The sequence below is a fragment of the Triticum aestivum genome, chromosome 5B (assembly GCF_018294505.1).
Source record: "Triticum aestivum cultivar Chinese Spring chromosome 5B, IWGSC CS RefSeq v2.1, whole genome shotgun sequence".
Taxonomy (NCBI): domain Eukaryota; kingdom Viridiplantae; phylum Streptophyta; class Magnoliopsida; order Poales; family Poaceae; genus Triticum; species Triticum aestivum.
Window position 1 is genome coordinate 147,464,101 of NC_057807.1, and position 72,089 is coordinate 147,536,189.

At 46.2% G+C, this 72,089-nt stretch overlaps 3 protein-coding genes across 3 annotated transcripts; 2 read left to right on the forward strand and 1 right to left on the reverse strand.

The window, feature by feature from the left end:
• The first annotated feature begins 28,139 nt into the window (after positions 1 to 28,139).
• LOC123110876 (F-box protein At3g12350) lies at positions 28,140 to 34,283 on the forward strand. Its single transcript, XM_044531513.1, has 2 exons — positions 28,140 to 29,117; positions 33,550 to 34,283. The coding sequence occupies exons 1-2, from the start codon at positions 28,395 to 28,397 to the stop codon at positions 33,991 to 33,993; spliced, it is 1,167 nt and encodes a 388-aa protein (XP_044387448.1). The 5' UTR covers positions 28,140 to 28,394; the 3' UTR covers positions 33,994 to 34,283.
• A 2,053-nt stretch (positions 34,284 to 36,336) lies between these two features.
• Positions 36,337 to 38,220, reverse strand: LOC123110877 (LIM domain-containing protein WLIM1). The gene is made up of 5 exons (XM_044531514.1): positions 37,865 to 38,220; positions 37,653 to 37,749; positions 37,538 to 37,581; positions 37,024 to 37,107; positions 36,337 to 36,758 (listed from the first exon to the last, which is right to left on the reverse strand). The coding sequence occupies exons 1-5, from the start codon at positions 38,003 to 38,005 to the stop codon at positions 36,534 to 36,536; spliced, it is 591 nt and encodes a 196-aa protein (XP_044387449.1). The 5' UTR covers positions 38,006 to 38,220; the 3' UTR covers positions 36,337 to 36,533.
• Positions 38,221 to 46,620: 8,400 nt separating this feature from the next.
• On the forward strand, positions 46,621 to 47,559 carry LOC123115867 (uncharacterized). The gene has a single exon (XM_044536938.1). The coding sequence runs from the start codon at positions 46,812 to 46,814 to the stop codon at positions 47,466 to 47,468; it is 657 nt and encodes a 218-aa protein (XP_044392873.1). The 5' UTR covers positions 46,621 to 46,811; the 3' UTR covers positions 47,469 to 47,559.
• The last annotated feature ends 24,530 nt before the right edge of the window (positions 47,560 to 72,089 follow it).

Sequence of the window (72,089 nt, forward strand, 5' to 3'; positions counted from 1 at the left end):
CACGGCCAGAGCCTCTCCAGGAGCAGCTGGCTCGGCCTTCCGCTTCTGCTTCCGACTGGAGTTTCCTTTTTCCGATTGACTCGGCTTATACTTGCCACTCCGGAGCCTGTCCTCTTCTTCACCGTTAGCCTTGGTGGCAATCTCCATCATTCGACTCAGGGTCATATCTCCGGTTCGACCAAACTTCAGGCTCAACTCTCTGTTCTTGACACCATCCTTGAAGGCGCAGACCGCTTGATGGTCCGACACATTCTCCACGGTATGATGCAAAGTGATCCATCTCTGGATGTAATCTCTCAATGTTTCACTCGACTTTTGTACGCAAACTTGCAGCTCCGTCAATCCGGCCAGTCGCTTGCAAGTTCCCTCGGACGTCCTGACAAACACTCGGGAAAGATCTTCCCAAGTGTAAATGCTGCTAGGAGCTAACTGATTCAACCACGCCCTGGCCGAACCCTCTAGCATGAGTGGCAAATGCTTCATGGCCACCACATCATTACCGCCACCAATCTGTACCGCCACTCGGTAGTCTTCAAGCCAAGTTTCAGGCTTGGACTCTCCGGTGAACTTACTTACCCCAGTCGCCAACCTGAAGTTGGGAGGTATCACTGCGGCTCTGATGGCTCTGCTAAAGCATTCTAGACCTGAAACATGGACTCGACTCCTAGTGGGCACATCTCTGTCATGGCCACCTCTATGAGCTCTGTTTCGATCGACCAAACCTTGCACGATGATGGATCTTGCGTCAAAGCCTGGTTCTCTGGGGTCGACCGGAGCTCTCCACCCAACACTGAGCTAGCGCCTGTCATCTTGCTGCCGATGGGCGTTAGACCCACCTCTTGGGGGAGGAGTGGGCACTCGACGCCTATCATCATGATCAAATCGGTCATCATAGTGGTCCCGCCGGCCTTCACGTCCCACGTGCCTCGGAGGTGACCTTGGGCTGTGAGCCGACTGAACAGTATTCGCAGCAACGGATCGACTGTGGATCCTGTTGTGCAACTGTGACACAACTGAATTCTGATCTCCTGCTGCCTGGAGCAAATCCATGATCTGCATCAAGCCTCTTCCAGCCTCCGACTGAGAGGGCTGAATTGACTCCGCTATACGGGTTGCAGCTGCTAAATTCTGAATCGGGGTCCGATATACCTGAGTGGGTTGCGGAAAGAGCTGACGTCGGCTGGAGTCGGGTACTCGTTGCCGCGCACGCTCGTCGAGTGCTCGCTGGAGGTTCTCCAGTCGAGTGCATTCAGCCAAGTTGGCTAAACGCGCCTCTTCCAAGGCACGAGCCTCGGGAGTTTCTCCTGCGATAGGAGTATGTAGGGCATCCATGTTCCGGCGGCAAAGATCTTCTCTTTGCTGAGAAGTGAGTGGCTCGGGTTGATATTCTTCGTGAGCCTGAGCGGGGTCGCCTCCATCGTCCATCCCGTCGACGCGGGGGAAGCCGGGAGGGCTATGAGGTCCATTGACCATCAGGACCTCCGCCGCTGGATCACTACTGTCGCACTCGGATGCAGTCTCTACGGAGCCAGTCGACAGATCGAACAGGCCGTGGAGAGATTCGTCGGGCTCAATTGCCGCGACTTGGGGGTGGCTGATTGGCGAGCCACTGCGTGTCTCACCCATCGATGGAGCCTCGACCGACCGGAGCGCTTGCGCTGGCGGGAGACAGGGGGGAAGACGACACAGGAGTCGACCGGTATGGGGTCGACAGCTGCCGCAGCAGGACGCCGCGGACACACGCCCGAAAGTGCGTCGCACCGCGGACGGGGAGCGCGTCAATGTCGAGTGGTGCCTCCTGGAGCCAAGCGGAGTCGTCGGCGATGAAAGCGAGCGCACCGAGACGGATCTCGCGGCCCTCGACCAGAACTCCGCCAGAAACCATGATGAAGGCGATCGGTCAAATTGCAACTTCTCCAAAAAGTCGCTAAGACACCTGCCCCACGGTGGGCGCCAACTGTCGTGGTTCTAAGTCTGACAGTAGAATGGGGGGTAGGTATGGAGAGGCAAGATCCTAGCTACGGAGTAGTTGTATACGCAAGGGATTTATGAGTTCAGGCCCTTCTCGGAGGAAGTAACAGCACTACGTCTCGGAGCCCGGAGGCGGTCGACTAGATTATGTGTGTATGAGTTATAGGGGTGCGAACCCTTTACACTGAGGAGGGGGGTGGCTTATATAGAGTTCGCCAGACCCCTCCGGCCCTCAGTTATGCAGGGTTTAAAGTACATAAAGATGGGCATTACTGGTAACGCCTTACATAAAGTGTCATCATGACTATAAAGACTACTTAATTACAGACTGTTTGGATGCAGAGTGGCTCTTGATCTCCTGGTGGTCGAGTGAGTCTTCATAGTCGAGTGTCTTCGAGTCCGTCGAGTGGAATCCCTGTTGGTCGACTGGAAGGTAGCTTCTTCTGAAGATGTCCTTGGGGAGGGTACTTTGGACAGGCCCGTGACCCTACCCTAGGTACATGACTTCATCACCGGCCTCCTAGGGCACGCACCAAGCGGGGATTCCTACTCCTACTAGGAGTAGGTTTCCCCCCTTTCCTAGTCCAACTAGGAGGGGAAAGGAAGGGAAGAGGGAGAGAAGGAAAGGCCCTCCAAACCCTACCCCAATTCGGATTGGGCCTAGGAGGGCGCGCACCACACCTGGCCTCCTCCTTCTCTCTTCCACTATGGCCCATCAAGGCCCATTAACTCCCTGGGGGGTTCCGGTAACCCCCCGGTACTCCGGAAAATGCCCGAACCTATCCAAAACCTTTCTGGTGTCCAAACATAACCTTCCAATATATCAATCTTCATGTATCGACCATTTTGAGACTCCTCATCATGTCCGTGATCTCATCCGGGACTCTGAACTACCTTCGGTACATCAAAACACATAAACTCATAATACCGATCGTCATCGAACGTTAAACGTGCGGACCCTACGGGTTCGAGAAATATGTAGACATGACCGAGACTCATCTCCGGTCAATAACCAATAGCGGAACCTGGATGCTCATATTGGTTCCTACATATTCTACGAAGATCTTTATCGGTCAAACCGCATAACAACATACGTTGTTCCCTTTGTCATCGGTATGTTAGTTGCCCGAGATTCGATGGCCGGTATCATCATACCTAGTTCAATCTCGTTACCGGTAAGTCTCTTTGCTCGTTCCGTCATGCATCATCCCGCAACTAACTCATTAGTCACATTGCTTGCAAGGCTTATAGTGATGTGCATTACCGAGAGGGCCCAGAGATACCTCTCCGACAATCGGAGTGACAAATCCTAATCTTGATCTATGCCAACTCAACAAACATCATCGGAGACACCTGTAGAGCATCTTTATAATCACCTAGATACGTTGTGACGTTTGATAGCACACTAAGTGTTCCTCCGGTATTCGGGAGTTGCATAATCTCATAGTCATAGGAACATGTATAAGTCATGAAGAAATCAATAGCAATAAACTAAACGATCATACTGCTAAGCTAAAGGATGGGTCATGTCAATCACATCATTCTCTAATGATGTGATCCCGTTCATCAAATGACAACTCATGTCCATGGCTAGGAAACTTAACCATCTTTGATTAACGAGCTAGTCAAGTAGAGGCATACTAGTGACACTCTGTTTGTCTATGTATTCATAGATGTACTAAGTTTCCAGTTAATACAATTCTAGCATGAATAATAAACATTTATCATGATATAAGGAAATATAAATAACAACTTTATTATTGCCTCTAGGGCATATTTCCTTCACCCAGATTCCGTGAAATGCCTTGAGGCCATGAAATCTGAGATGGGATCCATGTATGAAGAACAAAGTGTGGACTTTGGTTGACTTACCCAATGGTCGGCAAGCCATTGAGAATCAATGGATCTTCAATAGGAAGATGGACGACGATAGTAGTGTTACTATCTACAAAGCTCGAATTGTCGCAAAAAGGTTTTCGACAAGTTCAAGGTGTTGACTATGATGAGATTTTCTCACTCATAGCGATGCTTAAGTCTGTCCGAATCATGTTAGCAATTGCCACATTTTATGAAATCTAGCAAATGGATGTCAAACTGCATTCCTTAATGGATTTCTTAAAAGAAGAATTGTATATGATGCAACCAGAAGGTTTTGTCGATCCTAAAGGTGCTAACAAAATGTGCAAGCTCCAGCTATCCATCTATGGACCGGTGCAAGCATCTCGGAGTTGGAATATACGCTTTGATATGTTGATCAAAGCATATACAGACTTGCGGTGAAGCCTGTATTTACAAGAAAGTGAGTGGGAGCACTACAACCTTTCTGATAAGTATATGTGAATGACATATTGTTGATCGGAAATGATGTCAATTTTTTTGGAAAGCATAAAGGAGTGTTTGAAAGGAGTTTTTCAAAGAAATGCCTCGGTGAAGCTGCTTACATATTGGGCATCAAGATCTTTAGAGATAGATCAAGACGCTTGATAAGATTTTTCAATGAGTACATACCTTGACAAGATTTTTGAAGTAGTTCAAAATGGAACAGTCAAAGAAGGAGTTCTTGCCTATATTGCAAGGTGTAAAGTTGAGTAAGACTCAAAACACGACCACGGCAGAAAATAGAAAGAGAATGAAAGTCATTCCCTATGCCTCAGCCATAGGTTCTATAAAGTATGTTATTATGTGTACCGAACCTATTGTGTACCTTGCCATGAGTTTGGCAAGGGGGTACGATATTGATCCAGGTGTGGATCACTTGACAACGGTCAAAAGTATCCTTAGAAGACTAAGGAGATATTTCTCGGTTATGGAGGTGATAAAGAGTTTGTCGTAAAGAGTTACGTCGATGCAAGCTTTTACACCGATCCGGGTGACTCTGAGTCTCAATCTGGATACATATTAAAAGTGGGAGCAATTAGCTAGAGGAGCTCCATGCAGAACATTGTAGACATTGAAAATTTGCAAAAAAAACATACGGCTCTGAACGTGACAGACCCATTGACTAAGCTTCTCTCACAAGCAAAACATGATCACACCTTAGTACTCTTTGGGTGTTAATCACATAGCGATGTTGATGTAGGGTGGAACCCTAAGTAGTCGATCTTTCACGTTTGGAGGAGATCCTACGGGAGAACACGAGGAACGCGCGGAAATCACAAAGGGGAACACGGGGAAAACGAGAGAGAGAGAAACACTAAACCGACATAGAATCAATCACACGAGTGTTAGATCACCGAACACATAGAGTAACATATGATCCACAATCAACAAAGGAAAGGATACAAACGGAACCGTTCTTCTCCAAGAGGAGGCCTTGATGTTCTTCCCTAGAAAGGGGTCTTGAATCCGCTTGGGGATCTTCTCCGAAGAGGTCCTGAACTCCGAGGAGAAGTAACCAAGTGGATGAGCAAAGGCTCTCACACAAATATGAGCTAATCCAATGCTAAGTCTCAAAGTGAGGAGGAGGAGTCCTATATATAGACTAGGGGGCGAAGAGGTACATGGGCTCAGCCCAACACGCGCGCGCAGGCGCTGGCTGGATGATCCGGGTCAGGAGCCGGATGATCTGGGCTGGTCCGGATGGTCCGGGTGAGGGCCCGGATGAGCTGGATGCCCGGCTGGTGGCGGCGCAGGACCGGATGTCCGGCTGGGGGTCCGGACGTTCGGGCAGGATCCGGATGATCCGGGACGGGGTCCGGATGATCCGGCTTCAGGTGGGAGCTTCGGGTGCCTTCGGGGTGAGTTAGCCGGATCGTCCGGGTGGTGGTCCGGATTGTCCGGGCTCTGTCCGGATCGTCCGGGCTCTGTCCGGATCGTCCGGGCCGCCGTCCGGATCGTCCGGCCAGTATGGGCCTTGGTGCTTTTCCTCTCCATCTGCACGCATGTCTTCCGCTTCCGGTTCTCCTTGCTTCCTAGCTTCTTCACGGTTAACTCCTTGGTACCTGAGTATGCATAGCGTTTCCGTTTGAGGTAGTAACCATGTCTCATGTGAATCGAAAGGGAATTGGGAGAGGAGTGATGTCACCTCGGTTTCAAGAGCTCTTGCATGTGCTCGAGTCATAGGTCCAAGTGTCGTTGTAGGGGATGTAGATGCATCCATGGGGATGATCATGGGATGCTCCGCATCATCTCCCCCCCCCCCTTGGGAGAGATCCGACCTCGGATCGAAATCTTCATCACCATGGTAAGGCGAGAGGTCTTTGATGTTGAAGATGTCGCTCACGTTGTACTTGTCGCTTGGTAGGTCGATCTTGTAAGCGTTGTTGTTGTAGCGTGCTAACACCTTGAAGGGTCCATCGGCTCGAGGGAGAAGTTTGGACTTTTGTTCGTTGGGGAAGCGGTCCTTGTGAAGGTGTAGCCACACGAGATCGCCTATGTTGAAGATCATGGGTTGCTTGTTGATGTTGAGCTTGGTCGCTAGTCGTTGTACTTGGCGCTCGATGGTGTGTCTTGTATCCTCATGCATCTTCTTGATGTAGTTTGCTCGTGCACTCGCATCCATGTTGGTGCGCTCTTGTAGAGGAAGAGGTAGTATGTCCAATGGTGACAACGGGTTGAAGTCGTAGACGACCTCGAAGGGGGACTTGCCGGTCGTCGAATGTCTTGCACGGTTGTAGGCGTACTCGGCAATGGGTAGACATGCTTCCCACTCCTTGATGTTCTTCTTGATCAACACGCGAAGTAGAGTGGAGAGAGTCCAGTTCGTCACCTCCATTTGGCCGTCGGTTTGAGGATGGTATGCGGATGAGAACAAGAGCTTGATTCCGAGCTTGGCGCACAGGGTCTTCCAAAAGTAACTCAAGAACTTGACGTCGCGGTCGGAGACGATTGTCTTTGGTACTCCATGGAGACGCAAGATTTCCCTACAAAAGAGATTTGCAACATGTGAAGCATCGTCTATCTTGTTGCAAGGCATGAAATGTGCCATCTTAGAAAATCGGTCCACAACAACAAACACGGAATCCTTTCCATTTTGAGTTCTAGGCAAACCAAGTACAAAGTCCATGCTAATGTCTTCCCAAGGTTGATAAGGAATAGGAAGAGGCATGTAAATACCATGAGATTGAGCTTTAGACTTAGCTTTGCGACATGTAGAGCATCGGGTTGTGAAGCGTGAGACGTCTCAAAACATCTTTGGCCAAAAGTAGTTCTTGGAGAGCGTGGCAAAAGTCTTGTCGCGTCCAAAGTGTCCCATGAGTCCACCTCCATGAGCCTCTTGCAAAAGTAGCAAACGAAGAGAAGACTCGGGAATGCATAGTTTGTTAGCTCTCATAAGATAACCATCCTTGATGTAATATTGTTCCCAAGATGTATGCGTCAAACATTTAGCATAATGAGGTGCAAAAGATGGATCACTAGCATACAAGTCTTTTATGTGTTCAAAGCCAATAACATTCAACTCAAGTGTGGTGACAAGCGTGCATATGCGTGAAAGTGCATCGGCAACTACATTTTCCTTACCCTTAATGTACTTGATCACATATGGGAAAGATTCAATAAATTCACTCCATTTTGCATGTCGCTTGTTCAATTTAGTTTGACCTTTCAAATATTGAAGCGTTTCATGATCGGTATGGAGGACAAACTCATGAGGTCGAAGATAATGTTCCCAAACATGTAAGACACGCACTAAAGCATACAATTCCTTGTCATATGTGGGATAGTTAAGTTGAGCACCGGAGAGTTTCTCACTAAAATATGCAATGGCTCATTTTTCTTGCAATAAAACTTCGCCAATTCCGGTACCACTTGCATCACAATGAACCTCAAAAGTTTTGTCAAACTTAGGCAAAGCAAGAATCGGAGCATGTGTAAGCAAAGACTTGAGCTCATCAAAAAGCGGTGGATTGCAAAGGTCCCCAAACAAAAAGAAGTATTCTTCTTACTCAACGCATGCAAAGGGGCTGCAATAGTGCTAAAGTTTTTCACAAAGCGATGATAAAAACCTGCAAGACCAAGGAAACTTCGCACTTGTTGCAAATTGGTGGGTTGGGGCCAAGTTTTAATTGCTTCAATTTTAGTTTCATCAACATGGACACCCTTGGAAGAAACAACGAAACCCAAGAAAACCACTTTGTCAACACCAAATGTGCACTTTTTCATGTTGGCATAAAGACTTTCCTTGTGAAGAGTTTGTAAAACAGCCCTAACATGATCAAGATGCTCTTTCATGGTTTTGCTAAACACAAGAATATCATCAAAATAGACCACAACAAAGATGCCAATGTAAGGTCGAAGTACATGATGCATAAGACGCACGAAAGTACTGGGGGCCTCCGATAAACCCATAGGCATCACTAACCACTCATATAAGCCAAATTTTGTTTTGAAAGCAGTTTTCCATTCGTCACCTTCTTGTATGCGGATTTGATAATAGCCACTTTTAAGATCAATTTTGGAGAAAAAGTTGGCTCCACTAAGTTCATCAAGCATATCATCTAAGCGAGGAATGGGATGCCTATAGCGAATGGTAATAGCATTTATAGGTCTACAATCAGAACACAAGCGGAAACTTCCATCGGTCTTAGGCACAAGTATAACGGGAATGACACAAGGGCTTAAGCTTTCACGTACATGACCGTTGTTGATTAGTTGTTGTACTTGCCTTTGAATCTCCTTGGTTTCTTCGGGATTGACACGGTATGGAGCTTTGTTTGGAAGTGGCGCTCCGGGGATGAGGTCGATTCGATGCTCAATGCCCCGTAGAGGAGGTAGACCCGGAGGTAGCTCATTGGGGAAAACATCTTGAAATTCCTGCAAAAGAGATTGAAACACCAAAGGTAGCTCGTGAATGGTGTTAGTTTTTGGTGCTCCATCCTTGCACACAAGGACAAAGTGCATCACACTCGATGGGTTCTCCCGCACTTCTCTCATCTCACTTTTTGTGGCAAATAGTATGAGGTTTTTCTCTCTAGGCGAAGAAGCGCTCAAGTTTGGCTTGTGGCTCTCACTCACTTTTTGGTGGCTCACTTTCTCACTCTTCTCTTTATGGTGGGTGGCTTGCTTGTCGGCTATCACTTGACTAGGAGACATAGGTCGTAGCACATATTCCTTCCCTTTCATCTTGAAGCTATAGTGGTTGGTACGCCCGTTGTGGAAGACACCACGGTCGAATTGCCATGGTCGACCAAGAAGGAGGTGGCAAACGGTCATTGGGACCACATCACACTCCAATGTGTCCTCATATGCGCCAATTTTGAAGGATACTTGGACCGTATGCTCAACTCGTATAGTGCCGGAGTCACTTAGCCATTGAACCTTGTAGGGGTGCGGGTGCTTCTTCTTGACCAATTGAAGCTTGGAGCATAGTTCTTCACTTGCCAAGTTGTGGCAACTACCTCCATCGATTATGACCTTGACGGATCGTCCATTGATGCCGGCCTTTGTGTGGAAGATGTGGCATCGTTGGTCTTCTTCTTGTTGATGTTGAAGAGTCAAGACCTTGGAGACAACGAGAGCGGGGCTCGAATCCTCATCACAAAAGACTTGATCATCTTCATCCTCGTTCACGCGCCGGTGCATGGCCACTTGCTCAAGGGCTTCCATCTCCTCTTCACTCATGGAGTCATATGTGCCGTCTTCGTTGAGGATCATGGTGCGCTTGTTCATGCATTCATAGGACTTGTGGCCTTGGCCGCCGCAAGTGAAACACTTGAAGGAGCTTGTCTTGACGGTCTCATCGGTTGGAGTGGATGATGAAGCACACGGCTTGAAGTTGCTTGTAGTAGGAGTAAGACGACTTGAACCTGATGAAGTTTTCTTGAAACTTAACTTGTCGTCGTTGCTTGGAGAAGGCTTGGTTGATGTAGATGTTGGAGGAGTCGATGAAGCTTGGATGTTGGAGAAGCCGTAGGTCTTGGATGAGTACTTGGCGTACTTGAAGTCATCTTGCACTTGACGTTCCGCCTTTGTAGCTTGATGCACGAGCTCAATGAGGTTGGAGCAGGGTTGGAAGTCGGCGATCTTCTTGATGGGATGATTGAGTCCATTCAAGAATCGTGCCATTGTTTGCTCATCATCCTCCGTGACATTGGCTCGAATCATGGCAATCTCCATTTCCTTGTAGTATTCTTCAACACTCTTTGTTCCTTGCTTGAGGAGTTGTAGCTTCTTGAAAAGATCGCGGTTGTAGTAGGTTGGCACAAAACGTGCTCGCATGACATATTTCATTTGAGCCCAAGTGGTGATTGGAGGTTCACCTCTTGCTTGTCGACGCTCAATTACTTGTTCCCACCATATGAGCACATAGTCTTGGAACTCTAGTGATGCCATTGCGATCTTCTTCTCTTCATCATAGTTGTGCAAGCGAAAGATTTTGTCGACCCTCAATGCCCATGAGAGATACTCTTCCGGATCATTGCTTCCATTGAACTTGGGCATCGTGAATTTGAGCTTTCCATAGCGTTGTTCTTCATTGTGTTGTTGGCGATGGTGATGATGACGCCCTTGACGTGGAGGGTAATCATCCTCATGTTGCTCTTGGCGTGGAGGAAGTCCATGATCAACTTGCTCTTGTTGACCTTGAGGTTGAAGTTGAGCTTGACGAGCTTGTGGAGGAGCTTGTGGAGCTTGACGTTGCACATGTGGTTGGTAGTTCCTCCCTTTTGATTTCTTCTCGAAGAGCTTCCTCTTGATTGCGCCGTTCGCGATTGCGGTCGGCGATAGCTCGACTTGATGCTTGAAGGGCACGTTCTGCCTCAAGAGCTTGTGCTTCTCGTTGTTGTTGTTGAAGACGTTGAGCCTCGACGTCTTGTTGCTCTTGGTGTAGACGCGCTCGTTCTTGTTCTTGTTGGCGACGTAGTCATTGCCGTTCTTGGGCTTGAGCAAAAGCAACTTGGTTTGATTGAGGACGAGGGACTTGCTCATCGACTTGCTCTTGTGAATGCTTGTCATGTAACGGGTTGCGAGATGCATGACGGTCTTGACACGCGGCTCTTCGAAGAGTGTTCGATGACGGTGTACTTGAGCCGGAGAAGGAGTCGTCGGAGTGTCGACTTGAGTGGCTCCATCTTGAGTATGATAATGTAGAAGGAGGCCGGTTCACCAACAAGGCGCGGATTTCGTCCATTCTTGCATCGTTCTCTTGCTTGTGCGCGTCGAGCTTGTTGTCAAAGTAGTCTCTTGTACGTTGCTCGGAGAGTCGCAAGTTGGTAGCGAGGTTGTCGATGCGGTCGTTCATTGCTTGTTGCTCTTGATGCAATGCTTGTTGTGCACCAAAGAGGTGGCTCTTGGTTACGTATGATGACATGTCGTCATCTTGCTCGATGAAGAGTGGGTTGGTAGAAGTACTTGGCCTATCCATCATTTCAAGCAAAATGTGAGTGGTAGAAGGAAAAGAACTAATACCAATGTACCTTTGACCGATGTTGAAAATGAATCAAGTTCACTCAAATGCGGACAATGAAATAGCACTTTTGGTACCAATTCTTGTCGGTTCTCACACCTACACAAGTAAAAGCTTATAGTGGAGCTTGGTTAGGATGGTGGCACAAAATTGATTGCAATCGTTAGTTTGACTCAAAGATGTTGAAAAAGATTCGCAAATTCGCAAATGCAACAAGTAGACCAAGCAAGTAGTCGTACACGGAAACACACACGCAAATAGATAAATGGGATTGTGCAAACCAAAAGTGAGCCAAAATGTGGAGTCCACGAAAATGCTCTTGTTGCACAATACTAGAGAGACGCTAGCACGATTACACAATAGTGTCACGCCCAATATGCGACCCTATCCAAAAGGAACTCGAAGGTCCCACCAAGGATAGACCCGCATATTGAAACGCTTTTGCAAGGTGGATATCATTACATCAACGTTACATAATAGATGGGGATAGATACAAGAGGCATACAATGTCACACGAATACAACATCACAATACATAGAGCATCATCCGACTACGGATGAAAACACAAACAAAAGCTCAAACGACATCCACCCTGCTAGCCCAGGCTGCCGACCTGGAACCAATCCCTTGATCGAAGAAGCAGAAGAAGAACTCAATGCAAGCAAGCATCGCTCTCGCGTCATGATCATCGCACAACCTATACCTGCAACTGTTGTTGTAGTAATCTGTGAGCCACGAGGACTCAGCAATCCCATTACCATGGGTATCAAGACTAGCAAAGCTTAAAGGGAAAAGGAAGGGGTAAAGTGGTGAGGCTGCAGCAGCTGCTAAGCATGATATGGTGGCTAACATACACAAATAAGAGCGAGAAGAGAGGAAGCGGAACGGTCGTCAACTAGTAATGACCAAGAAGTGATCCTGAACACCTACTTACGTCAAACATAACCCAGAAACTGTGTTCACTTCCCGGACTCCGCCAAGAAGAGACCATCACGGCTACACACGCATTTGATGCGTTTTAAATCGGATCAGGTGTCAAGTTGTCTACAACCGTACATTAACAAATTCCCGTCTGCCTATAACCGCAGGCACGGCTTTCGAAAGATTATACCCTGCAGGGGTGTCCCAACTTAGCCCATGATAAGCTCTCGCGATCAACAAAGGAATAGACCTTCTCCCAGGAAGACCCGATCAGACTCGGAATCCCGGTTTACAAGACATCTCGACAATGGTAAAACAAGACCAGCAAAGCCGCCCGATGCGCCGACAAATCCCGATAGGAGCTGCACATATCTCGTTCTTAGGGCACACCGGATGAGCAAGACATCGGGTTGGCATAGACCCTGGTTGCCCAGGGGGCGCCGGACATCGCTCGGTTCGGACCAACACTTAGACAAGCACTGGCCGGGGGGGCTAAAATAAAGATGACCCTCGGGTTGGCCGACCCAAGGGAAAGGGATAGGTGGTGGTGAGGCAAATGGTAAAACCAAGGTTGGGCCTTGCTGGAGGAGTTTTATTCAAAGCGAACTGTCAAGGGGGTCCCATAAATCACCCGACCGCGTAAGGAACGCAAAATCCGGGAACATAACACCGGTATGACGGAAACTAGGGCGGCAAGAGTGGAACAAAACACCAGGCAAAAGGCCGAGCCTTCCACCCTTTACCAAGTATATAGATGCATTAATAATATAAGAGATATTGTGATATCCCAACCAAAATCCTGTCCACCATGGAGAAATCTTCAACTTCACCTGCAACTAGCAACACTATAAGAGGGGCTGAGCAAAGCGGTAACATGGCCAAACAATGGTTTGCGTAGGAAAGGTGTCAAAGGTTAGAGGTTCATGGCAATTTGGGATGGCTTGATAAACAGGTAATAGGTAGCGCAGCATAGCGATAGAACGAAACAACTAGCATAGCAATGATAGTAGTGAGATCCAGGGTAGCGGTCATCTTGCCTGAAATCCCGCAAGGAAGAAGAACGAGTCCATGAAGAAGACGAATGGATGAAGCCGAACCAACCGTAGACGAACGAATACTCACGATCACAATGAAACAGGAACTATCGAAAAGAAGCACACAACAAGGTAAACACACCACACATGAACAAGGCATGATGCACAACAAGCATGATGCATGACAAGGCTACATGAAGCTACTCGAGGCAAGAGATGATGCAAACAAGAACAACACATCAAGGCAAGTTTAAATGAGGCCGGGAACAACATATAACAATTCCGGTAAGTCCTCATATGCAAATTTCGAAGTTGGTCCAGATCTGAACAAACCTTATGTTCAAGTTGATAAACAGCAAGTTAAGATGTACCAAGATGATCTACATGAGATTCTGGTCAAGTTACATCTAAAGTTCATTTAGTTCGGAGCTACGGCCTAGAAGATATGAGCAAAACAAGTTAAACATGGCATTGATGCAAAATGCACCCAAACATCAAGCAAACACACCAAAACAAGGATGCAACATGGTAATATGAAGCTACATGTAAAATCAAGCAAGTTTCATATAGAGCACACTCAAAAACGGAGCAACGGTTCAACACACACACTCTATACAAGTCATAGCAACAATCTGTCCATAACAGCAAGTAGGCATATTGCAAGCATCAAAACAACAAGCTACAGGACCTCAACATAATAACAAAAGGCATGGGCATGATGTACAGGTAAAGCATAACAAAACATGAACACTGAGCTATCTCCAGAAAATACTAGAACATGCTCAAAAAGACATGGTAAGATTGCAAATAATAACAGTTTCAGACATATCAGGAAATAACATCAGGTGGCAATGTGTAGAGCTATCAAACAGCATGTTACAGGAACTTAACATGGCAAACAAAGGCATGGCATGAATCTAATAAATGCATAGAACAAAAGTCCCTTACTGACCAAGAGCCAAAAAGGATCAGAAGATATGATGGCACCCATGTAAACATGGCAAGTTATATTACAGATTCATACATGGCAGGAACAGAATTATGAAGGCATATAGATGAGCTTGTGCAACTCACTACAGAGAAAAACATGGCATGGCAAGGCACCCAACAGTAAGAAGGCATGTTTATGAAGCTAAGCATGGCAATAGCAAGTCCATAGGGTACATGGATCACTAACAATAAGCATGGAAGCAACTGAACTTAATGTTAACAGGCTGACAGCAACATTATTTAGCAACTTTGGAGCAAGATTACAACAAGCTACAGCAACCTATAAATGCAACCAGGGGCATGGATGGATAGAGGATGACATGTAGATCAAAACATATTTATAGGACATCTCCAGATTATGCATAGAATGACTTGTAGAAGCAGGTTTACATAGCATCACCAAATAACAGATTCAGCCTAGCGAAACAGCAACAGCAAGTACACTACTTAACAAGCTCGATTCACTCATCACAAGTCATTGCATGACAAGATAAGCATAGCATCATCAATAATACATGTTTGTGAAACAAACCAAGGCAAGAACAAGTCCATAGCATGCAAGGATCAACTATAGCAACCTTGGCTAAATTGAATAACAAGTAAACAATCTGCTAGGAAACATTTTGAAGCAAAAGTAGAGCACCAAAATGACATGCTAGACTACTCCATAATTACAACCAAGGGCAGGGATGGATAGAGCATAACCATATGTTCAAAACACCCTTACTGAAATATCTCAAAATATGCATGGATCTCTCTGTAGCATCAAGTTTACATGGCATAAAAATAACAGCAGAACAGGGACTGAAATCAGCAACAGCAAGTACCCTACTTAGCAAGCTCGATGCACTCAGCACACAAATCACAAAAATACATGGATAGCACCTCTGGAAAGATGTCATGGCATAGATCAAAACACATGTAGACATCAACCTCATAGGATGCACACATCAATCATGGCAAAAATGACAAATGAGCAAGTTATAACAGTTTCAGCAGATTAACATCACTTAGCACTCTTCCAACAGCATTTTGGGCATCAAGATGAGCTCAAATGAAAATGGTGCAATGGAATGAAATGATCTACTCGTCGAGACGAACAATTTGACATATTACACGCACAAAATGGTGCTATGGATGCAGAGATACGATGGCATGAACATGGCATGATTTTGACAACAATCTGGGACTTAGTCAAATTCTCACCCCGCGAAATCGGGACGGAGCCGTTCCGGGACGGAGTGGATCGGGGGAGGCGTGTCCGTTTGGATCGGGGTACGGGGCGGTGCAGATCGGCGAGGTGGGCGACGGGGTGGCCGGAGCGGCAGCTCCGGCGAGCCGGGACGGCCGGAGCCGACCGCGGGACGGCGGATCCGGGGCGCGCCTGCCCGGATCTGGCCGGGGCGAGGCCAAACGGCGACGAGGAGGAGGCGGGGCGAGGCGGCCGGAGCGAACCGGCGGCGGTGCGAGGAAGTCGGCGCCGGCGGTGGCAGCGGCGCTCCGCAGCGGCCTGGGAGGCCGAGAGGCGACGCGGGAGGCCGGGAGGCCGGGCGGGCGGCGGATCCCGGGCGCGAGGAGGCGCGGCCGAGGCTAGCGGCGCCCGGCGGCGACTGGCGGCGGCTGGGCGACGGAGGGGCTCCGGCGCGGAGGCGGGCGGCGGCAGCGGCCGGCCGGGCCAAGCGGGCGGACAGCGGCGGCGGCGCGGGCTCGCGCGGGCCCGATCTGGGACCCGCGGGCCGCGCGGTGGAGAGAGGAGAGAGAGAGAGGGTGAGGTGGCAGCCGGCGATTGGAGGAGGGAGGCGGCGGCGCTGACGTGGCGTCTCGCTATTGGCCGGAGCGACGCGCCTGGCGGACATGTCCGGCTCGGGATGGACATGTCCGGCGGCGCGAGGGGAGCGGGGCTAGGGTTAGGGTGGAATTCATCCGCGAATTTCGGGGGAGGATGTGTTTATATAGGTAGAGGGAGCTAGGAGAGTCCAAATGAGGTGCGGTTTTCGGCCATGCGATCGTGATCGAACGACCGAGAGCATGGAGGGGAGTTAGATGGGTTTTGGGCCACTTTGGAAGGGGTGTTGAGCTGCAACAAAAGAGGCTTTACGGTTACCTAGTTAACCGTTGGAGTACCAAACGACCTCCAAATGGCATGAAACTTGACAGGCGGTCTACCGGTGGTATACCAAGGCCACTTCGCAAGCCTCGGTCCATTCCAAGAACATTTAACACCCGCTCACGACGAGAGGCAAGAAGGGGACGCCGGAGGACATAGGAGCGCCGGATTGCAAAACGGACAACGGGGAAAAGGCTCGGATGCATGAGACGAACACGTATGCAAAATGAAATGCACATGATGACATGATAAAATGCAACACACAAGCAAATGACATGGCAACAGCGGTGAAAAACTGGCAGACACCTGGCGCATCGAATCCGGGGTGTTACAACACTCCTCCACTAACAAGAGATCTCGTCCCGAGATCTTAGGACCGAGACGGAAGGGAAAAGGGATGAGGTGAAATAAGAACTCAAGAAAAGAATCAAAGAATCGAGAGCACTCGAGAAGAAGAGAGGAACGACGAGCATGATGAGAATCGAAAGCTCACGAAATCAGATAGACTATGAAACAACTCGTTCTAACCGGAGTGGTTAGAATGAGAAAAGAAACGAATAAGACTGGAACGATTTAGGAAGCACTCCGGCTGAGACAAGGAGGAATAGAAAACGAACTTAAGAAGATGGAATGAAACTTGATGAACTCTTGAAGAATGAATTAAATCATGAAGAACCACCATGAAGAACTCCGGTGACAAAAGGATGATGAGATAAAATGAAGGATGAAAGAATAGATGAGCCTTGCGATGATTTAGATGGAGGTTCTGATGAAATGTCCGAGGAAATTTGAACTCCGGAAAGAATAGATGAAAACACTTGGAACTAGAATTTATTCACCAAGAACAAACTCCGAAGGAAGGGATTAATCACTCGAATGAAATAAGAATAAGATTTATTGTGTGCTTATCCTTCATCAACTTAAATTGATGACACGCAATGGATTTTGCATACTACTTATTCTTCTTGAAAAAGAATTGAGAAGTGACATATCGCAAACTTGAGAAGGTCTTCATGAACCACCGGTAGGATTGAAAAGAACGAATGAATTAAAATGACAACCAAAGAAAAATAATTCTGAAAGAACCACCGTTAGAATTCGAAAATGACGGATGAAAAAGACTGAATCACCAAGAAGAATTAGAAGAACCAATATGCTCGAGGGGATTCAGATACAAGAGAACGGGAAGAAGTCGAGCTGATTAAAGAACACTTGAATGAAGCGTCGGGATAAATAGAGAATGATAACAGGAATGATGGCCTCCGGTGAAAAGAAATAGAAATCAACTCCTGAAATACTCCGGATGGGTAAGAAAGAATATCTGACAAACTGAAATAAATCGAGAGGATGACATGAAGCTAGAACCACGAAACTTCGGGAGAACGAACAAGGTTTAGACGAAAAACTCTTCTTCGGTCTTCAAAGATGAGAAAGACGACGAGAAACACCACCAAAATTACTGAGAAACTCCGGAAGAATGAAAAGCAAAGAGGTTGAGCCGACGATGAAATGATTTGAAATCGATCTTGGAAAGGCATGTGACTGATGGAATCCATTCTTACGTCACACTTGAAAAGAATTGAGAATAACTCCGGGGGAATTAGAAGAGTCAGGTAAGATCCTGGGAAAAGACCTGTGGGTTAAGGCCCACTGAATAGATAACACCGTTGAAAAGGATTGTTGAACAGATAGATGAAGCATCGGAACAATTGAAATATTTGAATGAGGTGACGACCTCGAATTAATTCAAACACAGACGAATCTCCTGAGATATCTTGAACACTCCGAAAGGATAAACTGGCGAGAGGCGAACGAGTAGGGAAAACACTTGATCCACGGAAAAGAATATAGTCACTACCAAAAATTAGAATTGAATCCACCGGAAAAGAAAAAGAGATGAAGAATGACGAACGAGACGAGAATTCACCGGTTGAAATGATTGAGGGAAGACTGAAAAGGATCCGCACGAAAGAAAAAGCTTCTCGAATAGATGCTCAAACTCCGGGAAGAAGAGGGTGGGAGGGCGGGAAAACAAAGGCAACTTTGAAGGGGAATCGACGAATATCTTGAAGAGAAAACACCGGTTGAAAGAATGCAAAGGCTTCGCACGAGTAGGATGGATACTCGATTACGGACTCCGGCTCCGAGAAGAAAAGGGGTGGGTGTGTGGTAAAAGAAAACAACTGAGGATTGAACTCAAAGATGAAGAGGCTCGAGTCGACTTGACGAGAAATGCACCGGATCAAAAGAGCTGAGGAACAACGATTGGAAAACCAACTGTGTGATCCTAAAGAAAAATTTGAAAGGGAAGAGAAGTAGTTCAAAACACCTACGTCAAGATTCCTTACCAGAGCGACGAAGGGGATGAGGAGTAAAAAGAATTCCTACTCTCCGATATAACTAGACTCCGAAAACAGTTTTCTTCTAGACTCAACAACGGCCAAACTACACGGTCAATCAAGGGGGCTCCTAAGGTCGGTCGAGGCTCTGATACCAACTTGTCACGCCCAATATGCGACCCTATCCAAAAGGAACTCGAAGGTCCCACCAAGGATAGACCCGCATATTGAAACGCTTTTGCAAGGTGGATATCATTACATCAACATTACATAATAGATGGGGATAGATACAAGAGGCATACAATGTCACACGAATACAACATCACAATACATAGAGCATCATCCGACTACGGATGAAAACACAAACAAAAGCTCAAACACCATCCACCCTGCTAGCCCAGGCTGCCGACCTGGAACCTATCCCCTGATCAAAGAAGCAGAAGAAGAACTCAACGCAAGCAAGCATCGCTCTCGCGTCATGATCATCGCACAACCTGTACCTGCAACTGTTGTTGTAGTAATCTGTGAGCCACGAGGACTCAGCAATCCCATTACCATGGGTATCAAGACTAGCAAAGCTTAAAGGGAAAAGGAAGGGGTAAAGTGGTGAGGCTGCAGCAGCGGCTAAGCACGATATGGTGGCTAACATACGCAAATAAGAGCGAGAAGAGAGCAAGCGGAACGGTCGTCAACTAGTAATGACCAAGAAGTGATCCTGAACACCTACTTACGTCAAACATAACCCAGAAACTGTGTTCACTTCCCAGACTCCGCCGAGAAGAGACCATCACGGCTACACACGCGGTTGATGCGTTTTAAATCGGATCAGGTGTCAAGTTGTCTACAACCGGACATTAACAAATTCCCATCTGCCTATAACTGCAGGCACGGCTTTCGAAAGATTATACCCTGCAGGGGTGTCCCAACTTAGCCCATGATAAGCTCTCGCGATCAACGAAGGAATAGACCTTCTCCCAGGAAGACCCGATCAGACTCGGAATCCCGGTTTACAAGACATCTCGACAATGGTAAAACAAGACCAGCAAAGCCGCCCGATGCACCGACAAATCCCGATAGGAGCTGCACATATCTCGTTCTCAGGGCACACCGGATGAGCAAGACGTCGGGTTGGCATAGACCCTGGTTGCCCAGGGGGCGCCGGACATCGCTCGGTTCGGACCAACACTTAGACAAGCACTGGCCCGGGGGGGCTAAAATAAAGATGACCCTCGGGTTGGCCGACCCAAGGGAAAGGGATAGGTGGTGGTGAGGCAAATGGTAAAACCAAGGTTGGGCCTTGCTGGAGGAGTTTTATTCAAAGCGAACTGTCAAGGGGGTCCCATAAATCACCCGACCGCGTAAGGAACACAAAATCCGGGAACATAACACCGGTATGACGGAAACTAGGGCGGCAAGAGTGGAAGAAAACACTAGGCAAAAGGCCGAGCCTTTCACCCTTTACCAAGTATATAGATGCATTAATAATATAAGAGATATTGTGATATCCCAACCAAAATCCTGTCCACCATGGAGAAATCTTCAACTTCACCTGCAACTAGCAACGCTATAAGAGGGGCTGAGCAAAGCGGTAACATGGCCAAACAATGGTTTTCGTAGGAAAGGTGTCAAAGGTTAGAGGTTCATGGCAATTTGGGATGGCTTGATAAACAGGTAATAGGTAGCGCAGCATAGCGATAGAACGAAACAACTAGCATAGCAATGATAGTAGTGAGATCTAGGGTAGCGGTCATCTTGCCTGAAATCCCGCAAGGAAGAAGAACGAGTCCATGAAGAAGACGAACGGATGAAGCCGAACCAACCGTAGACGAACGAATCCTCACGATCGCAACGAAACAGGAACTATCGAAAAGAAGCACACAACAAGGTAAACACACCACACATGAACAAGGCATGATGCACAACAAGCATGATGCATGACAAGGCTACATGAAGCTACTCGAGGCAAGAGATGATGCAAACAAGAACAACACATCAAGGCAAGTTTAAATGAGGCCGGGAACAACATATAACAATTCCGGTAAGTCCTCATATGCAAATTTCGAAGTTGGTCCAGATCTGAACAAACCTTATGTTCAAGTTGATAAACAGCAAGTTAAGATGTACCAAGATGATCTACACGATATTCTAGTCAAGTTACATATAAAGTTCATTTAGTTCGGAGCTACGGCCTAGAAGATATGAGCAAAACAAGTTAAACATGGCATTGATGCAAAATGCACCCAAACATCAAGCAAACACACCAAAACAAGGATGCAACATGATAATATGAAGCTACATGTAAAATCAAGCAAGTTTCATATAGAGCACACTCAAAAACGGAGCAACGGTTCAACACACACACTCTATACAAGTCATAGCAACAATCTGTCCATAACAGCAAGTAGGCATATTGCAAGCATCAAAACAACAAGCTACAGGACCTCAACATAATAACAAAAGGCATGGGCATGATGTACAGGTAAAGCATAACAAAACATGAACACTGAGCTATCTCCAGAAAATACTAGAACATGCTCAAAAAGACATGGTAAGATTGCAAATAATAACAGTTTCAGACATATCAGGAAATAACATCAGGTGGCAATGTGTAGAGCTATCAAACAGCATGTTACAGGAACTTAACATGGCAAACAAAGGCATGGCATGAATCTAATAAATGCATAGAACAAAAGTCCCTTACTGACCAAGAGCCAAAAAGGATCAGAAGATATGATGGCACCCATGTAAACATGGCAAGTTATATTACAGATTCATACATGGCAGGAACAGAATTATGAAGGCATATAGATGAGCTTGTGCAACTCACTACAGAGAAAAACATGGCATGGCAAGGCACCCAACAGTAAGAAGGCATGTTTATGAAGCTAAGCATGGCAATAGCAAGTCCATAGGGTACATGGATCACTAACAATAAGCATGGAAGCAACTGAACTTAATGTTAACAGGCTGACAGCAACATTATTTAGCAACTTTGGAGCAAGATTACAACAAGCTACAGCAACCTATAAATGCAACCAGGGGCATGGATGGATAGAGGATGACATGTAGATCAAAACATATTTATAGGACATCTCCAGATTATGCATAGAATGACTTGTAGAAGCAGGTTTACATAGCATCACCAAATAACAGATTCAGCCTAGCGAAACAACAACAGCAATTACACTACTTAACAAGCTCGATTCACTCATCACAAGTCATTGCATGACAAGATAAGCATAGCATCATCAATAAGACATGTTTGTGAAACAAACCAAGGCAAGAACAAGTCCATAGCATGCAAGGATCAACTATAGCAACCTTGGCTAAATTGAATAACAAGTAAACAATCTGCCAGGAAACATTTTGAAGCAAAAGTAGAGCACCAAAATGACATGCTAGACTACTCCATAATTACAACCAAGGGCAGGGATGGATAGAGCATAACCATATGTTCAAAACACCCTTACTGAAATATCTCAAAATATGCATGGATCTCTCTGTAGCATCAAGTTTACATGGCATAAAAATAACAGTAGAACAGGGACTGAAATCAGCAACAGCAAGTACCCTACTTAGCAAGCTCGATGCACTCAGCACACAAGTCACGTTGCCGGCAATACTCAAAGGCTAGTCTTGATGGGTAAGCTACACCAAAGATGGGGTATGATGGTTATCAATGCAATTGCAAGGTATGACAAAGATGTCGTCGAAGTTACCGTCTAGCGAAGATGAGTAGTCGACGAAGATGAGCGTTGGTTGTTGATGTCGTACCGTACCTAAATAGCCGAAACACAATAGGACACGGAAATCACAACTCAAATTCTCGAACCCAAAGTCGAATGGTGGTACGGAGGTTATGTCGTGGGATTTTGGCAGGTGGAAGTGGTGGTGGTTGAAGTGGGGAAGTATGTAGACGTAGGTGGTGGTGGTGGAGAACTGCAAAAATGCAGTTTCGGCAGAGGAAGCCGGATGATCCGGGTCAAGAGCCGGATGATCTGGGCGTGTCCGGATGATCCGGGTCAGGGTCCAGATGATCCGGGCAGGTCAATCGCGGTCGGGAACTGCTCAGGATGAACTCGAAAACGACAAGAATTTCGACGAATCCGCGGATTTTGGATGGATTTCGAGGGGGGGAAGGTGGGGAAAAGCAAGATCCACAAGTTACACACCGAATCCACAGATCAAAATCAACAAATCTTCATCAAAACCAACAAATCACAAAAAAATTTGGGGCTATTTTTGGTGGGGATTTTCGGATTTAGGACGAAAACAACAAAATCAAGCTAGAAAACACGGGGTAGGGGCTCCAAAACGTGATCAACGTGGCTCATGATACCAAGATGATGTAGGGTGGAACCCTAAGTAGTCGATCTTTCACGTTTGGAGGGGATCCTATGGGAGAACACGAGGAACGCGCGAAAATCACAAAGGGGAACACGGGGAAAACAAGAGAGAGAAACACTAAACCGACATAGAATCAATCACACGAGTGCTAGATCACCGAACACATAGAGTAACATATGATCCACAATCAACAAAGGAAAGGATACAAACGGAACCGTTCTTCTCCAAGAGGAGGCCTTGATGTTCTTCCCTAGAAAGGGGTCTTGAATCCGCTTGGGGATCTTCTCCGAAGAGGTCCTGAACTCCGTGGAGAAGTAACCAAGTGGATGAGCAAAGGCTCTCACACAAATATGAGCTAATCCAATGCTAAGTCTCAAAGTGAGGAGGAGGAGTCCTATATATAGACTAGGGGGCGAAGGGGTACATGGGCTCAACCCAACACGCGCGCGCACGCGCTGGCCGGATGATCCGGGTCAGGAGCCGGATGATCTGGGCTGGTCCGGATGGTCCGGGTGGGGGCCCGGATGAGCTGGATGCCCGGCTGGTGGCGGCGCAGGGCCGGATGTCCGGCTGGGGGTCCGGACGTCCGGGCAGGATCCGGATGATCCGGGACGGGGTCCGGATGATCCGGCTTCAGGTGGGAGCTTCGGGTGCCTTTGGGGTGAGTTAGCCAGATCGTCCGGGTGGTGGTCCGGATCGTCCGGGCTCTGTCCGGATCGTCCGGGCCGCCGTCCGGATCGTCCGGCTAGTCTGGGCCTTTGTGCTTTTCCTCTCCATCTTCACGCATGTCTTCCACTTCCGGTTCTCCTTGCTTCCTAGCTTCTTCACGGTTAACTCCTTGGTACCTGAGTATGCATAGCGTTTCCATTTGAGGTAGTAACCATGTCTCATGTGAATCGAAAGGGAATTGGGAGAGGAGTGATGTCACCTCGGTTTCAAGAGCTCTTGCACGTGCTCGAGTCATAGGTCCAAGTGGTGTTGTAGGGGATGTAGATGCATCCATGGGGATGATCATGGGATGCTCCGCATCAGATGTGAACTAGATTATTGATTCTAGTAAAACTCTTTGGGTATTAGTCACATGGCGATGTGAACTAATCACATGGTGATGTGAACTATTGGTGTTAAATCACGTGGCGATGTGAACTAGATTATTGACTCTAGTGCAAGTGGGAGACTGAAGGAAATATGCCCTAGAGGCAATAATAAAGTTGTTATTTATATTTCCTTATATCATGACAAATGTTTATTATTCATGCTAGAATTGTATTAACCGGAAACTTGGTACATGTGTGAATACATAAACAAACAGAGTGTCCCTAGTATGCCTCTACTAGACTAGCTCGTTAATCAAAGATGGTTATGTTTCCTGACCATAGACATGTGTTGTCATTTGATGAACGGGATCACATCATTAGAGAATGATGTGATGGACAAGACCCATCCGTTAGCTTAGCATAATGATCATTTAGTTTTATTGCTATTGCTTTCATCATGACTTATACATGTTCCTCTAACTATGAGATTATGCAACTCCTGAATACCGGAGGAACACCTTGTGTGCTATCAAACGTCACAACGTAACTGGGTGATTATAAAGATGCTCTACAGATGTCTCTGAAGGTGTTTGTTGGGTTGGCATAGATCGAGATTAGGATTTGTCACTCCGTGTATCAGAGAGGTATCTCTGGGCCCTCTCGGTAATGCACATCACTATAAGCCTTGCAAGCAATGTGACTAATGAGTTAGTCACAGGATGATGCATTACAGAACGAGTAAAGAGACTTGCCAGTAACGAGATTGAACTAGGTATGATGATACCGACGATCGAATCTCGTGCAAGTAACATACCGATGACAAAGGGAACAACGTATGTTGTTATGCGATTTGACCGATAAAGATCTTTGTAGAATATGTAGGAGCCAATATGAGCATCCAGGTTCCGCTATTGGTTATTGACTAGAGATGTATCTCGGTCATGTCTACATAGTTCTCGAACCCGTAGGGTCCGCACGCTTAACGTTCGATGACGATTTTTTTTGACACTCGAAACAACTTCGATGACGATTTGTATTATGAGTTATGTGATTTGATGACCGAAGTTTGTTCGGAGTCCTGGATGAGATCACGGACATGACGAGGAGTCTCGAAATGTCTGAGAGGTAAAGATTGATATATTGGAAGGTAGTATTCGGACACCAGAAGGGTTTCAGAGTGTATCGGGTACATACCGGAGTACCGCAGGGGTTACCGAAACCCCCCGGGGAAAGATATGTGCCTTATGGGCCATATGAGGGAGGCTAACTAGCCCACAAGGGGCTGGTGTGCCCCCCACAAGGCAGGAGGCCGAATTGGACTTGGGAAGGGGGCGCCACCCCCCTTTCCTTCTCCTACTCCCTCTCCTTCCCCTTTCCCCCTCTGGTAGAAGGAAAAAAGGGTGGGGCCGAATCCTACTAGGACTAGAGTCCTAGTAGGACTCCCTCTCCCTGGCACGCCCCTTGTTGTCCGGCCTCCTCCTCCCCTCCTTTATATATGGGGGCAGGGGGCACCCCAAAGACACAACAGACAATTGTCTTAGCCGTGTGTGGTGCCCCCCTTCATAGTTACACACCTCGGTCATATCGTCGTAGTGCTTAGGTGAAGCCCTGCGCCGGTAACTTCATCATTACTGTTGCCACGCCGTCGTGCTGACGGAACTCTCCCTCGTCCTCAACTGGATCAAGAGATCGAGGGCGTCATCAAGCTGAACGTGTGTTGAATGCGGAGGCGTCGTATGTTCGGTACTTGGATCGGTTGGATCGCGAAGACGTTCGACTACATCAACCGCGTTACTAAACGCTTCCGCTTTCGGTCTACGAGGGTACGTGGACACACTCTCCCCGCTCGTTGCTATGCATCTCCTAGATAGATCTTGCGTGCTCATAGGTAATTTTTTTGAAATACTGCGTTCCCCAACACTGCCACCCTCCTCTCCTCGGTCGCCGCATCTTGGGTCCATGCCATCATCCTCACCTCGTTCGCTTCCTTTCTTGCCTTCACAATAGCTTCCATAGCATTTTAAACTCATCATCTCCTTTTCTCTTCTTCTTTTCTTTTGCGTCTTTCTCGCCTCCATTTGGTCTTTTTGGCTTGGAGTAGGCAACCGAGTTGGTGTAGGGCTTCTCTTGCCACCATCACTTAATACCTCCTCCTCATCATCATCCAAATTAATAGTTTGCTTGCGTTTGTTGCTCTCCTCTTTGACACCTTCACAGGGCTTCCATTTCTCATCATCCTTCAACACATCATAGCAATGGGGCAAGGTAAATGGTCTCTCTTTCTTGATCTTCCCTTTCTTGGTCTTCTTCTCCTCTCCTTGAAATAAGTTTTGTGCAATAGTGAGCTACAAACAAAAGAACAAGTTAGCACTTAAAACACCAAAGAAGAAGCATGTGAACATGGAAGAATCATGAAAGAAATGGCACTACCCTATCTCTATCATTAGTGCCACTTGGGTTTATCGTGTCAACCGCTTTAAGTGCGGTCGCCCACCTTTGACAATCTTTGTTGATTGTCAAACACTGGGAGTGAATAGATCTTTCCGTGTGGTCAATTCTACTATTGTTGCGTAAAACAAAGTGCTCCTTCATCCGGATCCAATATGCATCTCTACTTTGGTCCCCTCCAATGATGGCATACCTGGACACTTTCAACCATGTATTGCATAGCAATATGTCTTTGTCCATGGTGTAATTGCCCGCTCTTCCTTTTGGTGCATCAACGATACCCTCACCATCCTCTGTCCACCTCAAACTAATGATCATCTAAATGCACTTCATTAGTTTGAGACCAATGAAAATTGTTGGAGCCAACACCCATACTTGACATATATGTCTCATCATTGAAACTACAAAGTACATACGACGAAACTAAATAAGCTATCCATATGTATCCATTCATGTAAAACACAACAACCGAAAAAAGTGGGCGAAATCATACCTTGTGGGCATTTCATCAAACACCTTGTGCGCATCGACCGCCGGCGCAACAAGCGAGCTCGCCGGCGCTTCGGTTGCCGCCGCATCCGTCGCACGACCTGCAAGTTTCTTCTTCGGCCGCCTAGAGGAGCCGTCCGCCGCTTTGTTCTTCTTCCCGGACACCTTGCCTGCCTTCGCCACCACCGCATTTGGAAGCTTCGAGAAGAGGCCACGTGGCTTCGAGAGGATGCCACCCACCGAGGTCGTCCGTGGCACCATGAAAAGGCCGCGCGCGAGACCGGTGCTTGGAGGAGCAGTGGCGAAGGCGAAGCCAAAGCTTCCCCGGCTAGGGTTTGCGCTGGCGGTGGCGGAGGAGAGGTCGCGGGTGTAGGAAGGGGTTGGGGGGATGTCAGCGCGACCGTCCAACGGGTGAATTCGTCGGCGGCGGCGCGGGGCGGGGCGAAGGCGGGGTGGCGGCAGTGCGGCGCGGGCACTCGAGTGTGCAGCGCGCGAGAGCGGGCACATGAAATAAGCGGCGTGCGATGCCCTTTCGCTCCGCGCGCTGAACCAGGTACGCCACGCGCGCGTTTTTTGCGCCTACTGTTGGAGTTGTGTCGAATATAATGTACAAGGTAGGTTACAATTGGACTTGTAGTTGTATTGTGTTTAGATAGGATATGGAGTCGTGTCCTATTAGAACACTTGTATCCTAAGCCTTTCATGCTAGACACACGATGTAATCTATGCCAACATAATAACACCGAAACGTAGGGGAAGCCGGCGGCATGTGCCGGTGTCCAGGGCGCCGTGTGCGGTATTGTAGCGGTGTCATGGGGATGAGCGCCCATAGTCAAGCCCCCGGGATGTAGCCATATCGGTGAACCTCGTTAACAAATCTCGGTGTCGTGCTCGTGTGACTGGTTGATCCTTGGATGATCAACGGTATGCCTCGGATTTATTCTAACACCTACTATGAAGCGTTCGAAACGGCTGCGCGCATGAAAAAAATAGAATTTTTCCAGCGGGGCGCTAATATCGCGCACCTATTGGTGATGCTCTAGCCAGCATGTTCAGGGTGCACTGATGCATTTTACTCGCCGCCGGGCTCCCGAAGTCCCGATGGCCCTTGGCCGACTGACTCGAACTCTCGAAGGAAACGCCCCGCGAAAAGAAAGAAAAAACTCTCGAAGGAAACGCTGTCTCCCGGCGAATATTCGCACCCAAGCCCATTTTCACTTCCTCCCACGCCTCCGACCACCGCCCGTTTCCAAATCCCCAATTCCATCATCTCTCAAGCTCCAACACACGCCGATCTCATCGGGAAATTCGATCAGTTCGTCGCCTGCGCGCCGACTCGAAGGAAATCCTAACCCTAGCTCTTGCACCATGGCGACCTCACTGGTGGCGGCGGCGGAGACGGCGCTGGAGGATCTGCCGGAGGATGCGCTGCTCGCGATCCTGGCCTTCCTCGCGCCGGCCGACGCCGCCGCCGCCGCCTGCACCTGTCGCGCCCTCTTCGCCGCGGCGTCTTCCCCGGCGCTCCCGCTAGCGCTCGCGCTCCGCCTCGGCCTCCCGCCGCCGCGGCCCTCCCCTGAGGCCTGCCCGGCCTCCGTGCGTCGCCTCTTCCGCTCCCTCCACCGCCTACGCCGACTCCTCGGCCTTTGGCGCCGCCTCCCCTCCTCCCACTCCGGCTCGCCATCCCTCGTCGCGTTCGAGTGGGCTCCGCGCGCCACTCTCGCTGCCTCCCTCCTCGCACCCTCCAACCGCGGCCTCGCCGTCTCCAAGTCCCCCTTTGTGACCCTCTCCGTCGCGGAATCCGGTGACACGGTGGCGGCTCTCGGAGAGGTTCCGGTCTGCGTCAATTTCGTCGGGGACAACCACATTGTGGTGGAGGCGGCGTCGGGGGAAGATGAGGAAGAGGGGATGGAAGGAGGATCTCCGCCGGAGGAGATGTATATGCATTTCGCGAACCGTAGGAGCCCCGGGGCAGGGAGGAGAAGGCGGGAGAGGCATGGAAGGAGGAAAGGTGGTCGAATGGAGCCTGAACACTTTGTGAGGATTCCAGATGCTGAGCCGACCAAAGCGCGGCCGCTGCAGGGCCTGTGGAAGGTGCTTCCTTTGCACACACAGCTTGCTCCTTTGTTGTTGCATAGTATTCTCCTTGGAGTAGTTGATTGATATACTAATACTCTCATGGAGTGCATGCGGAATCGGTACTGTTACTGATACTGTGAAATGTGGTTGCTCGTGTGAGGAATTGTCATAGATCAGCTGTCTGTTGTTGCACCTATTGGCATAGGTCAGTTTTGGGAGTTTGCCATATCAGATCAGAATTTAGCATGCACCCTTGCGGATAATATGTTTGTTCATGTGTGATTACTCCGCTTTTTGAGTATCTGTACTTTGACATGAATTGCGTGCACTATAAGAGGATTAGTTGGTTATTACTCCCATGGTCAGGTGATCATCACTATTATGTTGATTGGAGATGACTGAGTGTTAGGAGCTAGGGTTCTGCCGGTTCTAGGGCGGATATTGTAGGGGAAAGATGGAGGAAGACGAGGTCGAGGGCGCGGCGGCCGACGGCTGGGCGCTGTCCTTGCGTGGTGGAGAAGAGGCGGCGGCGGCGCAAGAGGCGGCTACGGTTAGGTCTCCCGACTCCCTAAGGGAAGCCGAGCAAATACTGATTGCTTCTTGCTTGATTAGATCGATACATGACCTCTCCTTATATAGAGAGGTTTACTTGACTCCTAAGCAAACGATAAGATAATTGGGCTAAGCACCTAATAACGATAAGATAACTTGGGCCACAACCCACTGGGCTAAGCCCCTAATATGACGGTCATAACACTTCTCCCCGCCTGCACGTCCTCGATCTGTAAGGCGGGGAAGCGCTTGCTGAACTCCTCGCGGTGGTCAACCAGCGTCAAACACCTTCGCGACAGCTGGGTCGGCGCGACGGCGTCCTCCTCAATGTAGTCTGCAGCCTCCAGGTAGAAGAGTCGCGGGCAGACGTGGCCGGGCGTGTAGGGCTCGTCGCAGTTGAAGCACAACCCTTGGCGGCGACGCTCGAGTAGCTCGGCCGAGGTGAGCCGGCGGAACGGGTGCGCCGCGACCGCAGCGAGGGGTGCCGCGGAAGCCTGAGCAGGCCGACCTTGCGCGGGAACATCCGGCCCGGGTAGCGGCCCGGCGGCCCGGGACGGTGATGCCTGCTGGATGGCCACCGCGCGGCGCTCGAGCGCCCGAGCGTAGTACATGGCCGTCTGGAGGTCCTGGGGTCCTTGCAGCTCGACGTCCACGCGGATGTGGTCTGGAAGGCCCCCGACAAAGAGCTCGGCCCGCTGTAGTGCCGTCACACTCGGCGCGTGACACGCCAGGGCCTGGAAGCGGTCGGCGAAGTCCTGCACCGTGGAGGTGAAGGGTAGGCGGCCCAACTCCGCCAGGCGGCTCCCGCGGATCGGTGGCCCAAAACGAAGGAGGCACAGCTCGCGAAAGCGCTCCCACGGGGGCATGCCGCCCTCGTCCTGCTCGAGGGCGTAGTACCACATCTGTGCTGCACCGCGGAGATGGTAAGAGGCGAGCCAAGTGCGATCCGACGCGAGTGTGTGCTGCCCGCGGAAGAACTGCTCGCACTGGTTGAGCCAGTTGAGGGGGTCCTCCGTGCCGTCATAAGTGGTGAAGTCAATCTTGGCGAACAGTGGCGGCGTCTGGGTCAGAGCGCCATGGACGACTGGCTCGGCGGTGCGGGGCAGCGATGACGGCGGCACCCGGTCGGTGGTGGGGTGGCCGGCGTAGGGGCCCGCGGAGCCGGACGGGTCACCGTACTGCAGCGTGGGTACCGGTGGTTCCCCGGCCTCTGTGTAGGCTGGCGGTGGTGACGTCCCAGTCAGCCAGGTCGGAATCAGGGACGGCGACGGCGGAAAACGGACGTGCTGTATCGGGAGGCCGCCTGGTGTGGACTGGCCCAGTCCGGAGCTAGGCGGTTGCGATGGAAGATGGACTGGCGCGGGTGGCGCGGCTGGGCCCGGCGCGGCCCAGTGCGGCCACTGTGGCGCTGGGGCGGGCGCGGGTGGCGCCGCGAGAGCCAGCGCGGGCCACTGCGGCCAGGATGGCACGGGGGCGGGCGGCGGCTGGAGCAACGGGGCCCCGGCGATCGCCGCGGCGATTACCAGGGCAGGGCCGGCGGCCCGGAGGAAACGACCGGCGGCGGAGGTGTTGGCGGCCCGTACGGACAGGCCAGGAACAGCCGGATGCCCTGGACCGCGACGACCAGATCGTTGAGGACGCCGGTCATCGCCTCCGGGGAGTAGACGAGCGGCATGTTGGAGGGTGATGGCGGCAGCCGCGTGGAGGGGGGCGGCGACTGGCAGGTCGATGCGCCGGCGGTGGATCCCATCGGCGCCGAGGGAAGGGCCAGCGGTGCCGTGGATGATCGGTGATGGCGCGGCGGCGGTGGTGGCGAGGAGCAGCGACGGGCTTGGTGGTGGTGATGACATGGTCAAAACCAAGCTAGCTGATACCAAGGTGTTAGGAGCTAGGGTTCTGCCGGTTCTAGGGCGGAGATTGTAGGGGAAAGATGGAGGAAGACGAGGTCGAGGGCGCGGCGGCCGGCGGCTGGGCGCTGTCCTTGCGTGGTGGAGAAGAGGCGGCGGCGGCGCAAGAGGCGGCAGGGTTAGGTCTCCCGGCTCCCTAAGGGAAGCCGAGCAAATACTGATTGCTTCTTGCTTGATTAGATCGATACATCACCTCTCCTTATATAGAGAGGTTTACTTGACTCCTAAGCAAATGATAAGATAATTGGGCTAAGCCCCTAATAACGATAAGATAACTTGGGCCACAACCCACTGGGCTAAGCCCCTAATATGATGGTCATAACACTGAGATATCTCTTAGATTGAAGTAGCGTAGCAGCAAGGTTGGCACTGAAAATTGGATATGTTAGTTATTGTATAAATTGTTTTTGATTGAATGCTATAATTGAATTTCTGTCCATTTTCTCATGGCACAATTTATGGAGTTTGAGATATCTGTGCAAGTTAAAATTGTGCGCATTCATAGTGTTTGCCCCTGGGCCTCTATGCTAACCTGCGTATCATGCACATGGTTGGCATTGAGTTTGAAATATCGGTTGAAGTTCAAGTTGGCATGCTTGTTATGGTGGACCACACCTATGACTGTCAAAGGAGGTCACTTCGAATTGATTGTCGCTAAAGAGAGCATGAAGGTGTTTGTTTTAGAATTGAACTATGGGTAACCTAGGTAAATTTAACTGTTCTTAAAATCATAGCCATTTGAAAATCAGAGTCTTTGTGAAGAAAAATTGCTCAGTGACAGTTGTGTTGACTTTGAGTTCTTGTTAGAATAGCTATTTTTTGGTTTTCACAGATAGTGCTAATGAAAGGGCAAGGGCAGTACCACCAGAGGTGGTTTTCCTTGCTAGCATGGCAAATAGTTTCTTTCATGGTTCACTGTTCATATCACCCCGCGAACACATAATGCTGTGTGGAAGCTATATCTGCAGTCAGAATCCCTGTTGTGTCATGATACGAGAACGCATGGCAACAAGACTGTATAGACTGAGAATGTAATTCTCATTGGATAACAAAAGCTTGAAAACTTGGTGTAGTTCCATTTAGTGCCGCCGCCAGAACTAAGGATATAACATTACTGCCTAAGAGGTTTCAGTTCCTACTTGTTTGGGATGACTAGGACTTCTATCCTAAAAGCTCAAATAAATGTTATTTTTTGGGTTTATTTTTGGAAATGAACGGCTAGCAAAATTCGCAAGTTCAACTCCTCTGATATTTACTATTTTATCATCAACCAGTGATTTAATTGAGAAACTATTGTAAAGGCTGCATAGAATTGGCGGTGCAAGTAACTGCTTTCTTCGTAGTCGCGATGTTGAGTGCTGAATTTGACAAGTGGTTGCAGTACTGCCAGTGCAAAAAATTGCACCCCCACTCCCCATATGTCTCTGTGACTAGGAGCCCTGTTGGTGGATAGAAAATTGAAGAGAACCTTCCCTTACCATGTTAGAGGCTTTGGAAAGTATGGGTTATTTCCTGTGGATGCATAGCAATTGCTATTTACTAGTATGAGATTTCAGACAAGGTTTGCGTGCAACTTTTAAATATGATTTCATTTTTGCTTGTTTCTCTCTATCTCCTGTTATGTGTAGCAAATTAGCTCATGAAAGACAGTTCCACAATTATGATTTGCTGTTCTAGTTTGGTGTTACTGATTTTGTTCATCAGAAACTCTGTTATGTTTATATCGTCTATAGATTGTTTTCATTAGTATTTGGAGATTGACATTGTCTTAAAAGATATAGTCCAATAGAAGGTTAATGTGTATATATGATACTCCCTCCATTTCAAAATAAGAGTTGTGGTTTTAGTTCAAGAACTAAACCACAACCCTTATTTTGGAACGGAGGGAGTATATATCATCAGCTGATTTCTCAAATCACTTTTCTTAGTTTACAGAATATCTTTTGTAATTTAAGAAACTGATGCTAACCTTTATTTTCCTCAAACAGGGTGTATGCGAGAATAAGACTCTGGAATTTTACATTATCAGCTATGACGACATTGGTGGAGTGACTTGTCGACGAGTTAGTGAGAATAGGGGGCAAAACTCAGGCTACTCCCCTGTCTTCTGGACTACAGATGCTACATTTCTTGAACCACCATTCTCTGAACGGGAGCTGGATCGTTATAGTTGCCTTGAGCATATTGGAGTTGTTACTTGTGGCCATACAGAGACTTGGAACAAGGCAGTCTCTCGGATACTGTGCATCAATTCAAGTTTTGACCTGGTTCATCCTCATCTGTTAGCTCCCTTTGATGATACCAGGAATGTAGAGGGGAGGATTTGGCTTTATGAAGATGGAACCTTTGGGTTCGGATTCACTGGAAGTAATTCAATTATAGATCTGAAGCATGTCTCCATGGATGGTTGTATTATTGATACATCATCCTAAAGATATGTCCTTCTGGCATGTAATTGTTGCTAGGACTAGGAAGCCATCTGTACATCATTCTTAGGAAAAAAAATTGCATCTGGCATGAAGCATATTGCTTCCAGTTGTTGTACTACTACTATAGATGGCAATTCGCCAGATCTGGCCCTTTGGTCTTGTACTTGTTCGTAGGATAACCGTGTATCCTGATACTGCACTGAATGGTGGTCCCTTCTGGCATTTACTTGTTGCTAGAATACCCTTGTAACATTATTACAAAATTTAATTCTCAATAAATTGGAGTTGCTACTTCTTCGTAGGTGCTGTTTTGTTGTCCCATTTTAGGTGAATGCTGTGCCGTTAAGGGCAGTCACCACTTTTTGCTCAGCTATCAAAATAATTGGTTCACCAATGTATCAGCTTAGCACTTCAGTTCAACCGCGCTGTGTGGATAGGTAAACAGGTAGTGTTCTACTCTTGCATATAGTTTCGTATTACTTGCAGTTGCATTTCTCAAGAGCATATATCCCTGTGCTCCATTCTCGAGAGGTAGTTTGCCTGTCACATCTCTGCATATAATTTCAGTCGGTTTGTATCTGGTGGTAAGTGGTAACAGTGATTTACACAATCTTAAGTTTCCATTTCTTGTATATCAATGCTGTTATACTTGTCTTTCTAATAAACTTGTATCGTCTATCTTTCTCCTCTAGGTGTAGATTTGCTTATCATGAGCCCTCTTCTTCAGCGCAAGTCGCCATGTGGAGCCCAGTAGTGAAAGGCCTGAGGACGCCTAGCTGTTTTTGTGGAAATGCCTCTACATGTACATCACATACGGTCAGCAATTCAAGACCAGTGTTCTGTGTGCACTGTCTGCAGTGATTAGTAGTGATTACTACTTCCCTGGTAGAATATGGTACTGCCAGTCTACCACTTTGCCAAACAGTAGGAAAACGTACAGCTAAGAATAGCAAGCAGATGCAGATTCTATTGTTTGGCCAGGGGATACACAATATCGCAATAAAGATAAGGAATAGTTTCCCCGTTTCCTACTTTTATGCTTCTGGTTCATGAATATAAATATTCATTCTAGGTCCAAGATCTCTTTGGAGCTACTCATCTTCATTATGTGAAATGCCGCATTATCTACATTTAACAGGTATTTTTGGACTAATATTTTATGTTGGTATATACTCCCTCCGTCCAAAAATAAGTGCCGTGTCAAATTTGGACCAAAACCACGACATTTATTTTGGGACGGAAGGGAGTACCACATCATTCATCATTCCGGTTGATTATTAGTTATGACTGTCCCAGGACGCTCTTCATTTTGGTACTGCATATGGCTAATTCCTTACTCCATTCTTAATATTCTCCCTTTACATGTCAACCGACATGTGTGTTAAGGTCCCTCGTGATAATTCTATGTTGTCCTGCTGTCATAATTACAAATAAGCAAATGAAACAGTTGATGGGAGGAAATTGGCATGCTAGTTGGTCAAAGGACAGCTAGTGATGGTGTCAGGATATCCAAGCTGGGTGCCTGCCTGGTAATCCCAACAGCTGGCAAGTGACTGCCATGATTGATCCTTGAAATTTAGAGCAATTTCTGATCCTCTCATACACTACATTTCAGCTGGCAAGTGACTATAGTTTTCTTCCCAGGGACAGGTTGGTCGTCTCATGATCTCGCAGCGTTCTGATGGCCTTGTGTACTTTTCAGCTGGCAATGAGATTCTAGGGGCGCAAATAAATTGGAACAAGGTAGAAAAGGCCCTATCTGATTTATGCATCTGAACTAATTTTGTCCATCCTCTTGGGCTAACAAGCCGAAATAATGGAACATAAAGAGGACAAATCATGTTGTGGCCATTCAAATCTTTCTCAGTGAATGCATTTTTTATATCCTGTGTTATAAATGGCTTGCCAGTGATATCTTAAGATGTTTGCTTTGCTAATGATGCCACACCCTACATTGTATAGTATAGTTGTATCTTTGGATGACTTCCTTTTCAGTTAATTATGCATAATAGAATACTTCTTCAGTACTGTATCCCCAACACAATGATCTATCATTACTTGCTTCAAACCTGCTAGAAAGCTTTGTTCTATCATCGACGCACAAAAATATATATCATATTTGTACAGCTTGTTGTAATGTCTATTTCAGTACTGATTAATTAATGGGCCTCCAGATCTGTACCTATTCTTTTTGGGGTACCAGCTCATTTCTTTTCTGTGGAAAGATTAAAGTTGTTCAGAGTTTTCTTCTTTTAGACATAAAATAAGTTTTGCCCCTATTACCTATTCTTCTTTAGCCAAATGATAAATCAACTTACATTTCTCTTGCTTGTATGCACACAGACGTCTTCGAACCAGGTAGAGATATTTTGACATGGATATAACAAGGTTTACATGCGTACAAGGCAATAACATAATTGTCTTTGGAATGCACTTGATCTCGATTGGAAAATCTCAAAAGAACCACGCAGCAGAAGGATACACTGCTCTGGTGCAAATGCAGAAGGGCTCGTTATTCATCTATGGATATCCTCAAGGACTGACTAATACTCCGAGTCTTCATCATCCACTGACCCGGCACTCTGTGACGTCTTGTCGTGGTCGTTCTCGAGCTGGCTGAAATTGCCCTTCTCTTTGATCAGCTGGGTGTGGTGGTGCTTGCAGAAGAGCTTTCCCTCGTGCGCGATGTAATTCGAAGGGCTGATGGTGCACCCTCCATGGCAGCATTTGAAGCAGCTCTTGTGGTACATGGTGTTGTTCACAGTAACCTGCAGAGTTGGTGCGGGTGTCATGATCAGAGCACTGCTATGTATGCAAACCAAAGAGGTATGATATGAACAATACGTCCGCGTCGCCTTGTCTTGTCATAGAAAAAGAAGATTAATAATTGAATGCCCGACTTGGAAATGCAGCAGATGAATATGAATCCAGCCACATGTTGTTAAGTAAAGGAAACTCCAGCTAAAAAGTAGCAGTCCAGAAGATAATAATGCAGATACTTAATTGAGACATAAGAGTAGAAAATAATAGTACCCTCTCAATTGGATAGACCGTCTTGGTGCATCCAAAACATTTCTCTCTGGTGCCAGCAAATGCGCTCGAGACTTTAGTAGCATTCTGCCAAGAAAACACTCATGATAAGCATCACCAAATGTGGTACTAGCTCACAAAGAACAAAGGATCAATAATGCCGATTAGTTGCACGATTTTGTCGATATTCTGCCTATCAGTTTGCAAAACGTCATTTTCTATTGAACTAAGCTCCCTATCTGTTCGGATCCGGCGTTGCACTACCTTTCTTGTTAATGAATAACACGGAGCTCTCTTGCATGGTTTGAAAAGAAAAGGAAAATCTATGTATGTTTTGGATTATCTTGGGTGTGTGTTTTTGGACCATCTTTGGAAAAAACAATACTAATGATCTACTCCCTCCGTAAACTAATATAAGAGCGTTTAGATTAAGTAGTGATCTAAACGTTCTTATATTAGTTTACGGAGGGAGTACTTTGCAAAGAATAGATAGATGTTAGAGGATATTAGTGAATACCTCATTCCCAACATTCCTTTCTGGCTTGACAACCTTTGGAGTGCCTGAATCAACATTTCTCCATTAGTTTCTGAAGAATTGCAAAGGAATGCAGTGTGATAGGCTAAGGCCGTACCTTCGAAGCTCTTGTCCAGGCTGCCGGTCCTCTTGAAGAGCTGGTCAAAGTGAGGCCTGCAGTAGAGCACTCCTTCGAAGGAGTTGTAATTCGCGAGCTGCGCCAGGGAAACATAGAACAAGTTGAACAAGTGACATCTCAAACTGAAGAATGCGGTATGATATGAGGCAGGAGGACTGAGGAAGGGGGAAGGGGGAAGGGGGAAGTGGTACCTTGAGGGTGCCCTTGCAGTGGTGGCACCTGAAGCAGGCCTTGTGGTAGACCCGGTTGTCGGCGGTGAGCTTGTCGACGAGGTACACCGTCTTGTCGCAGGCGTTGCACTTGGTGGTCGTCCCCTGGAACGAAGTCGCCATTGCCTCTTCCGATCTGCAAGCTGCTGCTCTGATAGATGGGGTGATGGCGAGGCGTTCTTCCAACACAAGACTGGCTTGGCTTCGCTCCCGACAGGCCTGGGGGCGAGTGATGATTATATGGTGGTAAATGGCGTGGCGCGGTTGGTGGTGGCCTGCAGCTGCAGGTATTGCATGTTTGCTGCCGCGAGGCGGGGCAGGACAGCTTGGGTGAGACAGGGAATAATGTTGGGGGTGGAAGCAAAGAGCCAGGACGAGTAGTAGTACTAGTCAAGTGGGAATGAGATTGTAGCAGCTCAAGGAAACGAAAAAGGAGGTGGTGGTTGTGGAAATTTGCGGAGGGGCTAAGCAAAATCCACGTGGTAACTGGTGATGACGTGGCAGGGAGAGAAAGCATTTGGGGTGAAAGGTAAATGCCAGCTGATTTCCATCTTGGGGATTTGAGGGGGCTAAAAACCCACGGTAATTTATATTCTTGACATGCTCTCTCTCTCTCTCTCTCTCTCTCTCTCTCTCTCTCTCTCTCTCTCTCTCTCTCTCTCTCTCGTTAAGTGTAATAATCTTTGAGGGTCCCTGATTGAAACGTGCTGCCAGCACACCATATGCACTGGATGAACCAAAGCTCAGTCGGTGGGTCTGCTGGGTGAGAGCATCTTCAATAGAGGATGTAAAAGTTGGTGTCCGAAAATAATAATAAAAAGTTTTTAGACACCTGAAATTTTTAATTCCGTAACATAATTGCATATTTCATAATTTCTAACTCTAATACAAAATGTTCAACATTTAACATTAAAACGACATCACACTAGATAACTAAAAACAGTCCTATGTTAAATCATCACACTACTCATCGTCACACCTACAATACACCATCATGGGAAAGGCGTCTTTGTACGCACAAGGTACCCGTCAAAGTTGTCGTCGTTAGATCCTGATCTGGCGACTTTGGGATTGCTCATACTCAGGCCAGCCGAAATCCACGCTCGGCTTGCCGATGCTGGCAGCGGCGACACTCGCGGGTGCCATTTTCCTTCTTGGAGGCGCTGCCTTGGCCTTGATATGTGACCCTCGTCGAGCAGCAGGGGAAACTCTAGGTTCGGTTCTCCGGATCGGATGGCCACGGCGTCACGACGTCGTTCCTCTTCTTGAAGGCGCTGTCTTGCTAGATCGTTGTGTCCCGGTGTTGGACTTGAAGATGTTTGACGTCCTGTTGATTTGGTTTGCTCCTCTAGTTTTAGTTTTGGCGGGTTTAGTTGTGTTTCACTTTGTTCGAGCTAAGCACCCCGTCTCTCTGCCGAGGGTACCATGTTCATGCCTCCTTGCGTTCATGTCATGTGTTGTATCTACTGTTGTACTCATTCTCTTTCCTTCTATCAATGAAAAGATACGCAAGCTTTGCGTATTTGTGAAGTCGTCGTCATCGAGTTGATGTCGATTGCCCCTTCGGCCGAGGGGCCTACCTCGTGGTCATTGCCGGTAGAAGGCTTCACCTCCTCCTCATCGAAACAACCTTCCTTGTCAATTTGGTCGAACAACTCATGGACCTCGACTTCTATACTGTGTTGGTGCTCCTCGTCCTCCTTCACGCGCTCCGTGTCCCTCTTGGCATAGAATGCAAGCTCTGCCACCACGAGTACCGGGTTAGCTTGGGCCAGCTTCGTCATGTGCAGCTAATAAGTGGCCTCGACTCTACGTGCCTTCTCCGCACTAGACCATGGAAGGGGTGAGGAATCTGTATGGCCAGCCACCTCGGGGAAATTGAGCTCGGCCAAGCTCCGATCGTATCGAACTGCCACTGCATCATACGCGAGCACCGCGAGCTCCTCGGTCTCAAAGGTGCTGAGCCACTCAGGTGATCTCGGCGGCGAAGTGGCCCGACGCCGATGACGAACACCACGGTACGGCATGGCGCTCGCGATGGCTAGTGCGACAACATCTTCGACGGGAGGCAGCGGAGAAGCCCGGTGGCGACAAACAAAATGACTGGTGGAGAAGCTAAGCTCGACTGCGGCGGACGAAACAAGCGCCGATGGCGGCAATGGACGAAACGGACGCCCCACGACCGAAATGGACATATCTAGTGGCGGGGATGATGGATCCGGCGACGATGGGCGGAAGCCGATGGTGGCGGCCGGATTCGTGCGGTGCGGGGATGTGGCACGACGAACGACAGAAATGGGGACAGATTTGGGGAGCAGAGTGACCCGTGGCGGCCAGAATCGGCAGCGGTGCCATCCAGCGACGAAGCACACAGTGCCGGTCCTGAGATTTTGAGGGCCCGGCGAACGTAAAATTTGAGGCCCCTTAATATAAACATCATAGCAATGATAAATAATGATTCTAAAAAAAGCAATGATGATAAATAATTTATGCATCTACAAAATGTTATTAATGATTACTTAAATGCATCCGAAAGCCAATATTTATATAAAATAACTTATACAATTTACCTACAAATTTTCTTGTAGAATTCTCCGATGCAAAGCCATTGTGTCGTGTCAATCTCATCCATCAATTTCTTCTCGATACATAATTTGTTCATCAATAATTTCAAGTTGGAAAGCATTCTTTTAGCTAATGCAACAATCACCGATACAGTACATAAATCCAAATAAATCTTTAAACACCATGAGTTTTTTAAATCCTTTCTTCAAAGAAGTGATCAATTAAAACAAACAAATATTTAACATGAAAATCCTTCCAACTTCTAGAATTCCTTCTTGGCTACCACTTTTATCAAACTATTTCTTCCTCTAGCACGAAGTTTTACTGAAAATTGTAGGAAAATTACAGTATGATATACCTTGGATTGATTAGATCGGCGTCAGTGGCTGGACGCTCGGCGACGATGCGATGACGTTTTCTGGTGGCGGGCGCTCGGCGATGTGCGTGCTGCGTCGTCGCTGCGTTCAGCGCCGGGAGACCTGGGAGGGGGGCCCTCGATCCTGGGGTGAAGCAGCCCATAAGCCATAGATTTAGGTTGTGCGCGCCTAAATTTATGTTGTGAGGCAGTCCCACAAGCGCTATAGATTTGCAGCACTTGGAGCTAAAATTTAAGGCCACTGCAATTTTTCTTTACACTAAATAGAGATACATCCCCAAACCGTATTTTGTTTGGACATGACCGTTGTTTTATATCATCAATTGAAGATGTTCTTATTTCCAGCATGCGGTTGCTTCTTGTGCAAGTGGAACAAGTCAGTTTGGCAAATATTTCTAGGTTGCTTCTTGTTAAAGTACTCACAGAAAAAAGTGCTAACAGAAAAATCAAAGTGTCTTTTTCTTTTGTGTAAATTCCATTTCAAGTCTGTGCGCACTCCCTTCAACCTAAAAATAAATAAATGGTGAGTGCATTCTGCACAATTAGCCACAAGTGTTTCCCAAACTAGAATGTCGAAGTGTTAGATTACTCAACTGATACATCAAAAAAGCAAGACTGCATTTCACTTTTACTTTTCTTCATGTAATTTGAAGTTTTCTGTTCAAAGTTTCCACAAACCGCACAGCTGGCTAAAATCAATACCTTCTTATTTGTACATTTTAGCACTATTTAAGATATAGGGCCGGCTCACTGAAGCTCGTCTTTCAAAGTAACTTTTTGCATTCCCTAGCATCTTCTATACTATCTCGGTCTCATAATACAATATGTTATTACAGACAATATGGACAGAGGAGTGCATGTCAATTGTTCTTGTAATTTCCCATCAGTCCTTGTGTGTCGGCAGCTTAATTAGGCTGCTACTGAGACATGTGTCTATGCGCTCGGGAGAAGGAAAGCCGCTGATCTTGACCCCTCGAATCCAAACATAATTAGATTGTTTTTGTTACCACTTACCAGTAATCAATCCACAGCCATCATCCGCCGACTGAAATGCTCAAAGAGGTTCCTGAAAGACAAGGCCACCGCAACAGCCAAGCGAAAAAGGCAAGTGGGTCTGCCTGTGCATCAACGCAACTCGTTGTCAGAATCCCCTGTTGTTGCAATCTTCACTCTTACTCATTATCTATGACCCATGTTTTCAATACTCAATTCAATCATGTAATAATATGATATTCGTGTGTTGGGTGGCATGTAGGTCTCTTCGCGGGACCGGGTCAACTCGTTTTCTGTATTTTCATCTTATACTCTATCTGTATTTATTTATATTGGCACCCAGAAACTCCAATTGGGATCAATCAAGTGCACATTTGCCATGAACTGATAATGCATGAACTGCAGCCACCGACAAGCAACAAGTCTTGAAAACCCATGATAATGGCAAATAATGTACTGTATTATACAATAAGACAACATTTACTGGCTTTTACTGTTGTCAAGTTATCATGAAGGTCCCACACAAGTTCAGTTTAGTAGCCAAGTGAACTAGTACGCACTTTGAACTTCTTTGGAACAAAAGCTGAAGGAGTCTAAACTGAAGAAACAAACTAAAGAGCAAAACCTGAAGTATGAACTAGTCTGAACTTTTACTTACCTGGAACCTTTTGCTGAACTGAAGCATGCTTGGGAGCAAGACGAGATTGGGGGTTTTGGGAGAACGTTGAGCAGTCGAGATGATGCAGGAGTGCATCAGAATGAAGGAGAGCGGTGGCGCTGCACGGGTGTCACCGACTGGGGAGGTGATGCAGATGGTCGAAAGTTAGCTACTACGTATGCAACAATAATTTTTCATAGCAATAACGTTGAACACACAGTATTCATAGCTTCACACAGAAAAGACAGGGTGGAAGGCTTATGAGCAGGCCCATACGGCAGTCGGGACTTGCTGTAAATGTTTGTGTTTCGAGAACATTTACTAATTTTTACATATTTTCTCTCCATATTTATAAAAACAATCTGAAAAAATGCCACATGAGTGACACAAAGCAATCTGTCCCTGACTATTTTACAACTAAAATTGCCATAAAAAACAAATTAAAAAAAAACAGAAACTTGCCATCTGAAAAGAAAGTAGCCATCGTCACTGAACTTGCCATAAAAAATGTCCGAAGTTATCATGTGTTCGTGTCACACGTGTGGCATTTATTATGATCTTTTTTAGGCCAGGTTGTCTACAAGAGCGACCGACATACTCCTAACCGTCACATTTTTTAGCGGAGCTCCTAACAGTCATATGTATCCCCAAAATGCCACTATAATGCCTGCATAAACGCTCCTGGGCCGCGGCCCAGTAGACCATTTGCTTGTCGCTTGCTCGCCCACGCTAGGCGAGAGCAATTAGCTGGGTAGTTCTCCTAAAAAGAGTTGGGGAGTACCCGTTGCGGGGTTCCTGCAAGTGTTATTTTTGGGCGCACTCTCAATCACCGTCACGTGTCGCATGTTGGACACTCTCTCATGATTTTTTTCTTTTGTACGCATTTTCGGTTTTTAGATGAACTTTTTCAGTTTTTCCTAGGTCTTTTGATAAAATTTCAAAAAAATTGAGCAAGAAAAAATGTGTTTTTTCTCTTTCGCGAGAGTCACGGATTTACTTCTCGTGGAGGCGTAGACATGCTCCCGCGAGAGACACAACAGTGCCTCTTGGAAAAGGAAAACCGTGTTTTTTTTGCTTTCGCGTGAGGCACAAATTTGCTTTCATGATAGGCACATATGTGCCTCTCAGAAAAAGAAAAAAAACTGGTGTTTTGCTTTCAAGAGAGGCACGACTTTACTTCACGTGGAGAGTTGTGCATCTAGGAAAAGGGAAAAATGTATTTTCTTTTTTCCCGCGAGAGGCATAGATTTCCTCATGTGAGAAGCACGGTTATGTCTCTCAAAAAAGCAAAAACAACGCCTTTTTTCGCGAGAGGTATATATTTGCTTCGCATGGAGGTGCATATTTCCTTTTTCCGCAAGAGGCACAGTTGTGCCTCTTCGGAAAAGGAAAAATAATTGAAAAAAATTGTGCTTTCGCTTCGTTTTTTTGACTGTTTTTTGTGTGAAAAAAACTTCGTTGAAATATATAAACATGAGATCTAGTTTTGAAGATCTCGACGCGAGGAATTCAACGGCAAAAACGGTTTGGGATTTAGACACACGGTTTTTAAGAGATAAAACATTTTTAATAAACGAATTCTATGAAAAAAGAAAACTCCAAGGTTGCGACAAGTGATGCACATGCAGGGCACTGCTTCTCGCAGTTTGGGGAAGTGGGGAGTGACCTTTGTAAAGAGTACTCCTTAATTAATGATTTCAACATTTGGCAACCTATTTTTTTCTACTCGGTTTTCCTTGCCACTGTGTTGTCTCGGAGAAAAACAAAACTAGCTACCTCTCTTTAATTTTGAAAAAAGGTGAAAAAGCCACGGATTTTAAAAAACAGGATTTAAAACATGCGTGAATTAATAAATATTCGTGAATTTGAAAAAATGATTAAAATATTAAAAATAATGAATTGGAGAAAAGTTCATGGTTCTATAAAAATGTTCAAATTTGGATAATATTCACAAAAGTTTAGAGAATTCATTAATCTTAAAAAATATTAACAAAACTGAAAAGGTTGACATATATAAAACTTGTTAATGAATTTTTTAAAGTTCACATAATTGAAAAATGATCATGGAGTTTTAAGAAAATGGAAAAGGAAAATAGAAAAGAAAATAAAAATCAAGTATAAATAAGAAATAATACACACACAAAAATCCAACCCGAATCTTCCCAAAATTGGAACGTGTTGGACATACATGGTCCGGCCCACTTACAAAACTAAGCGATGGGAGGGTGTGCACTTACCAGGAACGGTTTAATGCTTAAAGCGTCAAATAGCAAAAGTGTCATTTTAATCTCGAGTTCAAATGCTCTTGCACGAAGAGTAAAAAAAAGGGGAAATATGTTTTTTTACAATAAACATTTGCTTAGTTTTCTGCCGCGTGCAATTGTTTGCGATGAAATCACATTCGTTGTGGTTTGGGCAAAAATAACAAAATCATCAATTCAAAATGCTTTCAAAAATAATAATTTTGAAGATTTTTTTCCAGAGCATTAGGCATGTCATTTCTTCACGCATAAGGCATAGTCGAGCCAAGATACGCCGACAGAGTACCACCTCCCCACGATTCATTGGTCACACAAGCCATGCCAAGCTTCAAGCTGAAGCCCTTAAGAGGAAATGTGACATTGAGTGTCATCATCACTTGATCGGGGAGACTCGGGCCTGGAGTTACCCCCAGAGCATGTCGGGGGGATAGACAAGCACCATAGCATGCCACCTTCAACAAGGGGGCAACACCCACAAGTACCGCCATCGTTGGCTTCGACCGGAATCGAAGTCCGACTTTCACATATAGTTTCACCACACCAAACCATAGCATGCTTGTCGCCAGGACGCCATTCACCATCACATCAGGCAAAGCAGTTGCAACCTCTTGCGAACAAATATCGCCACCCCACATGGGGCCTCTAGATCCAGAACCAAGTAGATCCCGAACAAAGTTGTGCCAAAGCCACACCTCAACACGCTGAGGCCGCCGCATACCTTGTGCATCAACGCCGACGCGCCCACCACCCCTCCACCCCACACATCCACGTCATAGCATGCCTCGGGCCAAAAAAGAGCACAACCGCATCAGCACATTTAGCCACAAGACCGAAGCCATAAGGCGTGAGAACGCAAGCCAGGCGGCTTGAGAGACTAGGCATAGTAGCGCAAGTGCCGGCCAGCCGCTTGCCACACACATCGGGACAAGGCGTCACCACTCCACGACATCCAGCAGGGGAAGGAGATCGTGCCAGATCCACTCCAAACGACAGGTGGCTGACGACCAAGCGCACCACCTTCACCATCGCAACCACGGACACACTTCCTTCACCAAGGAGCAACTATGACACGCGTGGAGAAGCTTTTGACCGTTTGTCGCTACAGGAACCCCTTCTCGAAAAAGCACCACCATAGTTTGCCAGAGCCACTCCGCCGTCGGATCCGCGTGGGCTAAGCTCAATGGAAGCCATCTGGCGGCGGCTAGTGGAGGGGGGGGGGGGTGAAGAAGCTAGCCCTGCACGAGCTTTTGGCGAGCTACCATCCGAGCCTTGGGGCGAGGATGACGCGGGGCCGTCCAAGCAGTCATCAGTTTTTCCAAGTGATTGTTTAGGACTTTTTTAAGTTGTGAACTTTCATCAAATTCAGGAACATTTTCAAAAATTTGTGAATATTTTTAATATTCATGATTTTTTTTTAGAATTCATGAACTTTACTAGTCTTCTCGTATTTTGGGCTATATTTAGACGCTAACTTTAACTAATAAAATGTACTATGTAGCAAAAATACTATCATTAGAAACAATATTTAAATACAGATCTAATAATATAATTTTAATGACATAAATTAATAGTTTAATGGTCAATATATGGTGAAATTTTAACGGAAAACACGATGGGACTGTAATGCGGAACAAGGCGGCAGCTGTATATAATGCACGTTCACGGGCGAGCGATAGCTGCAGTCACACAATGATCCGACACGTGCATCTTGTCCGTCCACAGCTGTTAACACCACAGTTCTACGCCCGGAAGCTTCGCGCCAGCGCCACAAGGAAACGTTGAGCGGCGCACGGCCATGCACGATGCGCCGTACTCTGCTCTCTCACGCGTTCTCTTGTGACTCATCCCACTCCTGTCCCCCACTGGATCTAAGCCCTACTTTGCTAGCGGGTATAAATAACAAGATGCATATAGCTGCAGCTGACCAGAGACGAGCTCGGCCGTCCAGCTAGCATCGGCGACCAGAGGAGCCAGTTTGACACTCAACAGCCGCGTCGATCGATCGGAGTTGCACGGGACGCAAGCTAGCGCGAGCCGGTGGTAGCGTTGTAGTACACCGACATCATCGACCCATCCATGCATCTGCTCCATGGGTCTGCTATGATCGGTGGCAGCTGCGGCGGTAGAGCTCTCCGGCGAGTCGACAGCTCCCCGAAGCCGTCCTTGTGCCGGAGCGACGCCATGAAGAAGAAGAGGAGCAAGAGGTCCAGGCTCCCCGCCGCGCTGCGGGAGCTCAGGCTGGCGGCCAAGGCGAGGGACAAGGAGGGGCTCCTTCAGATCCTCGTCACCGGACACCGCACCAGCCGCGGAGGATCCGGCAACGGCGAGCGCACTGGCGGAGCATCGACGGAGCGCAGTGTGGCTGGCACGGGCGACGACCAGCGCGCGACACTGCGGTGGCAGGGACGCGGTGTCGATGCAGCCGCGCGTGCGGATGGTCCTCTTCTTGAGCTGGGGAGACCGACAGCAACCGGGGGAGCCAGCTGCGGAGGCCGTCGTTGCCCGAGTTGGGCGCTGGCAGTGGCGCTTGTGCTCGCGCTGGTTTGCGTGGTAGCTCTCGGGACGGCGCCGGCCATCTGTTGCTGCACCTGCGCGGCCTGGTTGTGCGGCGGCTGCGGCGCGCAGGAGCATGCATCTGACCGGCGGCGGGGCGGCTCCTGCCGTGGCAGCGTCAGAGTAATACAACAACAAGCCGGTAGTACACTGTATCATGCAGAGGTCACCAGTGGGTGAACTGTATGAATTTTGCATATTCTTTATTTTTTATGGGAGAATATAACATGAAAACCACATGTTTTCACATGAAAACAATGGCTTGAAGTTTTGAAAAGATCTACTCCCTCCCTCCGTTCCTAAATGTATCTCTTTGTAGAGATTACATTGGGTAGACTACATACGGAGAAAAAGAATGAATCCACACTTAGATTCATAGTGGAATCTCTACAAAGACTTATATTTAGGAATAGAGGGAGTAAAAAATATGAGATCGTGAGTGCGTCAACAGCATAGCTTATCTTTATAGAAGAAGGACAAACAATTTACAAGAGAAGCCAAGAGGAAGATGCACACATCCCCAAGAGGAAGATGCACACATCCCTCCTCAGCCACACCACATTACTCCCCACTCTAGACTAAAGCTTACTCTTTTATAAAATGTGACGACTCTCCTACTCCTACGCCAGCCTCTCTCCAGTCCTGGATCTCTCTCAGGATGAACTTCACTAGTTGATGAGCCGACCTTTGTTGCGCCGTCTTGTTGAAGACACGCGCATTGCACTGTTTCCACAACGTCCAAGTCACCGCAATAACAAAGATGTCGAACCCACGTTTGAGTTTCTTACCAAAACCCCTTCTGGCATTGAGCCACCAATCCAACAGGTTGTTATCCATTTTTGGTCTTTTCATGTTCAAGTTAAGTTTTTGAATACATCCATGCTACACTTCCCTCGTACACACATTGAACCAAAATGTGCTCGGCGTTGTCTTCATTCTGCAGGCAAGTGAAGCAGGGAGACGGCTGATCTTGTAGCCCGTGTTTCGCTCTCCGGTCCGATGTCTAGATACGATGCTGCACTGCCAACCTGGCAAATATTTTGCACTTAAGTAGTGTCCAAACCTGGCAAATATTTTGCACTTAAGTAGTGTCCAGCTCTTCCAAATGCAAGTTGCATACAATACCCCCTGGATTTCGAGACACAAGTGGTTATACGTGGACCTCACAAAGGTGTAGACTATACCTGGCCATGGGAAGCCCGGCCCGGCCGACCCGACCCGGCCGAAAAAGCCCGACCCGGCCCGGCCCGACGCTGCCCCGGGCCAGGCTCGGGCCGGGCCAGGCCCAGGCCCGTTGTTTTTGCATTTCTCTGAAGGTCGGGCCGGGCCGGCCCGGAGCCCGATGGGCTTTTACGCGTTTGGGCCGGGCTCGGGCACAAAAAACAGGCCCGATGGCCGGGCCGGGCCGGGCTCAAGCCTGAATTTTTTTCGTCGGGCTTGGCTAGGCCCGGCCCAGCCCGAGATATGGCCAGGTATAGTCTACACCCACATCATGTAGCCATCGCGCATTCTCCAAGCCCTCACCGACCGTACGCATGTTCCTAGTGTGAGTGTCCACCGTACAATGAATCAGTGGTGCGATGTCCTCCACCGCAAAGCCATCACTATTAGGAAAAATCTTATACACAGCATCTTAGCAGTTGCGCTGGACAAAACATTGCGCTACTGTTACTTAGTAGTAGCGTGCTTAAATAAACCGCGCTACTGCTACTACTTTAGCAGTAGCGCGTTCTAGGAAAATGCGTTGCTGCTATGTTTGTACCGGGCGTAGATGGCTAGCCCCACTTAGCAGTAGCGTGTATCTGCAACCACCGCTACTGCTACGTTCCATAGCAGTAGCGTGTATCTCGGAGACGTGCTACTACTTACTTACTTTATCCTCACCACGCGTCCGACCCTCTCACTCACTCTCCCTCCCACTCACTCTCGCCTGCGCCGAACCCGTCGTCCGCTGCCGCCGTCGTCCGCCGCCGCCGCCACGCTGCTCCTCCACCGAGGTACTCCCTCCATCCCTCCCCCCTCCTCCCTCCTCCTCCCTCCTCCTCCGGCCGCCCTTCTCCCACCGTCCCTCCCTCCTCCTCCTCCGGCCGCCCCTCCCCCTCCTCCCCCCGCCCCTCCCTCCTTCGATCCCACCGGCCTCCTCCCCCTCTGATGACCCACAAGTATAGGGGATCTATCGTAGTCCTTTCGATAAGTAAGAGTATCGAACCCAACGAGGAGCAGAAGGAAATGATAAGCGGTTTTCAGCAAGGTATTCTCTGCAAGTACCGAAATAAGTGGTAACACATAGTTTTGCGATAAGATAAATTGTAACGAGCAACAAGTAACAAAAGTAAATAAAGTGCAGCAAGGTGGCCCAATCCTTTTTGTAGCAAAGGACAAGCCTGGACAAACTCTTATAATAGGAAAAGCGCTCCCGAGGACACATGGGAATATTGTCAAGCTAGTTTTCATCAGCTCATATGATTCACGTTCGGTACTTTGATAATTTGATATGTGGGTGGACCGGTGCTTGGGTGCTGTTCTTACTTGAACAAGCATCCCACTTATGATTAACCTCTATTGCAAGCATCTGCAACTACAACAAAAGTATTAAGGTAAACCTAACCATAGCATGAAACATATGGATCCAAATTAGCCCCTTACGAAGCAATGCATAAACTAGGGTCTAACCTTCTGTCACTCTAGAAATCCATCATCTACTTATTACTTCCCAATGCCTTCCTCTAGGCCCAAATAATGGTGAAGTGTTATGTAGTCGAAGTTCACATAACACCACTAGAGGTTAGACAACATACATCTAATCAAAATATCGAACAAATACCAAATTCGCATGACTACTAATAGCAAGACTTCTCCCTTGTCCTCAGGAACAAACGTAATTACTCATAAAGCATATTCATGTTCATAATCAGAGGGGTAATAATATGCATAAAGGATCTGAACATATGATCTTCCACCAAATAAACCAACTAGCATCAACTACAAGGAGTAATCAACACTACTAGCAACCTACTAGCACCAATCCCAGACTTGGAGACAAGAATTGGATACAAGAGATGAACTAGGGTTTGGAGATGAGATGGTGCTGGTGAAGATGTTGATGGAGATTACCCTCTCCCGATGAGAGGAGCATTGGTGATGACGATGGTGATGATTTCCCCCTCCCGGAGGGAAGTGTCCCCGGCAGAACAGCTCTGCCGGAGCCCTAGATTGGTTCCGCCAAGGTTTCGCCTCGTGGCGGCGGAGTCTCGTCCTGAAAGGTTGCCTTCTATTTTTTTTCCCATCGAAAGACTTCATATAGGAGAAGATGGGCGTCGGAGAGCCACCAGGGGGCCCACGAGGTAGGGGGCGCCCCCACCCTCGTGAGCAGGGTGTGGGTCCCCTGGCCTTCATCTTTGGCGACGATTTTTATTTATTTATTTTAAGATATTCCGTGGAGTTTCAGGACTTTTGGAGTTGCGCAGAATAGGCCTCCAATATTTGCTCCTTTTCCAGCCCAGAATTCCAGCTGCCGTCATTCTCCCTCTTCATGTAAACCTTATAAAATAAGACAGAATAGCCATAAGTATTGTGACATAACGTGAAATAACAGCCCATAATGCAATAAATATTGATATAAAAGCATGATGCAAAATGGACATATCAACTCCCCCAAGCTTAGACCTCGCTTGTCCTCAAGCGAAAAGCCGATAACAATAAATATGTCCTCATGTTTAGGGGTAGAGGCGTCGGTAAAAATGAAATACGGACATGAAGGCATCATGATTATTTCTATAACAGCAACGTATATAGATTTTGTCATATGATTACTCATGTTCAAGTAATGATCTTTTCACAATGCAAAAGTATGAATCAGAAACCTTATTGAGCACCAACAAATTATAACCTCAGTCATTGAAGCAATTGCAATTTATCATAACATCGGAAAGAGTCTATGTGAGAGCTTAAAAGCAAGTCCACATACTCAACTATCACTTAGTCCTTCATAATTGCTAACACTCACGCAATACTTGTGGTTACGGAGTTTTAATCGGACACAGAGAAAGATAGGGGCTTATAGTTTTGCCCCACAACCTTTTACCTCAAGGGTAATGTCAACAATAATAATTCATGCTCCCCTACATCCAATTAGATATATATATCATGTTCTTTCCAACATGCTGAGCTTGCCAAAGGATAAAATGAAAAAGGAAAGGTGAAGATCACCGTGACTCTTGCATAAGGTAGAGGATAATAATAAAAGATAGGCCCTTCGCAGAGGGAAGCAGAGGTTGTCATGCACGTTTAGGGTTGATGCACAAAATCTTAATGCAAAAGAACGTCACTTTATATTGCCCCTTGTATGTGGACCTTTATTATGCAGTCCGTCGCTTTTATTACGTCCACAACAAGTTCGTACAAAGCTTATTTTCTCTGCACTAATAAGTCATGCATATTTAGAGAGCAATTTTTATTGCTTGCACCTATGACAACTTACTTGAAGGATCTTACTCAATCCATAGGTAGATATGGTGGACTCTCATGGCAAAACTGGTTTAAGGGTATTTGGAAGCACAAGTAGTATTTCTACTTGGTGCTGAGAATTTGGCTAGCATGAGGGGGAAAGGCAAGCTCAACACGTTAGGGGATCCATGACAACATACTTTATCTCAGATGTAAGAAAACATAACTCATTATGTTGTCTTCCTTGTCCAACCTCAACTCTTTAGCATGTCATATTTTAATGAGTGCTCCCAATCACAAAAGATGTCAATGATAATATATCTATATGTGAAACCTCTCTTTCCTTATTACTTCCTATTAATTGCAACGATGACCAAAGCTATATTTGCCAATCCCCAACAACTTTTAATCATCATACTCTTTCTATGTGAAGTCATTACTTTCAATAAAATCAATATGAACTCTTTGATTCTTTTTATTCTTTTTCTTCTATTCACCCAAGATCATGGCAAAATAATCAAGCCCTTGACTCAACACTAATCTTTATTATATAGCTCACGAACTCGATTACAAAGAAGGATCATAAAGCAAAACTCAAAACTAGATCATGCCATGACTTTATTCTACTAAATCAAGATACTACTAAAAGGATCGAACTAAGAAAGACGGTAAAGATAGGAGTTGTGATGGTGATACGATACCAGGGCACCTCCCCCAAGCTTGGCAGTTGCCAAGGGGAGTGCCCATACCCATGTGATTATTTCTCCTTCTTTGTTGTTGGCGGTGGAGGTGTTGTTGATGATGCAGGCTTGTCGTCCACCTTCCATGGCATAGGCTCACCATCATAGAAGGATGATCGAGTCTTCGGAATCCTCAAATCTGCAGTCAAACTCATCCTTTTGAATCTATATTCATACTCATAGTTTTGGTTTTGCAGATCATAGATTTGGGCTTGGAGGTGCTCGATCTTCTCATGTAGCTTGAAGATGGCCTCCTCGGTGTTCTTGGCATCCGGCTCGTAGTTGTTGGTGAACTCCGTGAGCATCTTGTGGCTAGCGTTGATTCCACGCTCCACCATCCCATGGCACTTGAAAACTTGTTGCTCCATTGCTTCGAGCCTCGACTCCACGCTTCTGGTTCCCTTTGGTCCCTCAACATCATGGATGTGCAGCAACCCATCACGCATCTCAATAGTTTGAGGGTGTCGCAGCACCTCCGCGAGGTAAGGGTTGATCACCTTCTCGAAGAACTTGTCCTTAGAAGCACTTGGGGTCGTCATGATGATCTAGACCTGTCAGAAAAACAGCTCGAAACAAGAACAGGGGGGATTTGCGTGATACGAGAGTCAAAACCTTCGGGAGAATATATAATGAATTTTTACCGACCAAAATACGTACCGTGCAAGAAAATGGAGTCCGGAGGGCACACGAGGTGCTCACGAGGTAGGGGGGCGCGCCCAGGGGGTAGGGCGCCCTCCACCCTCATGGAGGCCTCGTGTCCTCCCCGGACTGCTACTTATTTTTCTATTTTTCTAAATATTCCAAAACGGAGAAATATTGCCTTAAAATTTTTTTTGGAGTCGGTTTACTTACCACATACCTATTCCTTTTCGGAGTCTGGAACGTTCCGGAAAGTGTCCCTTATTTATTCCTCCGGGGTTACGGTTTCAATAATATTGGTTTCAACATTTATGGGATTACCTGAGATATAGTGTTTGATCCTTTGACCGTTTACCACCTTCGGATTTGTGCCTTCGAAGTTGTTCATTTTTATGGCACCGGAACGATATACCTCCTCGATAACGTAGGGACCTTCCCATTTGGAGAGAAGTTTTCCTGCAAAAAATCTTAAACGGGAGTTGTATAGCAATACATAATCACCTACATTAAACTCACGCTTTTGTATCCTTTTGTCATGCCATATTTTAACTTTCTCTTTAAACAACTTGGCATTTTCATAAGCTTGGGTTCTCCATTCATCAGGTGAGCTAATATCAAATAACCTCTTCTCACCGGCAAGTTTGAAATCATAGTTGAGCTCTTTAATAGCCCAATATGCCTTATGTTCTAGTTTGAGAGGTAAGCGACATGCCTTTCCATAAACCATTTTATAAGGAGACATACCCATAGGGTTCTTATATGCAGTTCTATAGGCCCATAATGCGTCACCATGTTTCTTGGACCAATTCTTTCTAGACCTATTGACAGTCTTTTGCAAAATTAATTTGAGCTCTCTATTGCTCAATTCCACTTAACCACTAGACTGTGGGTGATATGGAGATGCAATTCTATGATTAACGTCATATTTAGCAAGCATTTTATGGAAAGCACCATGAATAAAGTGTGAACCACCATCAGTCATTAAATATCTAGGGACTCCAAACCTCAGAAAAATAACTTCCTTAAGCATTTTAATAGAGGTGTTATGATCAGCACTACTAGTTGGAATAGCTTCTACCCACTTAGTAACGTAATCAACAACAACTAAAATATGTGTATATCCATTAGAGGCAGGAAAAGGTCCCATATAATCAAAGCCCTAAACATCAAATGGTTCAATAATAAGTGAATAATTCATAGGCATTTCTTAACGTCTACTAATATTACCAATTCTTTGACATTCATCGCAAGACAAAACAAACTTACGGGCATCTTTGAAGAGAGTAGGCCAATAAAAACCGGATTGCAATACCTTATGTGCAGTTCTGTCTCCAGTGTGGTGTCCTCCATAAGCTTCGGAGTGACACTTGCGTAGGATCAGTTTCTGTTCATGCTCAGGTACACAACATCTAATAACACCATCTACTCCTTCTTTATAAAGATGTGGGTCATCCCAAAAGTAATGTCGCAAATCATAGAAAAACTTTTTCTTTTGTTGGTATGTGAAGCTAGGTGGTATAAATTTAGCAACAATATAATTAGCATAATCAGCATACCATGGAGTGCTATGAGAAGTACTGATGACATTTAATTGTTCATCAGGAAAGCTATCATCAATAGGTAGTGGGTCATCAAGAACATTCTCTAACCTAGATAAGTTATCTACAACGGGGTTCTCAGCTCCTTTTCTATCAACAATATGCAAATCAAATTCTTGCAGCAAGAGAACCCATCTAATAAGTCTAGGTTTTGCATCTTTCTTTTCCATAAGATATTTAGTAGCAGCATGATCAGTGTGAATAGTACTTTAGAATCAACAACATAGGGTCTGAATTTATCACAAGCGAATACAACTGCTAAAAGTTCCTTTTCAGTAGTAGCATAATTTCTTTGAGCATTGTCTAGAGTCTTACTAGAATAATGGATAACATTTAATTTCTTATCAACTCTTTGCCCTAGAACAGCACCTACAGCATAATCACTAGCATCACACATAATTTCAAAGGGTAAATTCCAGTCGGGTGGCTGAACAATAGGTGCAGAGACTAATGCTTTCTTAAGTATTTCAAATGCTTCTACACAATCATCATCAAAGACAAATGGTACATCTTTTTGTAGTAATATAGTCAGAGGCCGAGAAATTTTTGAGAAGTCCTTAATGAACCTCCTATAAAATCTGGCGTGACCAAGGAAACTTCTTATACCTTTGATGTCCTTGGGACATGGCATCTTTTCAATAGCATCAACCTTGGCTTTATCAACTTCAATACCTCTTTCAGAAACTTTGTGCCCCAAGACAATACCTTCATTAACCATAAAGTGGCACTTTTCCCAATTCAAGACAAGATTAGTTTCTTCACATCTCCGCAAAACTCGAGCAAGATTGCTCAAACAATCATCAAAAGAGGAACCATAGACGGAAAAGTCGTCCATGAAAACCTCACAAATCTTTTCGCAAAAGTCAGAGAATATAGCCATCATGCATCTTTGAAAGGTAGCAGGTGCATTACATAAACCAAAAGGCATACGTCTATAAGCAAAAGTACCAAAACGGCATGTAAAAGTAGTCTTTGATTGATTTTTAGCCGACACAGGTATTTGAGAGAAACCAGAATAACCATCTAGAAAGCAATAATGTGTATGTTTGCATAATCTTTCTAGCATTTGATCAATAAAAGGTAAGGGGTAATGATCTTTCTTAGTAGCCTTATTTAATTTGCGGAAATCAATTACCATCCTATAACGTGTGATAATTCTTTGTGGAATCAATTCATCTTTATCATTAGGGACGACAGTAATACCTCCCTTCTTTGGGACACAATGGACATGACTTACCCACTGACTATCAGCAATGGGATAAATTATACCTGCCTCCAGAAGCTTGAGTATTTCTTTTCTTACCACTTCTTTCATTTTAGGATTCAAACATCGTTGAGGATCACGAACTGGTTTGGCATCCACTTCCAAATTTATTTTATGTTGACATAGAGTGGGACTGATGCCCTTAAGATCATCAAGAGTATATCCAATAGCGGCATGGTGCTTCTTCAGAGTTTTCAATAATCTTTCTTCTTCATGCTCTGAAAGGTTAGCACTAATAATGACAGGATATATTTTCTTTTCATCAAGATAAGCATATTTAAGATTATCAGGCAACGGTTTAAGCTCAAACACGGGATCACCCTTGGGTGGAGGAGGATCCCCTAGGATTTCAATAGGCAAATTGTGTGGCAGAATAGGTTCCTGTTTAAAGAATACTTCATCTATTTCCCTTCTTTCATTCATGAACATATCATTTTCATGGTCTAGCAAATAGTGTTCTAAAGGATCACTAGGAGGTACGGCAATAGAAGCAAGACCAATAATTTCATCCTTACTAGGCAATTCTTCCTCATGATGTTGTTTACTAAATTTAGAGAAATTAAACTCATGAACCATATCATCCAAGCCAATAGTAACACCATTCTTTTCACAGTCTATCTTAGCATTAACAGTGTTCAAGAAGGGTCTACCAAATATAATGGGACAAAAGCTGTCTTGTGGAGAACTAAGAACAAGAAAATCAGCGGGATATTTGGTTTTTCCACACAAGACTTCAACATCTCTAACAATTCCTATTGCAGATATAGTATCTCTATTGGCAAGTTTAATTGTGACATCAATATCTTCTAACTCAGCAGGTGCAATATCATGCATAATTTCTTCATACCAGGTAATAGGTATAACACTAGCACTAGCACCTATATCACATAAGCCATGATAACAATGATATCCTATTTTAACAGAAATAACAGGCACGCCTACCACAGGTCTATGTTTATCTCTAGCACAAGGTTTAGCAATTCTAGCAGTTTCACCACGGAATTGAATAACATGCCCATCAATATTATCAGACAAGAGATCTTTAACAATAGCAATATTAGGTTCTACTTTGACTTGCTCAGGAGGTGTATAAGTTCTAATATTGCTTTTACGAACAACAGTTGAAGCTTTAGCATGATCCTTCATTCTAACGGGGAAAGGTGGTTTCTCAACATAAGAAGTGGGAACAATAGGATCATTATAAGTGAGAATCTTTTTTTCAACTTTAATAGGTGCAGCTACTTTTACTTCTATGGGAGGATGATATTTAAACCACTTCTCCTTGGGGAGATCAACATAAGTAGCAAAAGATTCACAGAAAGAAGCTACTATCTCAGAGTCAAGTCCATATTTAGTGCTAAACTTACGGAAAATATCGATATCCATAAAAGATTTAACACAATCAAACTTAGGTGTCATACCTGACTCCTTACCTTCGTCGAGGTCCTAATCTTCAGAGTTGCATTTAATTCTATCCAATAAATTCCATCTAAATTCAATAGTCTTCATCATAAAAGAGCCAGCACAAGAAGTATCGAGCATGGTGCGATTGTTATCAGAAAGCTGAGCATAAAAACTTTGCATAATTACTTCTCTTGAGAGCTCATGATTGGGGCATGAATATAACATTGATTTAAGCCTCCCCCAAGCTTGAGTGATGCTTTCTCCTTCGCGAGGCCAAAAATTATATATATAATTGCGATCACGATGAACAAGATGCATAGGGTAATACTTTTGATGAAATTCCAATTTCAATCTTTTATAGTTCCATGATCTCATATCATCACATAGCCTATACCATGTCAATGCGTCTCCCTTCAAAGATAAAGGTAAGGCCTTCTTCTTAACAACATTATAGGGTATACCTGCAAGCTTAAATAGTCCACAAACTTCGTCCACATAGCATAGATGTTCATCAGGATGCTTTGTTCCATCTCCTGTAAAAGTGTTAGCTAGCAGTTTTTCCATCAAACCCGAAGGAATTTCAAAAGGAGTTTCATTTTCAATAGGTTCAGTAGGTTGAGGAGCAACTCTTTGCTCTACTGGACGGGGTGAAGATACCCCGAACAAGCCCCTCAGAGAATTACTTTCCATAGTAACAAGTGACAGAAAATTTCAGCACACTATATAAATTTTTCCTTACCAAATTCCACCTACCAAAGGCGCTTCACACCCCGGCAACGGCGCCAGAAAAGAGTCTTGATGACCCACAAGTATAGGGGATCTATCGTAGTCCTTTTGATAAGTAAGAGTGTCGAACCCAACAAGGAGCAGAAGGAAATGATAAGCGGTTTTCAGCAAGGTATTCTCTGCAAGTACCGAAATAAGTGGTAACACATAGTTTTGTGATAAGATAAATTGTAACGAGCAACAAGTAACACAAGTAAATAAAGTGCAGCAAGGTGGACCAATCCTTTTTGTAGCAAAGAACAAGCCTGGACAAACTCTTATAATAGGAAAAGTGCTCCCGAGGACACATGGGAATATCGTCAAGCTAGTTTTCATCACGCTCATATGATTCGCGTTCGGTACTTTGATAATTTGATATGTGGGTGGGCTGGTGCTTGGGTGCTGTTCTTACTTGAACAAGCATCCCACTTATGATTAACCTCTATTGAAAGCATCCGCAACTACAACAAAAGTATTAAGGTAAACCTAACCATAGCATGAAAAATATGGATCCAAATCAGCCCCTTACGAAGCAACGCATAAACTAGGGTTTAAGCTTCTGTCACTCTAGCAACCCATCATCTACTTATTACTTCCCAATGCCTTCCTCTAGGCCCAAATAATGGTGAAGTGTTATGTAGTCGACGTTCACATAACACCACTAGAGGTTAGACAACATACATCTTATCAAAATATCGAACGAATACCAAATTCACATGACTACTAATAGCAAGACTTCTCCCTTGTCCTCAGGAACAAACGTAATTACTCACGAAGCATATTCATGTTCATAATCAGAGGGGTAATAATATGCATAAAGGATCTGAACATATGATCTTCCACCAAATAAACCAACTAGCATCAACTACAAGGAGTAATCAACACTACTAGCAACCTACTAGCACCAATCCCGGACTTGGAGACAAGAATTGGATATAAGAGATGAACTAGGGTTTGGAGATGAGATGGTGCGGGTGAAGATGTTGATGGAGATTGCCCTCTCCCGATGAGAGGAGCGTCGGTGATGATTTCCCCCTCCCGGAGGGAAGTGTCCCCGGCAGAACAGCTCTGCCGGAGCCCTAGATTGGTTCCGCCAAGGTTCCGCCTCGTGGCGGCGGAGTCTCGTCCCGAAAGGTTGCCTTCTATTTTTTTCTTATCGAAAGACTTCATATAGGAGAAGATGGGCATCAGAGAGACACCAGGGGGCCCACGAGGTAGGGGGGCGCGACCCAGGGGGGGCACCCTCGTGAGCAGGGTGTGGGTCCCCTGGCCTTCATCTTTGGCGACGATTTTTCTTTATTTATTTTAAGATATTCCGTGGAGTTTCAGGACTTTTGGAGTTGCGCAGAATAGGCCTCCAATATTTGCTCCTTTTCCAGCCCAGAATTTCAGCTGCCGGCATTCTCCCTCTTCATGTAAACCTTGTAAAATAAGAGAGAATAGCCATAAGTATTGTGACATAACGTGAAATAACAGCCCATAATGCAATAATTATTGATATAAAAGCATGATGCAAAATGGACGTATCACCCTCCTCCTCTCTCCTTCCTCCTCCCTTCCCCTCCTCCTCTCTCCTTCCTCCTCCCTTCCCCTCCTCCCTCCATCCCACCGGCCGCCGCCACCGTGCTACTCCTCCACCGAGTTTTTTACTATTGTATAATGTATTTTGTTTGCTATTTTTAGTAAGTGTTTAAAATAATTAGTAAGTAAATTAATAAAACTAGTTGAACTAGTTTATTTTTAGTAAGAACTAGTTGAATTAATAGAACTAATGTATTTTTAGTAAGAAAATTAATATAACTAGTTGAACTAGTTTATTTTTAGAAAGAACTAGTTCATTTTTATTTATAGTAAGTTTATTTTTAGTAAGAACTTGTTGAATTAATAGAACTAGTTGAACATGTCATATTTGTTGTTATTTTTTTAGTTTAAGCAATTACTCCCGCATCGACGTCGATGATGCCTATCCCGCATCCTCGTCGTCAATACCCGTCGTTCGCTAGGGTTTTAGCTGTATTAGTGATGTTATATGTATGATACTATTCGGGATGTATTAATGATAACTTATAGGGTTTTTGTTTTTGCAGAAATCTAGGAGCCCCTCCATCATCCCCGCCGTCGTCCCCGTCACCGACCCCCACCGACCTCGAGGTGAGACCAGCCAAATCTCCATGAATATGAGTCCTATATGATATGATGTAGATAAAAACATGTATACCTTGTGTTGCTCAAATAGGATATGTGGTTGCCCAAGTGGCCGGTCATGTTTGCAGGTTACACCTCCGAATGGCCTATGTTTTGCTGGAGTGTTGATTAATTTCCGGTCCGACAAATTTCAGGCGCTCGATATGTCCTTTTTTAGCAAAGGTCATGCCGGATTTTTCCGTGAATTTTGGCATGACTTGTGCTAGAATATGTTGGAAATATCAAGTGGCCTGGATTTTCTAGAAAGACAATTAAATGATATTTCGGGTTGACTTTAAGTTTGTCGAGGCTCCACCATATATGAAAGGACAAAGAATCCCGACTGTTGTCGTGGGGGTCATTTTTCCTTCTTCTCCTTGTGCTAGACCTTTGTTATGCACTAGGGGAAGGAGGAGTAACGACCATCATCGACGGTCGCAAATGTCAGAGAGGAATCAGTGAGGGAGCGTCTCCACCATATATGAGAGGACGAAGAATCCTGACTGTTGTCGTGGGGGTAGGTTCTCCTTCGTTCCTGTGTGCTAGAAAATTTGGTGTAATGCACTCGGGAATGAAAGGAGGAGCTACCATCACCGACGGTCGAATATATACACCACGTGAGCTGAGAGTTTTCAGCAAAAGACTCGATAGACCCATAGTCAACCCGTGATGAATAATAATGATCTAATTTAGTTCTTGTAGTACATATATTTAATTGTACAAGTCTAATCTTTGAATTATGAACATAGGAAATGTCGTACTCGGACGACGAAAGTCTCCCGGGGGAGTGCGACTGGTGCAACAACGACCGAGGTATGTGCAACATGCCTCACTTGGACGAAGATCAACGCTTCAACATTAAGCTCCAGGAGACCTTCGATGTTGAAATAGTACGCAACGACGACAAGTGTTTTTTTTTCATAATTAAGTACGACTTCAACTATTTCAATGTGTACTTTTCATCTTTTACAATTCGACTAGCTTATCCAATGCCATGCAAGACACTATGTCTTGGAGAGGATGGGTTTTGAAGACCATGAAAATTTTCAAATAAAGAAAATACACCTAAGGACCCATCATGATATAGATGTTGAAGTAAATCTGTACAATTCTCAGAGTGTAACCCATTTTGGTTGCCAAAATTGGGAGGCACTTTGTAAGATGTATGGTTTTTATGAGGATATGATTATCACCATGGATCTTGGTGATCCTGACATCGAGCAAGACAATATGGACATTTGGGTCCTTGTTGATACGCTTCCAATTCTACCGCTATGTGAGTTTCTCAAACATAGTTATTAACTAATTTATATTGTTTATTTCAAAATAGTTAACAGCTTATTTTCATTGACAACTTATTTTCATTCTTCAAACAATGTGCGGAAGATGGTAAACAAAACCCACTACATTGATGGCTCCGAATTAACTTATAAGGAGAAAAATCATTTGATCACATTTTGTACTGATCTTGAGAATTACAATACCTATTATCAAACTCCTCCAAATTATGGTGAATATGTGCCACTAGTGCACGTGTTGAACCACGGTAACTTCTATGGAGATACCATGGTAAGATTTTTTACTATTACGACAACCATGCATCTTTTGCATACTTCTAAAACTGAACTACATTACTAACTACGAAGTTATTACTATGTTTTTCAACAGAAAATCCCGATGGATGCCTCATCTGATGCATCAGAATGGTCGCCTTGATGTTTTGAACATACAGCCAAGTCATCCTATGAATCTCACCTGTCCATATCGGATTTCTAAAACCGGTGAACACATGCTAATCAAATAATGGAAAAAAATGTATGGACAGTCGTAAGGAGGTTCTTGGAAGCAACATTAAGCGAAAGGCAAGAATTGGAGACAGGATAATCTCCATTCTCCATAATGGAGAGTCAGGGGCTATCTTGTTTTATGCTATTTTACCTAAGAGAATATAGTAGGTCCTAAGAGAATGTAGTAGGTCCTATGAGGTACAATATGTTTATTATGTGGTACAATGTGTTAGAGTTGATGATGAGGAGTAGTTGTGATTATGACTAGTGACCAACTTGCTATGTGATGTCTCATTGATGAAAACGGTGATCATGAGGAGGTGTTATATGACAATGATGTATTATGATGATAAGTTGTTAATGATATGGTGATGATGATGATGATATTTATTATATTATTGGGTGAAAGAACCTTGGATTAGTTTCAAGTGGATGTCCATCCACTTGAAACTAGTCCACGGTTCTTTCACCCAGTGATGTAATAACTCATTATGATATAAAAACAATCTCTAAATTGCTGCTGTATGAAAACTTGTATAAAGGTGTATGAATACAACATGAAATAAAAGTAAAATACAAAATAATAGTAGTAGTGCGGGCCGCGAGAAGCGCTACTAGTAATTACCAGTAGCACTCTTTGATGAAAGCGCTACTACTAAGTTGTCGGTGTACTAGAGTAGGGGTACCCTATTACCCCGAACTCGTGCACGGGCAGTTGCAGCGCCCCGCGGCAAGGCTTGCCGGGTGACCGCCAGGACCCTCCGTGGTTCCCTTGAAGACCATTCAAGAACAAAGTACTCAAACCAAGGCCCCGGCAAGAGGAGCTTGCCGGGTGTGACGCCCGGATAATTAGGCTACAATAATTCCACGCTAATGATGCCACGTCACCACGAATACTGTTGTTAACCTCGCGATGCATCAAATCCCATTCAAATTCAAAATCAAGTAAACAATAAAAGTTTTCAAATGTCAAAAATTAAATGTTTTAAAGTTGACAAATAAATCCTAAGTCCAAATGGTGGAGGAACCACATTTTAGTAAAAAGATTTAAAGCACTAAAATGATTTAAACAGTAGCTAAACAACTATTTAAACGACTTTGGTATTTTATAAAATACTAGACTATTTTTATCAGGGTAAAACTTTTTATAGTAGTGGATTGTTCTGAAACATTATTTTAGGGGCTATACATATATTTGTCTAAAATTAAAATTAATGTGTAACTAAAATAAAACAAAAAAGAAAATTATGAAAAGGTAAAAAAAGGAAAGGAATAAAACAAACCCCCGACTGGGCCTCTTGGCCCAGCTGCTAGCCAGGCCAAACCCCAGGTCGGCCCACCCCCTGGCCTATAACCAACCCGAGTGAAACCCTAGCCCGATCCCACTCTCTACTCCCCCGCCCCCCTGCCCACATCGCTCGATCCCCACCCTCTCCCTCCAGCGCCGCCAGGAGAGCCCCACGCATGAACCCCCCCCCCCCACTCTCTCTCGTCTCTCTCCCAGCTACGCTCGCCCCCGACACCATTGCCGAACCGCCCCGCCTCACACCGGCGCTCCACCGCCACACCAGCGCCGCCCCATCCTCACCTCCTCCCGACTGGCGCCCAGCGCTCGGCGCCCCCACCCCGCGCCCCCGATGACGGTGCCTCCTCCCTGGAGCCCCCGCTCGCCGACGCCATCGTCCCGCCCTACCTCTCCACCACCGGTGCCTTCGGGCCTCACCGCGCCCCGTGGTCGTCATCCACCCCACCAGCGCAAGGCCACGGTGCCCCCCATCATCGAATCGTCGTCGCTCCTCAGCGTCGGCCAACAACATGACGACCGCGTCGACTTGCTGCTCCGACGCCTCCACGCCCCCCCCTCGAGCTCGCACGCGACCTCCCCTGTGAGCCCCTTGCCCAATCCCCCTCCGCCTCCCACCGTAGGTCGCCGTCCGCGCTCCGACCCTGCTCCGCCCTGGACGCGTCGCCCCGTGCCCGTGCGCGGCCTCGCCGTGTTTGCCCGCCACCATGTGTGGCTGCGCCCGCGCCGCGCCTGAGCCCCGTCCCTGCTCGCTACCATTGCCGCCTCCTACTGCTACCGCCTCCGAGCGCAGCTAGTCACGCCCGTCGCCCTGCACCCATTGTCGCCGCTCCTCCGGAACTGCTACTACAGCTGGCGCCGCCACGCAGCCCCGGCTCCGGCCGCCGCCGTCTCTCGACGGCCCCTGCTGCTCCGGCCACGGCCTTCCCCAGCCCCCGCACCCGGGCGGGTTTGGCCACGCTGGGCGCCCACACCCACCGCCCGATAGTCCAGTGCCCACTGTGACCTTCGGGCCCTTGACAGATGGGGCCCACGCCCCTGTATTGTTAAAAAAAGAATTAAAAGGAATTATAATAAAAATATTAGTTAATTAATTAATTAAAATAATCAATTAACTTAACTAACCCTATTTAGTTAACTAATTAACTCTAATTAAACCTGCTAATTAAAAGTTAACAGATAATTAGTTTTCAGCCAATGACATGTGGGACCTGCCTGTCAGTTTGACTAAGTCAACTAACTGGTTGACTGATGACATCACGCTGACCTCATGCTGACATCATAATGGCATTTTTTTAAATTAATTAATTCTGTTAGTTCTAAAAATGAATTAGAAACTTTGAAAATTAATATTAAATAATCCGTAACTCGGATGAAAATACTTTGTACATGAAAGTTGCTCAGAACGACGAGACGAATCCGGATACGCAGTCCGTTCGTCCGCCACACACCCCTAACCTATCGAACTCGCAACTTTCCCCCTCCGGCTCCTCTGCCCGAAAACACGAAACGCCGGGAATACTTTCCCGGATGTTTTCCCCCCTTCACCGGTATCACCTACTACTGCGTTAGGGCACACCGAACACCGCGTATTGCCTTGTTATATTTTGTGATGCTTTGTTTGCTCTGTATTCATTATTTCTTCCCCCTCTCCTCTCCGGTAGACTACGAGACCGACGCTGCTGCTGACCAGTTCGACTACGGAGTTGACGACCCCTCTCTCTTGCCAGAGCAACCAGGCAAGCCCCCCCCTTGATCACCAGATATCGCCTATTCTACTCTATACTGCTTGCATTAGAGTAGTGTAGCATGTTACTGCTTTCCGTTGATCCTATTCTGATGCATAGCCTGACATTGTTGCTACACCTGTTGATACCTTACCTGCAATCCTAAATGCTTAGTATAGGATGCTAGTTTATCATCATTGGCCCTACATTCTTGTCAGTCTGCCGTGCTATACTATTGGGCCGTGATCACTCGGGAGGTGATCACGGGTATATACTATACATACATACATACTATACAGATGGTGACTAAAGTCGGGTCAGCTCATTGAGTACCCGCAAGTGATTCTGACGAGGGGGCTGAAAGGACAGGTGGCTCCATCCAGGTAGTGGTGGGCCTGAGTTCCCGACGGCCCCCGACTGTTACTTTGTGGCGGAGCGACAGGGCAGGTTGAGACCACCTAGGAGACAGGTGGGCCTGGCCTTGTTCGGCATTCGCGGATACTTAACACGCTTAACGAGATCTTGGTATTTGATCTGAGTTGGCTACGAGCTTATACGCACTAACCATCTACGCGGGAGTAGTTATGGGTATCCCGACGTCGTGGTATCAGCCGAAGCACTTCAGACGTCAGCGACGGAGCGGCGCGCGCCGAATTGGACTGGAACGCCACTAGGCTAGGTCTGCTTTCGGCCGCCCTCGCAACGTGCAGGTGTGCTATGGGCGATGGGCCCAGACCCCTGTGCGCTTAGGTTTAGACCGGCGTGCTGGCCTCTCTGTTGTGCCTAGGTGGGGCTGCGACGTGTTGATCTTCCGCGGCCGGGCATGACCCAGGAAAGTGTGTCCGGCCAAATGGGATCAAGCGTGTTGGGGAATGTGGTGCACCCCTGCAGGGAAGTTAATCTATTCGAATAGCCGTGATCTTCGGTAACAGGACGACTTGGAGTTGTACCTTGACCTTATGACAACTAGAACCGGATACTTAATAAAACACACCCTTCCAAGTTCCACAGACAACCCGGTGATCGCTTTTCTACAGGGCGACGAGAGGAGGATCGCCGGGTAGGGATATGCTATGCGATGCTACTTGGAGATGCTGCTTGGAGTTGCTACTTGAAGATGCTACATGGAGGACTTCAATCTACTCTCTCCTACATGCTGCAAGACGGAGGCTGCCAGAAGCGTAGTCTTCGACAGGATTAGCTATCCCCCTCTTATTCTGGCATTCTGCAGTTCAGTCCACTGATATGGCCTCCTTACACATATACCCATGCATATGTAGTGTAGTTCCTTGCTTGCGAGTACTTTGGATGAGTACTCACGGTTGCTTTCTCCCCCCTTTTTCTCCTTTTCCTTTCTTTCCGGTTGTCGCAACCAGATGCTGGAGTTCAGGAGCCAGACGCCACCGTCGACGACGACCCCTACTACACCGGAGGTGCCCCCACTACGTGCAGCCTGCTGAAGACGACCAGGAGTAGTTTAGGAGGATCCCAGGCAGGAGGCCTGCGCCTCTTTCGATCTGTATCCCAGTTTGTGCTAGCCTTCTTAAGGCAAACTTGTTTAACTTATGTCTGTACTCAGATATTGTTGCTTCCGCTGACTCGTCTATGATCGAGCTCTTGTATTCGAGCCCTCGAGGCCCCTGGCTTGTAATATGATGCTTGTATGACTTATTTTATTTGTAGAGTTGTGTTGTGATATCTTCCCGTGAGTCCCTGATCTTGATCATACACGTTTGCATGTATGATTAGTGTACGATTAAATCGGGGGCGTCACAAGTTGGTATCAGAGCCAACTGCCTGTAGGAATCCCCCTTCCACACTCCTTGGCCGAAGTCGAGTCTAGACATTGCAAAAACTTTTACTAACTTGGCTGTGTGCCTTACGGGCCCACATCGCCATCGGGTGGTATTAGGATCTTTTATTCCTCGTCTATACTCTGGGACTCTGATCTCTCTACTATTCGGGTTAAATGAATTTGCTAACTCTAAGATTAGGATCTCGTGATCGCATCCACCCGAAGAGCCCCTTATTGCAGAGGATCGCCTGCTACATCAGAAGATTCTGAAGATACTCTCTGATGTTCTCTCGAGACTTGTGCCCATCACTTTGGCTATTCCTGACCACCGATAAATCCGTATGGATAACTACTTACACTTGCCATTCATACGATCATCCCCCATTGATCTTGTTATTACAAGATACCCCGAAGTTTTCTCTATTGTTTCGAGAATACTTTGTGCCTACTGCCTAGCAGTTCCTTGCCACATGAATACCCCTTCGAATAATCCTCGCACTTGTCGAGTATCCGCTCATCCCCAGTTGTTCATGTGTTTCACAAAAGTCTTCGAAATAATACTCGATCTTCCAAAAATCCTTTGGGGCCTTTGGCTCTTGAAGTTCTTGCTTGCTTGCATTATGGATAATCCCATAAGTCTCTACACGCAATCAGCATTGATCCTTATAAATTACTTTTCCTGCTGAGCTGCCATTCTTTTACTGGAATTGGTTCTCGACCAATCCAATTGTCTTTGATTGTACCCTAAGGCTATTCAACTTGTCCACCCCTAATCAGAGCATTGCTTCTGATCCCTTGATTTGGAAATCATAATTCCTTTGCATTTGACAATTGAGTTAGTCAGTTGTTTCTATAATCTGCTTCCTCTAGTTGAGTACGGATGCTCACGTCAGATCCCTTGTGGACCACCAGATCCTTTGTTGGATTTTATCTGACAACGCCCTTCACATTCAATAAACTTGTGAGCCTTTTTTTCGGATACATAATGCCTTTGGTAAATTGTATCGTCTGCTTTCTCAACCATGCTCTGCCTTCGAGCTTGGGTTAATTACTTCTAAAGATTTTGGTATATGATTCTAAGAAGCCCCGATGGGTTGAACCTATGCCTTCCTTAATATGAGTGAACTCGAAAGTTTTCACGAGTCGTACTCTTCTAGTATTTTGCCAGATAAAATTTCAACGCTATAACTTCATCGAAAGCGAGAAGTGAATGAAAGGGTATGCATTGGAGAAGTGGGAGTCGACCTTGAACCTTGTGTTCATGCCCATGGACGCGATATATATCCTATCATGAAAGCTTCTTGTAACAATAACTATTTCCTTGATAACTAACCTATGGTATATGTGAATTGATCCCTTGCAACGTGGTTCCGACCATGATTGTTCTTCTTTGATCTCATTTCTCGGACAAGTTAAAACAATTGTCTTCTATGGATCAATACACCAGTACAACCTCTACTTTGGACTGTCGTCGAGTATTATCCCCTGGTATCTCGAGATTATCATGGAACCGCGTAACTTCTTATGAGTTCTTCATCTAGTGCTACATTCCCATTGATTCCATTTTTTCACGGGCTCTGAGTTTTTAAACACTCAAAGACACCGATAACTGAACCGAGTCTGCACTACGGTTCAACAACTCTTGATAATCTTCTTAAGTACGAGTTTCTACCCGATCACGCCATTCCTAGCCTGATTGGCCATATCATTATCGTGCAACATTTTAACTGTGCTACCTGGTCCTTCTTCTCGGAGCACAATTTTCGACGATGAACTAACCTTACGTCGGTCCTCATCGTCATATCATTTCGCCTTGAACAACAAGCTTGGTTTCGAGTTTGTGTCGTACCCTTGGTTCCAATAACCTTTCACTTCATCATTACTTTGACTTGATGTCATCGCCGATCGATTACATCTTCATGAACTCTCGCGACAAAGGTGTCGTGATCATCAACATTCTGAGCTCATCCATGATATCAATTGAATTCATGATGAGAAATACCATCCTTGCCCTTGATGAATTGTATTATCATCGACCACTTTATGGCCTTCCCACCAACACAAGCTTGTTCATGCTTGGTGTTATACCTTGAGTTCCTTGCTACCCAGCATTTGATCTTCCTTACCTCGGAAGTATTACCATCTCTTTTTGTCAAGAATGTGGTGGGAATTTCACCACCTCTTAAGAATTCTTGATATCAAAATGCTTCTTGCCATCTTCGTTCATTTCTTGGTCCCCGTGTTAATTCCAACAAGTGAACGGTGTTGTTTGGATTCTTTCCTTCTAGCAACCCTAATTTTTTTTAAGTTAATGATCGAAAGTTCATTCTTAGGCTATTGACTATTGAATCACCATTCTGACATTGGTCGTGCAACCCAACCCATATTTCGGGTGCACCTTTCAACCAATGTTTAATTGTGTATGTTTTCCTCGAGCATACATCATTATACCATTTGATCTGACAAATGTCATCTTCTTGTTCACATTATTGTGTAAATCCATCTTTTGAAAATCTCAATGAATTGTCGCTGAGTCAATCAGCCACCTCCTCACCTCTCCTTGGTTTAATGATGAACTATTGTTTCAGGAACCCGCTCCCATAGTTCATTTCCCGAGAGTCTTGCAATGCCATTTCAACGATTTGTGTTACGTCTTTTCTTCTCGGGCATCCTGAGTCTGAGGCATCATGACACCAATTGGATCTGAATCTCGGTCAGATATGATGGTTGGGACAACTTTCCACGAGTTATGTTGTTTGTCCTTTGATGACCCGGTAACATGATGTCATGCCTAGCACCCCCCCCCTGGCTGGAGGACCTATCATTGTAGATTCCTTTTCAGCAAGGTTATCCGTTCATCCATGGGGAAATTGTAAGACTTATTCTACAAGTTATTCCTGATGGATCCTTCGTGTTTCCAAAGTTTGATCTTCACCTGAAGACCATGTCAATGCTATCTCGAAGCATGTCAATGGTACTCCGATTTGCAACAGGAACATTTGAAGCACGATGCTAGATTTATTTATCATTTATCCAAACACCGTTGTATGGGTAATATCATGAGATTCCTCCCCCCTTACCTAAAGGGTTTTCTACATTATATCCTGTCATGGATATCATGCTCTTCTTGTCCTTGGGAAGGATATACCCCTGAAATAGGTGTATAAACACATTTTCCATTCCATTGTTCTATTTAATCTGATGATCACCTTTTACTTTACTTGTTGTGTTTGACATTCTTGTGATCTATATAATCTAAGCAGTAAAGATTCACTGCTTATGTAAACACCTCGATGTATAATTGGTTAGTAAGACCCTGTTACGATTGTTGATGATATTCCGGTAACCACCGATGGACGAGAACCTTGCCTATTGGCCCGCCTCGTTCAACGAGCAGGAAAATGGTTCTCTTCGTCCCTCGCCCTTGGTATCGACGTTGTTGCCGACTTAATCGACAGGCTACCCTCTGACATGCCTTGCTTGCATGATCGCGCAAGACGTCTCCGCCCTTCCTATTTTTAACCCACATGGTGGGCCCATAACCCACAGTTCCACAGGATCGAAACCTGACTCTCCTGTACACCCCCTGTTCCCAAAGTTATTCCTCACGCGTGGCCTCGTATGTAATTCACGGGCCACTTGCCTGTTGATCTATTCTGGTATCGGACGCAATACTTATTCCCGTTGCTCTGAACCCCTTTCGCACTCTGCTTCAGGCAATGAACGATTGCCTATCCGCTTGAAACTTCTTATCGCACTGTCTTACTTTGCTCTCGATGTGTGTCATTTGTTCAACTCGAGAGATACTCATAAGTTCATTCTTGGGATACCCCCAGATGATTTTCCCTTATAACATCCTATCATTGTAGAGCTACCCCTTACCTATTCGTAAGTACGATGGAGTTCCCTGAAGAAATGATGACAAGTTTATCATGATGCATCGGAATAAAGGATTGAAGACACCAGCGAAAGGGATTAACTTCTTCGAGAAGATCCGTTAGAATATCGTAACCAGAACTTTCCCCTTACTCCCCTCTTAAATCTCGGGACGAGATTTCTTGTAGTGGAGGAGAATTGTGACGCCCGGATAATTAGGCTACAATAATTCCACGCTAATGATGCCACGTCACCACGAATACTGTTGTTAACCTCGCGATGCATCAAATCCCATTCAAATTCAAAATCAAGTAAACAATAAAAGTTTTCAAATGTCAAAAATTAAATGTTTTAAAGTTGACAAATAAATCCTAAGTCCAAATGGTGGAGGAACCACATTTTAGTAAAAAGATTTAAAGCACTAAAATGATTTAAACAGTAGCTAAACAACTATTTAAACGACTTTGGTATTTTATAAAATACTAGACTATTTTTATCAGGGTAAAACTTTTTATAGTAGTGGATTGTTCTGAAACATTATTTTAGGGGCTATACATATATTTGTCTAAAATTAAAATTAATGTGTAACTAAAATAAAACAAAAAAGAAAAATATGAAAAGGTAAAAAAAGGAAAGGAATAAAACAAACCCCCGACTGGGCCTCTTGGCCCAGCTGCTAGCCAGGCCAAACCCCAGGCCGGCCCACCCCCTGGCCTATAACCAACCCGAGTGAAACCCTAGCCCGATCCCACTCTCTACTCCCCCGCCCCCCTTCCCACATCGCTCGATCCCCACCCTCTCCCTCCAGCGCCGCCAGGAGAGCCCCACGCACGAACCCCCCCCCCCACTCTCTCTCGTCTCTCTCCCAGCTACGCTCGCCCCCGACACCATTGCCGAACCGCCCCGCCTCACACCGGCGCTCCACCGCCACACCAGCGCCGCCCCATCCTCACCTCCTCCCGACTGGCGCCCAGCGCTCGGCGCCCCCACCCCGCGCCCCCGATGACGGTGCCTCCTCCCTGGAGCCCCCGCTCGCCGACGCCATCGTCCCGCCCTACCTCTCCACCACCGGTGCCTTCGGGCCTCACCGCGCCCCGTGGTCGTCATCCACCCCACCAGCGCAAGGCCACGGTGCCCCCCATCATCGAATCGTCGTCGCTCCTCAGCGTCGGCCAACAACATGACGACCGCGTCGACTTGCTGCTCCGACGCCTCCACGCCCCCCCCCTCGAGCTCGCACGCGACCTCCCCTGTGAGCCCCTTGCCCAATCCC

Bases quoted from the DNA above. Each gene is read 5' to 3' on its own strand.
- LOC123110876 (XM_044531513.1), top strand. From the start codon at position 28,395: ATGGCGACCTCACTGGTGGCGGCGGCGGAGACGGCGCTGGAGGATCTG. The intron at 29,118-33,549 runs GTGCTTCCTTTG...TTCCTCAAACAG, and splicing joins CGCTGCAGGGCCTGTGGAAG to GGTGTATGCGAGAATAAGAC.
- LOC123110877 (XM_044531514.1), bottom strand. From the start codon at position 38,005: ATGGCGACTTCGTTCCAGGGGACGACCACCAAGTGCAACGCCTGCGAC. The intron at 37,582-37,652 runs GTACGGCCTTAG...ATGTTGATTCAG, and splicing joins CCTGGACAAGAGCTTCGAAG to GCACTCCAAAGGTTGTCAAG. The intron at 36,759-37,023 runs GTACTATTATTT...CCAACTCTGCAG, and splicing joins CGGTCTATCCAATTGAGAGG to GTTACTGTGAACAACACCAT.
- LOC123115867 (XM_044536938.1), top strand. From the start codon at position 46,812: ATGCATCTGCTCCATGGGTCTGCTATGATCGGTGGCAGCTGCGGCGGT.